The 72,089-nt window shown below is 36.2% G+C and overlaps 2 protein-coding genes across 2 annotated transcripts; one reads left to right on the forward strand and one right to left on the reverse strand.

The window, feature by feature from the left end:
• The first annotated feature begins 9,740 nt into the window (after positions 1-9,740).
• Positions 9,741-35,040, forward strand: DZIP1L (DAZ interacting zinc finger protein 1 like). Its single transcript, XM_070945758.1, has 16 exons — positions 9,741-9,794; positions 13,744-14,322; positions 17,062-17,146; positions 18,199-18,311; positions 19,875-20,036; positions 21,359-21,496; positions 22,316-22,378; positions 23,042-23,182; positions 24,293-24,323; positions 25,310-25,360; positions 25,890-26,023; positions 27,782-27,968; positions 30,115-30,337; positions 32,506-32,723; positions 33,225-33,364; positions 34,750-35,040. The coding sequence occupies exons 1-16, from the start codon at positions 9,741-9,743 to the stop codon at positions 34,924-34,926; spliced, it is 2,496 nt and encodes an 831-aa protein (XP_070801859.1). The 3' UTR covers positions 34,927-35,040.
• A 16,406-nt stretch (positions 35,041-51,446) lies between these two features.
• On the reverse strand, positions 51,447-60,902 carry CLDN18 (claudin 18). The gene is made up of 5 exons (XM_070946123.1): positions 60,683-60,902; positions 56,745-56,909; positions 54,143-54,254; positions 52,906-53,016; positions 51,447-51,573 (listed from the first exon to the last, which is right to left on the reverse strand). The coding sequence occupies exons 1-5, from the start codon at positions 60,900-60,902 to the stop codon at positions 51,447-51,449; spliced, it is 735 nt and encodes a 244-aa protein (XP_070802224.1).
• Positions 60,903-72,089: the final 11,187 nt, after the last annotated feature.

The following is a 72,089-nucleotide window of genomic DNA, read 5'->3' on the forward strand; positions in this document are numbered from 1 at the left end:
TTCATTATATTTTTTAAAAAAAATTGTTTTTTTAAAAAATACACACACACTCACACATCATGCAGAATCTTGTTTAAGTCAGAATTTCAGTTTAACATATCACATCCAAAACTTGAATCTGTAACATCTTAGGCAAGTTGAACTATATGGATATGATTTCTTCACTGCAAGTACCAGAAATATTGCTTTATTTTAGCTAGTCCTTGCTATTCCTTGCTTATGTATCGATTTTGAATTTTTTCAGGTCAATACAACAAAGGAGAAATATTGGCCCTATATTATTTCTGATGCAATCAGACTTGCAGTAGTGTGGAAATATGGTGGAATTTATATGGACACTGATGTTATTTCCATCAAACCTATCCCAGTGGCTAATTTTTTGGCAGCTCAGTCTTCCCAGTTCTCCAGCAATGGGGTCTTTGGTTTTCAACATCGTCATTGGTTCATCTGGGATTGCATGAATGATTTTGTTCATAATTACAATGGAGACATCTGGGGAAATCAGGGACCTTACTTATTTACAAGAATACTAAAGAAGCAATGCAATCTTACAAATTTTGAGAACGTGGAAGACCACGTATGCTACAACATTTCCTTTTTGCACCCCCAACGTTTCTATCCCATTCCTTATAAAACATGGGCAAAGTATTATGAAGTATGGATCACAAAGCCAGAGTTCAATCATTCCTATGCTGTGCACTTATGGAACTTCATGAACCAGAGAGAGAAAAAGAATATGACCATTGGAAGCAACACACTTGTGGAAAACCTGGTCAGAACACATTGTCCTAGTACATATAGATTCGAGCTGCACAAGACACAGTTGCCTCAAAATAAAACTAGCTAAGGTTGTAAACTTGTTGTTTTTGTGAGTACTCCCAAGAACTCCTTTCTTTTTACAGGCATGCCAGTCTCTGATGCTGGATATTTGATAGGCCAGGAAATCAAGGCCTCCAAAACCCATAATAGAATATAGTAAATTCTGGGTGGGAGGAAACAGAAGGAAGAAAAGCAAGTTAAGGCTCCCTCCCCCCGCCCCCTCGCATCCATCATGCTCCTAACACTCAGTGGGAATTTTGACCAGCCACTGGACTGCTTAAAAACATATGAAATAAGAGGGAAACTTTTCTTTCCTATACCAAATAGGAGAGCTCTAATCTTGCCTTGAGTTTTTTCTATAATTCCAGCATATCACAACTGTGATTTAAAACTCAGTAATCCTTCAAATATTAATTTAGCAATCTTCAAAGATAATATTTAACACTTTCAGAACACAGGGAATGAATGAGCAATATACTTAGAACTTCTATTTGAGCCCAGGAAATGTAAATCTTTTCGCCATTTTCATTTCACACTAGAGAACTAAAGCCTATGTGGTAGTGATGGCAGACCTCAATGTTATATGGAAAGCAGTCACAGGCAATTGCTAAGAACTCTACATGGGGCTACTCTTGAGGTGCACCCGGAGGCTCCAACTGGTCCAGAATGCAGCCGCGTGGGTGATTATGGGAGCGATATGGCGCTCACATGTAACACCTCTCCTACGCAAGCTGCACTGGCTCCCGGTGGTCTTCCGAGTGCGCTTCAAGGTGTTGGTTCTTACCTTTAAAGTGCTCCATGGCTAAGGACCTGGGTACCTATGAGATCACCTTCTGCAACCGATAACCTCCCACCAACCAGTACGCTTCCACAGAGTGGGCCTCCTCAGGGTGCTGTCAGTAAAGCAATGTCGACTGGTGGTGCCCAGGGGGAGAGCCTTCTCTGTGGGGGCACCTGCCCTTTGGAACAGGATACCCCCAGGGATACGAATGATCCCAGATCTCCGTACTTTCCGTCGTGCCCTGAAGACCTTCCTGTTTCACCAAGCCGGGCTGGCATAAATTTTCAAATTGTCTAAATTCTATGCTGAGGATCTTAACTGATGAGCCAAATTGGTTTAATTATTTTAAATTGTTTTTATTTCACATTATATGTATGTTATTCTGACTGTTCACCACCCTGAGTTCTTTGGGAGAAGGGCGGTATAAAAATCAAATAAATAAATAAATAAATAAATAAATAAATAAATAAATAAATAAATAAATAATAACTGAGGTTCATTATTTTTAAAACAAAACAAAACCAATAATTTTAATTGTATGTTATTGTTGTGTAGGAAGTTAGCACCCACCCCTTTCCTAGAAGAATGAAATATTTTAGGAAATATTAAAAAGGCAGAATATATTTCCCTGAATCAGAAATGGAGAAACATGTTTTAAAGACAAAGCAGCTCCCACCTTCCTGCCTTTCCCCCTTTTTTTCAGGCAGAAACCCAATCCTTTGTCAAAGGATCATCATCTGCAACACAATAGGATCCATCTAGCAACAGAAACTTACCACATTGCACCTGGGATGATTACATCAGCCAGCAAGGCTAGCTAAGACCCCCACCCCCTGGGAGTCTGACAACCAATCAGGATACTCTTTCTGGGCCCCAGGAAGTTCAAAGCCAGAGAAGGCATAAAACCCAGGGACTCACTGCATCTCGGCCCCTTTTCTGTTCAGGAACTCAAACCATGTGATCCTGTCCACCATTAAACCATCTTTCCAAGCAGTTTCCATGTTTCCAGTGTCTTTTTCCCCACTTGGAGCGAACCCAGAAGGATATTTCTTCTAACAATTGTTTTATTGTTAACAAATTCTTTTATGGGAACTTGTCTTTGAACAGGAAGAATAAGTTGCAAATCAGAGATAAGATGATAACTTTTTATCGTAGTTTCTAATACCTCTTTAAAACCACTCATGACTTTTAGGTAGCATTGAGGACACAATATGGGGACTCCTTAAAGACAGATTTGTGCTTGGAGCACCAACTATGAACTTATATGTAATTTATTTCTATTCCTTTTAACAGCAACCTTTCTTTTATCAATTCTCTTTGATGAAAGTTTATAAAATTATCATTACTGATAAGATTTGTATCTTCAGGAGAGATGCCCATTGTACTTTTATAAACATATTTCATAATGTACATTTACAATGTTATCTCTGGCTATGGAAAGAATAATTTCATATTTCATATTGTTTTTAGTGTAACAACCAAGAAACGTAGAAGCCAGTAACTTGTGAAAGCTTCACATCAAATGAATATATATCTAACATATGTTTAGAAAAAGACTAGGAAAGGGATATATATTAGCCAAAGTAGGTTTATTTCTTATCTGTAACCTCAATATTTTCTCTAACAGGGCAGTTAAACATTGTTGAGACATGCTCTTTCTCTTGGAACTATTCTAGTTGGCACTTAATAGTGCACTACATTCCTAATAGCAAACCTGCTGCACTAAGTCTCTCCATGAACAGGATCATACTTACTAGGAAGAATATCCCATACGATCTATTTTGCAATATTTGTTCAGCCACTTTCCAATTTCAAGTAAGACTATGCAATATACACATGTACACATGACTCTTGGAACCGAGCTTTCGGGCTTATCTAGTGGGTTTTCTCTGCTGGCTCCTCACTACTCCTTCAGATTGTTCTTGTAGCTTCTGAAATTTAAGATGTGTTTTTCATTTATAATAAATTACACTGGAAACTATTTCCAATGTTTGGCAAAATAAGCTTAAATTCTCAGGCACCATGTAATACTCTCTGTAGGGCAAAGCCAAACCCAATAATTAGCAAAACGTTCATACAACAGTCTCTTCTGATGCAGAGCTAGCAATAGAGAAAGGAAATAAGGGAGAAGGAATGGGAAAATTGTCAGCAGATATTCTCTGATTTTTTATGTCTGCTGGAAACTTTATACCCAGTCAGTATTGCAGTTGTGATAATGATCAGAAAGGTTGCTGTACAATGGGGGGGGGTTGGTCTTTAAAAAGTTGAGAATAAAACACTGGTAGTTTTGGAATGTAACATTTTGGTAGCAATATTATCTCTGTATTATCAGGACAACTGCATAAATAATGAAATGAATAGATGAACAATAAATGTAATGATAATGTGAAATGAAACTAGCTTTTTTTAAAAAAAAAAATCGTTCGCCTCAAAGATGTAACGTATTTGTGTAAAGCTGTGGTTTTATTCTTACTAACCAGGGAATATTCCCCAGTGTATTACTCCAAATAGATACATATAGAAACAATATGTGGTACCTCGGTACTCATTGTTAATTGGCTCTGGGAGGTGTGATGAGTACCAAAAACTATGAGTACCAAACAAATTTTTCCCATAAGGAATAATGTAGTGAGCTATAAGGCTGCCAACAGTGACATGTTCTTGTGTGTTGAGTACCAAACAAACAATGAGAACCAGGACAAACACTTTGGATCAAAATGCATTGAGTACCAAATTTGATGACTTTCAAAGCAATTGAGTACCAAGGTATTAATATATGTAATAATGTATGTATTAATGTATGTAAAAATGTTAGCTTTTGACATGTATTAAGATTGCTTAATGATAAAGCTAAGAAAGATCAAAACACTGCAGTGTTTCTCAACCTTGGAAACTTTGCTCTGTGTGGATTTCAACTCCAAGAATTCCCCAGCCAGCATTTCTGGAGTTGAAATCCACACACCTTAAAGTTGCCAAGACTGAGAAACACTGATCTAGTACAATTTAGTACTGCCCTCTTCTGACAGCAAGGATGAAAGTAGACTGTTACATTTCTCCTTTAGGTTTAGAAAAACAAATCACAAGTTTGTTTTAAGAGAAATCAAAGAATGAAATTCAGGGAAGAGATATATGCTAATTTATGGATCGATGTTAATTAGAATTGGTTATAATTTAATCACAGTATGTTAGCACACTTCAATAGGAAAGACTCTCAGGTTGATCTATGGGCCCTCAATAATGCACAGTGAGGAGACCGGAACTGTGCCAAGGTTTATTATGTGGTTGTGCCTGATGATGAAAAAACTTCCCACTTAACAGAAGGTTAGTCCCCACACTGTAGCAAGCTGTTTTTTACTTACTTATTTATTTATTTATTTATTTATTTATTTATTTATTTATTTATTTAATTAATTAATTAATTAATTAATTAGATTTTTATACCGCCCTTCTCCCACTGGACTCAGGGCGGTGAACAGCCAAGACTAAAAACATTGCATACAAAATTTAAATTTTTTTTTTAAAAAAGAATTAAACAAATTTTGGCCCAATAAATTTAAAACACGCCAACTAAAATCAATTAACAATTAAAAATATCTAAAGAGGGGGGTTAAACCAGCCCGGCTTGACGAAATAAAAAAGTTTTAAGGGCACGGTGAGAAGCACGGAGATCTGGGATCCTACGTATCTCCGGGGGCAGGTCGTTCCAGAGGGCCCTCCCCCTGGGGGTCGCCAGCCACATTGTCTGGCATCCTGAGGAGTCTCTCTCTGTGGGAGTGTACTGGCCGGTGGGAGGCTATTGGTGGCAGAATTTGTATTCTGTTCTTTGTGTTTGTATTTTAAGGCCTATGTGCCATAAAAGGTTCAGCATTTTTTTTTTTTGGGAACCTGACAAAAATTGCTTGTCAGGTTCCAACATCTACATCCGGATGTCTACATCCGGAAAGGGACCTTTCTCCCTTGCCTCTTTCACCACTTAGTTAAGCAAACTTTAAAAATGCAAACAGAAAGGAACTTTCCCGCTTTCTCTCATCAGTGCCTGATAATTTTGGAAGGCTTCACTTATTCTCTGAGGTTTATTAAGTGATGCCTCCTTTTGAAATGTAGAATATCTCGGCTGCTACTTCGGCTTTCCTTGGAGGCCCCAGCAGGAAATTAAAGGGTCTCTTTCTCCCATTCAGGGACATTTTGTTCGCGGCACACAGGGATACAATTGAAGCTCTCAATAGAACGCAACCCCAACCTTTGGACTTGCGTCCTCTCTGCTGGTAGTGATGAGACACCAAACCAGAAACCGAGAGGCAGCTTTGTTATTCAACAAGCGAAGCCTTAATAGACCTCTGAGGACCAATATTTTAACAGACTGTGATTGCCCGATCCTCCCTCGTTGTACATTGTGGATAGATTACAGCCGGAATGAAGCTTAAACAAGCAAGAGAAAGCAATCAGATGCCGTGTTTTCATAAATTACTACAGCAACAGCTTGGCTTGGGGGACGGTTTACCAGCTGTTTCCAGCCCTCCTGGGAGAAGCTCCGGAGGCGCAGCGAGAGCCTCGGAATTGCTTTCAGGCTTCACCTCTTGACGTTGCAAATTTCGGGCCGAGAAAGCGATTCGTTGCTGTGGGGAACCGCGCTGGGATCTTTGCCTGGATGGTGTTGAATTTCCTGGGTGGGAGGGGAGAGACGGAGGATTTCAGCGCCGAGTTTTGTCTCCAACCCCGCGCTGTTTGTATCGGGGCCTTTTTAAGCGCGAGTGCAGGCACACAATCATATACACACACATAACCAGCCTGCTTCACAAAATATGCTTCCTGCGGGCAGGTAAGGATTTGCTTTGTTGGAAATGTAGTTGCCATGCTTTAAATACCAAAGAAGCTGGAGAAGGGGAGGGAGAAGAAGAGGTGGGACTACGCCTTGTTCAAGCCAGTTCCTTCTCATTACAGATTTGCATCGCTTGCTCGGTTAACCATTGCCAGCTTGTTCTTTGCTGAACCTCTGGCACATCTGAAAAATAATATTGGCTACTGCACAGGGAACGAAATGATCTCCCTCTGCGATCTCTTTTCACCACCCCAACTTTTCTTCGAAAGCCGTTTCCTTTGCAACCGTTTCCTTAGGCCCGGAGGATGCGAGGTCCCCGGAGAATACGTGGTTTATAACCGGGGTGGGGGTGGGGGCGGGGGCGGGGGCGGGGGCTTGAAGGGAAACCGAGGCAGTGTGTCGGATACGGTTTAGTAACAAAGCGGTTTTCCGGATTCTCGAATGGCGCTTCTTACTTAGTCTGAAGCCGCGTGTGGGAGGCTGCTGGCCTCGAGAAGTTCCGTGACTTGGAAGATGCTTGGACAGGCAATCGGGCCCGTTGCTTGTCTTAAGACCTCTTTGTTGATGCTTTAGCTTTTCTGAAAGTCTCGAAAATAGGGGCTCGCGTTTCCCTTTTGGAAAGGAAAGCTGGTTCTTTTTTTATAACGATTTTTATTTTATATTGATTTATATTGATATTGTTTCCTATGACTATCATTAAGTGTTGTACCTTATGATTCTTGATGAACTATCTTTTCTTTTATGTACACTGAGAGCATATGCACCAAGACAAATTCCTTGTGTGTCCAATCACACGTGGCCAATAAAAAATTCTATTCTATTCTATTCTAAATTATCTAGTCTTAGGTTTGTGGGCAAATTGTTCAGTATTTCAGATCTATCAAGATTCAAGTAGAAATAGCGTTTTTTATTTCTTCAGTTATGTGCATAAGCAGAAGACAGAAAGCCTATGGGATGGAAAAGTATAGAGAATCTTTTTCCCAAAATGTATCTCCTAGACTCAAATCAAGGAAGTAAAGGATGTCACTCAAAGTATGGAAGTTTTCCTCACAACCCAGCCAACACACTTGGCCAATAAAAAATTCTATTCTATTCTATTATGAGGACAAGAGATTCCCGTAGAGTTGGACAGATTGTGGCCTCCATCCAGAGATGGAGATGCACAGATCCAAGGATCTTGTGGGCTAAATACTTAATCCTTGTGGGTTGTACAATAGTACAGATAGTCCTCTTATGACGACAATTGAGTGCAAAATTTCTGTTGTTAATTGAGACCTTTGTTACGTGAGTTTTGCTCCATTTTATGGTCTTTCTTGCCATGGTTGTTAAGTGAATTACTGCAGTTAATAATTTAGAAACCCGGCTGTTACGTAAATGTGGCTTCCCCATTGACTTTGCTTTTCAAAAGGTTGCAAAAAGGGATCATATGACCTTAGGACACAGCAATGGTCATAAGTAGGAACCAGTTGCCAAGCATCTGAATTTTGATCACGTGATCATGGGGATGCTACAAAGGTTGTAACACTGAAAAATGGTCATAAGTCACTTTTTTCAGTGATGATGTAAATTTGAATGGTCACTAAATGAACTGTTGTAAGTCTAGGACTATCTGTATTTTCAGATTGACATGAGTAGGTCAAAACCGTAGCTTTCATATTTCATCAGTGAACTGAGAGATCAGAGCATGTTTATTTTTTCATACCCCAAAATACCCTTTTAGTAGCACCTACCATAATGTTCCTGTCCTGTTTTCTCCCAAAAATAATGAAGCTGAGTTGGAATTGTATCATGTTTTCATTGTGCTGGAAGTGCTGTCACTTTAAACTTGAAAAATCAATTCCTTTCCAAACCAGATAGAATTGGTATAAGCCAGTCTGATCAAGAGGAGTGTTAGGATTGCAGGATTGTTTAATAAAAATGCCGGCTGAAAGCCTGGGAAAAGTGGAGCTTTCAGTAAGTTTAATTCAGAAGTGCTTCAGACCTGCAGGAGCATGGATACTTTAAAAATGGTGTTAACTTTAATGGGGAAGCCTGAATTAAGAGACGACCCTTTAATGAGTACAGGTAGTCCTCGACTTACAACAGTTCATTTAGTATCTGTCCAAAGTTACAACAGCACTGAAAAAAGTGATTTAAGACCATTTTTCACCCTTATGGCCATTGCAGCATCCCTATGGCTACATGATAAAGATTGAGATGCTTGGCAACTGACCCATATTTATGATGGTTGCAGTGTCCTGGGGTCATGTGATCAGCTTTTGCCACCTTCTGACAAGCAAAGTCAGTGGGGAATCCAGATACACTTAACAACTATGTTACTAGCTTAACAAATGCAATGATTCACCCAACTGTGGCAAGAAAAGCCATAACATGGGGCAAACTCACTGAACACGTTTCACTTAGCAACATAAATTTTGGGCTCAATTGCGGTCGTAACTCAAGGACTACCTGCAGTAGAGAGATGTCATCCTCATATGATGTCCTAAGCAACTCTGAATCATTTTCCAAGCATGCCTAGCCTTCGCATCTATATCTTATTTGTTTGTGTGAATAGTTGAGCTATGTAGGACTTTAGGTTCAATTTCCAAAGGGCAGTTTTGGAGTACACCGGAGTGAGTCTTAACGTCTGTCTACATCGTTTCAAAAGTTATGCTTTCTTTTTGCTTACACGGCCGTTGTGGAATCCTGGAAAGAGTCTGTCCTGATCTAAGGTGTTGCTACATTTCTGTCGAACCCTCCCCCCTTTTCAGTTTTGCTAGTTGAGGTGCATAGCTCTACTGAATATTCTTTTGCACCTCTGAATTGAATCGGAAAGGAATTCTTGTAAACAGCATACCACTTGATGAAAAATTTTAATTGCATATAATATGCTCTTTCTATCTGATGTATATTTAACAAAGACCAGAGATCAGAAAGCTTTGGGTTGACCAAAGGAGAGATTCCCACAACTTGGTCCAGTGTTTTTCAACCTTGGCAACTTTAAGATGTGTTCAGTTTCCTGAATTCCCCCTCCAGAATGGGGAATTCTGGGAGTTGAAGTTCACACATTTTCTCATTTTAAAGTTGCTAAGATTGAGAAACGCTGGGATAGTCCTCTTAAAATGAGAGGAGAAGTAACAGTTGTATTGGACACGTCTTATCCATCAATCAACAAATGAGGATTCAACATTATTTTAGCCCCCCGGAGTCATTTGCTACTAGATGGGCAGCAAATAAATACATAAATAAATTTGTGATGTAGATCAGTGGTGGGTTGCTCCCGGTTCGGTCCGGTTCTATAGAACCAGTAGTAACACTGGCGGGAGGCTCCGCCCACCTGCCATGACGTCATCATGGGTGATCTGCGCATGCTCCCGCTGTGAACCGGTAGTAAAGGTAAGTAGAACCCACCCCTGATGTGGATGTGTCCCATATATTGAAACCAGATTTTATAAGTTAATCATACAAAGTGGGCATGACCCAAAATGAAACTTCTTGCTTAGAATCACTATTTATAAAACATAAGTAACATGTGTAGGCTTTGTGATGGTTTTATATGGTTTTGTCAGAAATACAAATAGTTTTTTTCCAACCCCAAAAATAACTCCCCTGTCCCAAAGATGGGATTTTGGATGACGATTGGGTGATCTGAATGACATGAATTACCAGCTAATTTTTTTATATGACAATGTCTTCTGACTTAGTGCCTAAAATATAACCTCCAATAAGTGGATATAGTAAAGCACTATACCTATCACTATAAAAAGGATATGACCTATTCACTTCGGCTTGAAACAGCTCAGTTCTCATTAGTGAAGGTGTGCAAGATAGAGGAACTCAGAACATGTCATACTATCAGAAGTTCCTTCAATACATAGATGCTCAATTTACCCAACTTGTCCATCATTTTGTTTTTTTTTGTTAATATTCTGTGCTTTGGGTTATTATTTTTCTTTCAGTTAAAATTAACATCCATGCTCACATGCTCAGTTTATGAAATAATTTAATTCATAGACATCTGGCTAGGAGGAAGTAATGTACAGAAGGTTTGATTTTTAGTTGTCCAGGTTAAAGATGTGAAAATACCTTTAACATTTTCTGTTTATTTGTGCTATTTCTCCAATATTAAAGGTAATGGGGAAAAACATTTTTTCTTTATGATACATACTCAAGCCATGGTAGGCCTGACTTCTCAAATTAGCTGTCTTTTTTACCTGCAACAATAATAAGCAGATTTAACAATTCCACTTTATGCAAGGATAACAAAATTTTAGGACTTCCAGATAATGTTTTTGATTTTGATTCATGGTTCATGGTGTTGCTGTTGCGTTAAAAAATGGAATTGAACATTATAATTCACATACAATACATAATTCACATACAAACATCCTATAACTTGGATAAGTCAAGTACAAAGAAGTACTAGTGGATTCCTAACAGAAAAGGTGCTAGTTTTCAGGCCTTCTACTCAGTGATGGATTTTAAAAAATTTTACCAGTGGTTCTGTGGGTGTGGCTTGGTGGATGTGGTTTGGCTTGGTGGGCATAGCTTGGTGGGCGTCGCAGGGGAAGGATACTGTAAAATCTCCATTTCCACCCCACTCCAGGGGAAGAATACTGTAAAATCTCCATTCCCTTCCCAATCCAGGGGAAGGTTATTGCAAAATCCCCATTTCCTCCCAATCAGCTGGGACTCGGGAAGCAGAGAATAGATGGGAGAGGGGCCAGTCAGAGGTGATATTTACCGGTTCTCCGAACTACTCAAAATTTCCGCTACCAGTTTTCCAGAACTGGTCAGAACCTACTGAAACCCACCTCTGCTTCTACTGAACATTTTTCCATTGTTAAACGATTTAGTATCTTTTCCTTTGTGGTTCTATTCTTGAACAGTATTTGAATTAAATGTTTTCCCCAAAAACACTTCACAAACAGTCCTTGTTTTTCTTTTCCTTGTTTTTCATGACCTGTTTCCTTATTACCTTTTGGGAAGAGACTTTGTGGTATCTGAAGCAGAACATCCAGATTCAGTCAGGATTTTTTTCCCATATAGCATCAACCTTGTAAGCTCTCAAGCTTCCTCTTTCCGCTATGTATTCAAAATGGACAGTGATTAATATATATGTGTGTATGTATGTATGTGTGTTTGTGTATATGTATATAGCATGTGCAGTGATGGTATTCAGCTGGTTTGGACCGCTTCACCCGAACCGGTAGTGGAAATCGCGGGTGAGCCTGCCCACCTGCCCCAACTGTATGCCATCCTATTTAGGCACATTTTTTAGGCCAGGCGCATGCACGGAAGGCCAGGCACATGTATGGACACACATGCTCACATTTGCAAACCTGTAGGGAAAGTAAGTGAATACCACTCCTGATCATGTGTGTATGTGTGTTATGTATGTGTATGGCAACAGAATTTCATTTTTAATGGGTGCCAATGTGTTCACAGTAAAAATGACAATAAAAGTTATCTTACAATGTAAAGAATTGTTCTTTTACCATTGAGAGAACATTCCATTGAACCACAGTATATTTGCACTGCTATTGGCAGAATGTTGGAATCCTGTTACCATTACACAAGACACACCTGGTAACTCACTGTTGCTCAACACAACTGTCCTGTTGCAGATAAGTATCAAAGCCAAGTTGATTTGAACAGCTTTTCTGTATTGAATCATGGTATGTATATTTTTGCAAACCGTTCCTAGAGAAAGTGTTGTGAATACAGTATAGCAAAAATCATTTTTCTGTTAGCATTAGGGGAATTGTATGCTATGATTTGAGTCCTGTGTAGACTTATGTGGCCACTACTTCCATTGAATTTATGGAGGGAAATACTTTTAACTGTGATATGAAAGATAGTGTAATATTTACAAACAATTTTGCATGCACTTGTTTAAATTATTTTTAGATTTTATGGAGTGTTTTTAATAATATGCTAATAATATCTCAAACTTTACTGAATGATAACCATTATTTGAAATTATGTAGGTTTTCATAAATAGACCTCAACGCATCTAGCTGGATCCTTGGCTAAATATATACAGAAAAATATATACTGTAAACATGAAATAATTTTTGATATGGTAATATCTGTAAAATAATAAAAAGCCTCCATATTTTATTCTATGGTAAACAGAGAACTCAATATATTGCTAGGGTTAAATTATGTTTATGTTCTAACAAACTATTACTCCCACATATATTAAGGTAATATGCTGTTTGTAATGTAAACTTTTCATGTAATATTAAGTAGTACTGTTTTCCACTAAGGCAGTATCTTTGAAATATTACCTTCTAAGTCACATTCTCAGTTCTGAAGTGTTTACATGCCTATGTGGTCAATACAGCTGCTTTTTGGATATTGCTGAAATTTTCATCCTCAAGCTTATGGGTCTGCAAATACATGTCTGTACTTAGATTGATTTTTCACTATAGAGAGTTCAGTAGAGCTTTTATTTTCTATCTGTAGTCACAAGTATGTGCACTTTTGTAGCCCTTTGAATGCCTGAGAGAGCTATATATAAATTCTGAATGATATCTGTACGCCTTTCAGCATATACTGTAGATATGGTATGTTCTCAGTCTGAAATCTGAAACATTTCTATTGATAACTGATGTTAAACTTGAATGGTTAGTAAATTAATTAGAAAATGAATTACTTATATTAACTCACTTGTCTTACTTTTATATTAATTGAGTTACAGTTGACTTTTGAGTATATAAATTGTGTTATCATGTAGTTAACATACAAACGCTAATAGATTCAGTGTTTGAGTATTGGTATGGAATAAAAGTAAAAATAAGCCAATTTTGTAAAGTTCAGTTCAGTATAGACATGTCAAGTACAGGTAGTCCTTAATGGTAATCGGGATCACAATTTCCATTGCTGAGTAATGCAGTCATAAAGCTTGTCTGTGCTTCATAGCATGGCAGTTCTGGCAGTCATGTGACTGTGCCAGTGGTGAAATCTGAACCGGTTTACTATTGGTTCGCTGGCTGTGCATGTGCGCCACGCGCTGCATGCGCACTGCACACCATGCACCAAATGCTGAACAGGTTGTAAAAAAAATGCTTTTAAAAGTTTAAAACAAAGGCTTTGACAATCGCACGCCACAGCTGTGATCATTGGAGCCTTTTTTTTTACTTTTTAAAAACATTTTTACTACCGGTTCTGGAGATGGCCAGAAGTTTGAGGACCAGTCATATCAACCACTCGTTCAGCACACATTTCAAACAGTCACTGAATGAGTGGTCATTAAACAAGAACCACTTGTCTTCAAGTAAATATGTTACTGTTAACTTTCTTTCCATTCTGATCATCTGTATCTTCTTGTTTTTCCTAGCCTTTTGTATCTAATATTTATTACCCATTTCTGCTGCCTACTTCTCGACATTATTGGATAAATATGCCAGGTTCCACATTTCCTGTGAACTTCCAGCGCACCAGTGATTTTTCGGGCAACATGCTACCCAGCCCCTCCATAATTCCAGCCTTTAAATTCCAGTTGCGGAGAGAAACCATTGACTGGAGGCGATTCAGTGCCATTGATGTGGAACGCGTAGCTCGTGAGCTGGATCTTGGCACTCTTCAGGAAAATATCAATAGTATCACCTTTTGTAATCTTGATGCGGAGAAGTGCCCCTATTGTCAGCAGCCAGTAGATCCTGTTCTCCTTAAGGTTCTGAAGATGGCCCAGCTGACCATCGAATATTTGTTGCACTCTCAGGAGTACTTAAGTATGAACTTGGCACTCCAGGAGGAGCAGCACCAGGCAGCCCTTGAAGACTGCAAGCGTATCAAGTATGACCTGGATAAGCAAGCAGAAGAATTAAAGGGGGTGAAGGAAGAGAGCAGGAGACGGAAAAAAATGATTGCCACCCAACAGCTGCTCTTGCAAGCCGGGGCCAACAACTACCACAAGGTGAGGTTGAGGTATAGGAAATGCATGAGAATTTTATTCAGTCTGCATTTTAACACAAAATGTGCCTAATTTTTCAGAGATGCACTGAAATTTGGCAATTTTAAGTTCTCAGTTTTTCCGGTGGCGGGAAAAAAGCCATAGAAAAATGCATCCATCATTGAAGATGCAGTTCATTATGGTGAACCACAGAGGTTGGTTCTTTCCTCTATCCTATTTAACCTCTACATGAAACTGCTGGAAGAGATCATGTGCCAGTGTCATCAATATGTTGAAGATGCTCAGGCTTAACCAAACAAAAGAGAGTGGCTGTTCATACAAAAGCCTCTTATTTCTGGAGAAGTACCAACTTTGCTTCTGAGTGGAATAGTGCTATCCCACACAGAGCAAGGTAACAATTTAGGAATATTTATGAACTTATGGCTTCTCTGAAAGGGTGGGTACCACTAACATTATCTACAACAGGAAACACTGAAGGTCATCCATACACTTATCATCTTGTGCCCAGGTTACTTTTGTTCACTTTACATGAAATTTCTCTTGCAGGTTGCCCAGTAACTTCAACTAGTAGAAAATGCAGTGCCCATATTCTTAGGGAGAGTCCTGTTACAATTCTTGTAGGAACTCCCTTACTTAACAGTATGTTTCCAACTGAAATTGAAAAGCTTTTGTTACTTAGAAAGGCCTCTGTGTTTTGGGATTGAATATCTGTGAGATTGCCTTTCCCAGATAGATTCTGCCTGTCCAATCAAAGCCAATAGAGTATCTGCTGAAAGTCCTCACTGTTGTGCGGTTCAATCGTGTCATGAAGGAGTCATGAAGCAAACATTCTCTGTGGAATTTCCTCTTTTGGAACAACTTTGGCCTAGAAACAAGGGAATCCCCGGTTGTTCTGCCCCAGCTATGGGTCCCAAGAAGTGTAGCACACACACACAGTTCCAAAAACTCTGTTTAATACAAACAGACCCCTTTCAAAATGCAGGCTTTAACCACAAATGTCCTTATCAGCCTGCTATGAATTACAGAGATTAAATAAAGTCCAACAAGGATTGGCAATCAGCCCAGAAACCAAGTTGTAACAAAAAACTCACTCTCAAAATGCTCTGCGTAGGACCAAACCTTGTTTCCAGCAACGTTTGCTATCTGTGTGCGAACTTAAATAGGCTAAGGGAGTGGCCAAGCCCAAGCCTTACTCTCGAGGAGACCTCCTCCTGAGTAGCCACTCCTGCCTTTTGGCAGCCCTGCGTGCTTGAGCATTGAGAAGAGGCTCCTCCACTTCACTCTCTTCACTTGAAGGAGCCTCTGGAGGTTCTGAAGGCCCTGGCTGAGTCTCTGTCTCTGGCACCTCATCCTCTTCAGCCTTCTCCCTGTCCGACTCAAGCGCCAGCTACACAGGCTGCTGGCGTGACACCACACCAGCTTCCTTGTTGTCGGGATCAGCCACAATCCATGCAGGCCGCTGGCGGGCCACAACACCGGTTGCCTTTTGAATGTTACAGAACAGCTTTATGAAGTACCCAAATGTTGCAAATGTGTATACAATTTTCTTTGCATCCATAAGAAAAAGGTTTGCCATTGTCTTCTTCCCAGTTGATGCTGGAATTCCTTATCATAGTTAGTTTCCCTAATACCCACAGAGTTCTTTCTAACCTTATCCTTAGTTTTCTGCTCTCATTTCAATCTTACTTTTTAAGCATATCCCATTACATTTATTTGCACTTCCAGAAGTTCACATATGCAAATAAAGTCACATTTAGACCCATTTAGCACTCTGTTTTCACAGTAAAGATTGTGTTGAACTTCACATGTTTCTGACCATAATTATGCAGTGCTGGAAGCATGCAATCTTTGAATACATAGGACAATATTACAATTTGAGCAGTTATTGGTAAAAGAAATATATTGAAAATTCTTTTAAAAGTAATCATAACAGATAAAATTGATTAAAATCCCTAATAATAGTTTATTAGAGATTGACATCTGAAAAATAAGAACTGTCCTAAATAACAATGACATCTGAAACAAATGCAAATGCAACATTCTAAGAAATATTTTTAAAAATCTTTGTTTTTCTTCCACTTCTTCAAAGATTGGGAATATCATAAAAGGCTTCAAATTACTCTTCAAATTAATAAAAAATAACTTGGGTTAATAAACCCAAGATTTAGAACTATTTCAAGTTTACAGAAAATATGATCCTAGGTTAAGGTTGGAGTTGAACTAAAAACAGGAAGTCCTCAACCTACGACCACAATTGACACCAAAATTTATGTTGCTAAGGAAGACATTTGTTAAGTCAGTTTTGCCACATTTTACAACCTTCCTTCCTATCGTTGTTAAGTGAATGAATGCAGTTATTAAGTTAGTAACAGTTTTAAGTGAATTTTACTTCTCCATGGATTTTACTTGTCAAAAAGTCACAAAAGGCGATCATATAAATATGAACCATTTGCCAAGCATCTGAATTTTGATCATGTGACCATTAGAAGGTGGCAACAGTCATAAGGGTGAAAAATGGTCATAAATCACTTTATTCAGTGCTGTTGTAACTTTGAACGGTCACTAAATGAATGGTTCTAAGTCAAGGACTACCTGTACTCTTGTCCCACGTGTGTCTTAAAGCACTAGGAAAGGTAAATAAATGAGCAGAGAATGAGAACTACTTGGAGAAATTCTCCTACCATCGGATTACATGCTTAATCTGTCCTTAGATGACTTTTCGTCCTTCTGCTTGGTTCTTAGTGCCAGCTCTGTGACAAGACCTTCATGAATTATTCCTTTCTACAAGGACACATGGAGCGTAGGCATACTGAAGCTACTGCACATGGTAAGCACTAAGTTTGTCTGAATATTTCTCTTATGGAGGGAATTCAGTTTAGGTTTAGATGGGGAGTGGGAGAGAGGAAGTTCACTTATTAACTTATTAATTCCGGCATTCAGAAGCTTGTTTATATCCACTTTCAGAGTAAAAAGAGGAGATACATTGTGTGTGAAGCTAAATTCAGGTAGATTTTAATGTAACAAAGTATTAGCAATGAATCTGATACTGCTATAATGCCAAACCACTGTGTATCTATCTTTTACATAAAGGTAAAATGGACCTGGAGTTGGAAATATTCATAAACTTTCTGAATCACTATAGCCTTATCACAGTTTTTATTTGTAATTTAAAATCTAAATACAAATTTAGGGGTTTAAGGTTTAAACTGTTAAGTGTTTGTTGTCAAATTTTGGAGACTTACATTTAATAAATGCCATGAATATTTTTTTTTACTTTTTTTTTTATTTCAGTGGTTATAAACCTAACCTCTTTTGTCTTGAAATAGAAAATGCTAATTCATTTTTGAAAAAGTGAAAATGGTTCAAATTTAAAATTTATCTAGGTTTTCCCTGCATTTTTGAGTCTATCTATCTGTCTGTCTGTCTCTGTCTGTCTGTCTGTCTGTCTGTCTGTCTGCCTGCCTATCTATCTATCTATCTATCTATTTGTATCCTGCCTTTATTATTTTTATAAATAACTCATGGTGGCAAACATACCCAACAAACGTTTCTCCTCCTATTTACCCCACAACAGCAGTCCTGTGAGAGTCCTCTGTCAGAGGACTGAGAGAGTATGACTGCCTAAGGTCACCCAGCTGGCTTTCATGGCTAAGATGGAACTAGAATTCACGATGTCCCGTTTTCTACCCTGGTGTCCTAACCACTAACCAAACTGGCTAAAAGTTTGCAACCTTTGTTACATAATGCATCTTCATTCTTGAGAAATAATTTAGCATAAAAATCTAGTAAGAAGTTGAATTCCTATTTCAGCTTCTTTATACAGCTTCATTTTCTAGTTAAGGCCCTCACTAAAATTGCCTCTTTTTTAATCGCTTGAAGAGAATTTGAAGAAAAAACAGGTGCAGCAAATGGAAAGTGAGATCGAAGAACTGAAGGTCAAGTTGAAGGAGACCCATGTCCAGCTGGAGGCTGAGAGTCAGCAAAGGGCTCAGGTATGAATTGGTAAGAATATAAATAAAAAGGAAAGCAAAAGTCAAATGCCTTTTCTCAAGGTGAAAACTAATCATAGATAGACAAAATGGGAATAATTCATGCTCTGTCAAAAATGTCAGCAATGATACAGCAACAGGCCAATCTTCTCTGAGCCCAAGAGCTAAATAGGATGATTCTTAATTAGTATTTTAATAGATGTCCTCTGGGAATATTAGGACTGTAGATTAAATTGGTAAAATGCATCTCAGTTCTTGACTAATAATTTAGAGAAAATTCAAAAGAAATAGCAGCAAAAGGCTTCTATATTACTGGCCATCAACTACCTAGATGCATCCATGAATTTACCAGGAATTAAGCTCAGCTTGAAGGGGGTGTCCTGTCTTCTACAGTGGTGGGGCCAGTTGATTTTCACAAGTAAAACAAAATCAAATAACTCAGATAAGTTTATTCTTTCAGAATTATCATTACCAGAGTCTCTGTTTCCTCCAGTTGCTGTTTGAAAACAATGACTAAATGTGAGGCTTTTCTAGCTATAGCATCCTAGCTTTTTTATTTCAGGGATGCATGACCCTACATTATCCTTCATAATGTAGGGATGCATAACCCTACATTATCCTTCATAGCTAATACAATCAGAGGCTTATTTTCTAACCATGTAAATTCACCCATAATCTACCAGTAAGCACAGTAAATTGGATAGTACTTAAGGCAGAAATAAAGAACCTATAATGTAAAAAAGCAACCAATGAAGTAATAAAAGTAATGTTTATAAAGTAATAAAATACTGTTTTATTACTTTATTAATTGAAATTTTAGCTATTATGTCAGAGAACAACTTTGCTGGATTATCTGCTCTAGCGGGATGGCCAGAATGGTAATGGATCCTTCTCTATAGATAATACTATTATAAAATAAATTTCTTCACCTGTTGCCATACAGATGTATTTGATTACTAACCCCAGAAACCCCAGTCATTGTTAAAGGACATACTAATCCACAAGCTAAATAAGTATTACCTATCTCAAACAAGGTCAGAAAATAACTGATTGTTGAGATGTAACTGTCAGGGTCATCTGTTGGCTAAATTACATAATGATAATGCCATCAGCCTACTCTCAAATATCTACAAGTAGTCAAAATGGTAAATAGTTGTTTGTATAATAACTATTAGGGTCTGCAAGACTGAAATGAAATCCCAATAAATTTAGCAGGGCATAGATTGCACTGCAAATATTTGCTATAGTACAAACTGTCTTTGCAAGTTACTGTCATTCAGTTTATCCCTTGCTCTATCAGTGTTTCCCCAGCCATTTTAAGATGTGTGTACTTCAACTCCCAGAATTCCTCAGCCAGCTCTAAGTCATTGATGGATGCAATGCTAAACATTCATCTCAAACTAGGATCTCAAGATCTGGCCCAGAATCCTCATTCAGTTTTTCATTCAGAATATTTGTTTAGTTTGATTGCCTGCTAAAACTTCTAAAAATGTTTCAATTCCCTGAATCTAGTCTTAGCCCCATAACTACTTTATCTTCCATTTGGGGATAATTCTTTTCTTATAGGAAGCAGAGCGCCTTCGCCAAAGGGAAGATGACGAAAGGAGGAAATTTGAAAGATGGAAGGAAGAGGAGAGAGCAAAGTTTCACACAGAAATGGAAGAACTCAGGCAACTTTTCATCACGGAAATCAAGGACTTTTCCAATAAAAATTCTGTCTTGGAAGGAGTAAGGAAAAGATATGGCTTGCAATTTTCCTATTTTCTTGAATATTCAACATGTTTACCATCATTAATTCAGCATGGAAACATCTCTATTCTTGAAGTGAAGATATGTGATATATTGATAATAAGTATTACTGCCTTATTTATACATCAAAGGGATAAAATCTAATTCCTAAAAAATGTTGGAAAACAGCAGTTTACAGCATATGGTTTACTTCCAAATGCCTTAAACTAAGCTGTTGACTAGAGATGCAGGATGCTGTCCACCAATTACTAATCCCATAATTTTTTGTTTAACATAAAATGATAAGGTGCATTCTTGTCCTTTGCTGCAGATAGCAAAATGAATAAGTCCAAACATGGCTAGGATTAGGAAAACAATTGTTCTGACTGAGGGGAATTTACCCCAAATATTTGAAACCTTATGGAAAGATTACCAATATTACAAGAATAATAGGAGGCAGCTCCTTGATGTGATAAAGATGTTCTATGCCAGGGGTGTCAATCTTGATTTCATTGAGGGCCACATCAGGGTTGTGTTTGACCTCAGAGGGGCCGGGGAACATGGCGGCTGAGGTGGATGTGGTCTTCTGCCAGTGAAAATGGAGCTCGGGGGGGCCGTGCACGCCCCCAGGACCCCGTTTTTGGCCAGGACGGCCTCCCTGAGCTCTGTTTTCATTGGCAGAGGGCTGCAGGAGGCCTTCCTGGCTGAAAACGGGGCCTGGGAGGGCTGTGTGTGGCCCTCCTGAGCTCTGTTTTCAGTGACAGAGGCACTGCGGGCTGGTCCTTCAATGTGCCATGGGCCAGATCTAACCCTTGAGTTTGACATCTCTGTTCTAGGCAATAAGCATATGATATCAAAGATTGTGTTTCAGTTTCTTCCATCATTAACTGCCATTCAAGTACACGCTCTCCTCTGCTCTTCCTATCATATGTGGATGAGTTATTGATAGATCCAAGGAAGGATGAGCGGCTTTATGACCTGTGAGAAAAAGTAAAGCAACAATAAGAAGCCTTATAAACCTATTTTTCTCTATTGTTCTCCAGGGTTCTTCCTATAGCAGACAATACGTTGCCATATGAGTGATTGTGATAATATTGAGATCAGTATTTTCCCAATCAAGATAAAATCTTGATCAGAGATTTAAAGCAAGATGCAATTGGGAATTCTGACCCTCCTGACATATAGCCATGCCTCAATTAGAGTGCTGTATATAAGTATATGTGTCAAATGTAAGATGTTACATGTGACATAGAGAAATATTTTTGATTTTTCTGGCAGCTGCAGACTGGCACTTTGTCATAGATCACATATTCCTTCTGCAGAAACTTCAGGAATTACAAGTCAAGAATGCAGTAGCCTCACATCTTGGGACATTGCAAGATGATGATTCTTTTGAGAAACAACAGTGGACTAAGACTCAGAAAGAAATACAAGGGATGAAGGCAAGGATTGAACAACAGGTAGGGGAACCTAAAGGAATAATGCAGCTAGTCTATTGTCCTTCAGTCATATTGAGACAACAGCTCCAAGAGTTCTCAATCAACTTAGTCATAACTATACTGACTCATACTTCTGGAAATTATAATTTTGAACTGTTGTATAACAATAGATCCACTTACCACTTAAAACTAATATATTTTGTTTATAGTTCTTTGGATTCAATACTTTTAGCTCTATAACCATTGAAGAACATTATCAGAACCACAGTGAACAGATTGTTCTGAACTTATTTATATTGATGTTTTAAGACAATTTTTAATCAGTAAAGTTATACAAGCTGCAATTTAAACCCATACAGAGAGAGAGACATACATACATACATACATACATATATACATACATACATACATACATACATACATTCACACACACATATATATATACATATATAGTTACAAGGGAAAATGTATCTTGATGAATCCTGCAAAAAAAAATTAAACAATATGATAGGATCATCCTATGTTAGACCTTTCTCCAGATATCTTGACCATGACTTCCAGCATTCCTAACCATATCCTAAATTCCCAAATTCTGTATCTGGGAATACTCACCAGGAGAGCATCAGGTTGGGAAATACTGATATGTACTAAAATGGGTTTACAGATTCCTCAGTGAAACAAGGCATTATAGGACTGAATGCAATCTTTAGTTGGCAGTCTGAATCAGGTGCATCAGAAAATGTGAAGACTGGCATTTTTGCTAAGACTCAAATAACTTGTGTTAGATAACTGGCAAGATAACTGTCAATAAGGCTGGGTACTTTTTCCAATATTTATCAGAAAACCGAATGGCAGTGGAAACTTAGGAAACTTCAGAAGGAGAATGAGAAAGAAAAAGAAAAAGTGAGTACACTCAATATTTTTGCAGCTTTTTCTGCTAATAGAAAAATAAGGACATTGTATTCTATAATTAATGCCAGCCATGCCTATTCATTTAGGGCAGAGGGGGCAGGATTAACCTTCATGGAGTGGAAATAAAATATATTTATCATCCATTATAGACAAGGAGATTAACTGCTGATACACCCTCCACCATAGTATAAAGAGGATTCTACTAGCCAGTCTGAAGGGTCTACCTTCCTTTATCTATGTTTGATATAGTATGTGTAGATACTTTAAATATAGATGGTGCACATACGTTACATTACATTGCATGTTCATGAAGGACAGCAAAATCTACAGATATAATCCCATTCCCTCCACACTTGTATCTGAATTATACTTCAGTGCAATGCTTTATTGTTTTATGGTATGACTAAGCAATAAGATTCAGAATAATGCAGCTCACACTTGAAAACGGTTCTTATTTTTCTGTAGGTGGGTGGGTGGATCGATCGAGACTATGCCTTTATTGTTAAATCAGATTCTAGAGACATTAGACCATAGACAACTAAACCCATTTAGTTGCAGCCTACATAATTGCATTTCTAACCATTTGTCTCTATTAATGAGGTGTTTAATTAGATGGAATCATCTTTACACTCAAATGTTATTTTTCTGTTTCAGCTGAAGAATGAGAATGAAAAACTGAGGGCTTTCTTGTCTTCTGACCAATCTAAAATGACTGAATATAACAAGAAACAACTTGCCTCCCTTACCACACAACTCAGAGAGCAAGCTGGTGTCATCCAATCTCAGGAGAATACAGTAAGCTGAATACAGTTCTTCTGAGAAGTTCTTTATATTCTTCTATTTAGAGAAGAGCTTGTGTTTATTTTCAAATGAGAACGCTCCTGCATTCTGAGAATAAAACTATACTGTTAGTAGACTCCCATGAGGCAGCATTTCTGGGACTATATCACCATTTCATATTTTATATGGAAATTGCATGTCTTAATGTTCCCCTTATTCCAAACACTTAATCATCATACTTAGCCCAACTTAATCAGTTGGGCTAAGTATGATGCAAAATTAAAGGGCAAAATTTGATTTGGAAGATGTGTGGTGTTGAGATTACCTTAAATAAAATGTGTTGTCCCTGGATTATGCATTAGTTGTGGAGGTAACCATTTAAATCTTGAAAAGATATAGCCATTTTAAGGTAATACCTGCAGATGCTACCTGTATAGTACATATGCTTCAAATCACAATTTACCTTTGAATCCAATTGGTTGCACAGCCCTGTAATCCAGATAAGCTAATTGCTTTGCTGGTGAGAAACTTTCACCCTACAATATATATGGCTTACACCAAAATGTAGTTTTGCTTTACTTACTTTATACCAAGTGACTTGATACATTATAAATAAATAACCGGTTTGCACTCAGACATGTAGGCTAAAAGATGAGAATAAAAATAAATTTCTAGGCAATGGCAGAATAAAATGTTGAACTTTAAGGTGATATTAATATCCATTTGGGGTCATGTTGAGCCTCCCTTGGTTGTGCTCCTGCCTGGATAATGTTTCATGATTTTTGATCCCTGGACTGAGGGAAAGAGGCCAAAATGTGGCTTTCCTTTCATTCTTCATCAAAGTAATAACTGAGTCTTGTACCTGGGAGAGATCAGGAAAAATTCTCTTTAACTGCTCCTTTCCTGGCCAATGTAAAGTGCCAGGCAAGCACTTCCTCTTACAATGTCACTCCCTTCTGGATATAGTAGAAGAGACATTTGAAACATATGAAACACATTTTATTTTGAAATGTGAGTAGTAACTTTGTGAATTGATTTACATTATTATGTACCTGTCATATATCAGCTAAATTCTTATCAGACCTTATAAATAATAAGTGATTTATTTTACATGTTATCTTTCAGATTAAGCTTCTGACTTCCAGTAAACCCAGAGGTAATGATCAATCCCTATATTGAATAACTGTCCATAGTTACAGTAGATTTTCTTTCTCTTTTGACAAAACTATAGAATTCTTTAATAGCCATGTTTATACATCCAGAAAGAACATCTATATATTAGTAAAATTCTCCTGTTTGTAACTTTAAATTGGGTGAAATGGTGCTTCATGAGGCAATAATTTATGAATCAACATACTTGAAATATGCTAACTTAAAGAATGCATCCAAAATTTAGTCCCCATTACTCCCATGGGATTGAAATTTGTGGGTGCTACAGCACTGCAATCACATAATCATAATTTCAATGTTCCCTGTCAGCATCCCATAAGAGAAGTCAGTGGAGAAGCCAGCAGGAAGTCAGAAGTCACTCCTGCTCCTGTTGCTTTTTTGCCCACCCATAGTCATTCTGTGTCTCTGTTTAGATAAGGAAATATTTCTGAAATGACCCAATGGATTGCAGGTTGTCTAGTAAAATATAACATTCCATATGATGACAAGTGAAGGCAAGACAGAGAAACAGAAAAACAATATACAGATATTTCATTGCCACGCTTAGGTTTGCTGAACAACTTGTAATGGAATATGGTAATGTTTTTAAACCTATACAAAAACCTAAGGTTCATTTACATGTTATTATTTCTCTCTCCTCGCTCTTCACTCTATACATCCAGATGAGATATTTATCATAATATAAAGTGCTGATTCATGGGCTTTGCAGGGACTCCAAGTGATAATACTTTTCATTTGGCCCATGTTTTCCTATCAGTTTTCTTAATGGAACAGTTTCATGGTGCTATTTGGCTTCAGATTGCTTTCTCTTTCCATTTAAAAGAGCTTGGCTGGAGCCAAATTAAGTTACACTTAGTTCCCATTAAAATAATGGCTAACTCATTGTGTTAATGCCATGACAATGTCAAAGATGTGATTTTGTTTTGGAATATGAATATAGGCCTTTTTTAAAAAATTGCTTTTAATTTTCAGAAATCCAACAAGTACCCAAGACAGACAAGCTGGAAGAATCCAGCGAAGAAGGTATATTTTGTAAATTTCACCTGCCATTTTTCTTATATGCTAAATATTACTATTACTGAGAGAGAAACTGATCACTCAGAGATACTTTCTGAGATGCTGAGAAATTCTCGTAAGTCAGGAAAAAACAGTGGCTAGTCATTTACTTTAGGTTTTAGAAGAATTTCATAATTAATTCCAGAGGTTGGCAATGTACAAATTGATAGTAATGCAGTTAGAGTTCTAGCCATAGATTGTGACTATATTAAATCCTGATTAGGACTATATTAAATCAAGCACTACATGAGATCACTATATTTTAATTGGGTTGTATCTGCTGTCCTGGAATGAATGAAGGTGTTAGAACTATTTTCTTGAATTTTACACAAGCTATCTCCTTCAATAACAGATTAAATTGAAGTCAGATGAAGACGTTTGTTTGTTTGTTTGTTTTTCTGAAATAGATCCTTAAGTGGCAGTTTTGTGGTAGGGTATAAATGTTAAACATTCCAGAATTGGGATTTATAACCATCCTGCCCATTGGTTTCTGTAGAACTAGATGATACTTTGGACAGGAAGAGTAGAGTTCTGGAAACATTGCGGAAGGATCCCAATTTTTTGAAGCAATTCCGGCCAATTCTGGAAGAGACACTTGAAGATAAACTGGAGACCATGGGACTGAAACGAGTAAGTGCTGTGAGAAGAAAAAAGTAGAAAAGGAACATTTTTTCATTTTCTTATCTACTAGACTTACTTTGAATTTCAGCTGGATGCGATTTTGAGGATTGCAATATATATTAGTTTGGCAAAAAAGTGACATAAAATTATACTCATCTTTGAACACCTGTTCACACATTCACATGCTTAACAGAAAATTGAAAAGCACCCGAACATCTCACTGTTTCTCTCCTCCTCCTCCTCCTCCTCCTCCTCCTCCTCCTCCTCCTCCTCCTCCTCCTTCTCCTCTTTTGAACCTTTTTTCAGGAAAATGGTTTGCCCAGGGAACTGCTTTCTCTTTTGCCTCCAAAAATCAGGAAGTGCTAATTAAAGAACATTCTTTTAAGATTCATTCTTGACTACTTTCTCTCAGTATATTGCAACAAACCAGTAAAAGACAAGGAAATAAGAAACCATGAGATAAATATATTTGCAAGAAATGCATTCTTGTTTATGCAATGTAGCTGACGCAGGGAGTGTGGAAATACTTAGGATCAAACAGTCATATTCACAATAGACAATAACTATATCATGAACTGATTTATTATTTCTCTTTAACTGTAATATTGCAAAATTTAAAACAAACTTCTGAATTGCCTCACATTTTTATTTTTATAGCTAGATAGATTTATCAGTGACATGCATCTAAAGAAAATAATGTCTTTCGAGTCCCTCTCTTTTCCTTTGACTTAATTGCCACAGAAAAGATAGACTGCAGTAAAAACAATAAAACACTTTATGACTTTAATGGTCTGCTGTCAGTACTTAATTATTTCCCTATTGCAAAGTGATGTGTTTTTTAAAAAAAAATCAGTGGTCTTAAATTGCATAGCTATATCAAGTTCCCTTTAGAATTAATAAATGGCTTTACATTAACTTAGCTGGCATCCTCTCACAGCTAGTAAAATGATGACCTTCAGATCCTCTTCTTTCTCCAAAATTCTGTTCAGGTTAGAGTCTGATTTCTCAAAACATAATCCTTGTTAATCTTCAGTAATATTCCCTCTACCCAGGGAACTTCTTCAGTAGTCCTCAGTACATCTGGAACTGGCATATTTTTGGCAGCCAAAACTGCCTGAATCCATTGACTTGCTGGCCATCTTCTTTTTCTCCCCATGAGTTCATCCACAAGTCCTTTTCTATAACCACTTTTGTTGTTATTGTTGTTGTTAGTTGCGAAGTCGTGTCCGACCCATCATGACTCCTTGGACAATGTTCTTCCAGGCCTTCCTGTCCTCTACTATCCTCTAGAGTCCATTTAAGTTCACACCTAATGAACCACTTAGTCTATTTCAATTTTCTTCCCACTCTTCATGAGCATCCCTCTTTCTGTTTCATTCCCAGCTATTTTCTCACACTTAGTTTATCGACTCCAGGCACAGCTCATCTACCTGGGAGATCAGATGATAATTTGGATAATTGCAAATTATCCATTACAAAAGGATAATTTCCTTTTGTAATGGATTTAAGATTGGAATACTGAGTTGTACAGCAGTTTAATCGTCCTTCTTTCCATCCTTTTTAATTCAGCAGTAATTCTTCAAAGGAGTTGAACCAAGTTTTCCACCTGAATAGAGGCTCCCATTATTTACATTCAGCCTAATATGAAGAACCCCCTGTTTAATTTGAAGAGGTTGAGATGTCAGGAATTTATTTGCTGCATGAATGATGAGAGCAGGCCTCACACACATATTTATGCTGATTAGAAACATTTGTTCTGTTTTGTAGGGTACAAAAGGCATCCCAGCTCAAACCTATAAACATTTGAGAGCTTTGATAAAGAAACAGCAGCAGCAGAAAGCTAAAACATTTCCAGGTCTGCTAACCTTGAGAGATAAACTTGAAAAAGAAGTTCAGAAGAAAGCGGTTCAGAAGGATGAAGAGAATATGTCCTTGCCGTTTTCTTCAATCTTTGGTAAGATGCTCAGTTATATTATTTAGAAACGTAATATTCATTTGACTTGGTTAATATTTTATCATTTTATGTAAAAACAACAAAATATCTTAAAAGACTAACAAATTTAATGCTTAAATGATGCTGTGCTCCCTGACTCGAATGTTATATATTTGTGTTTTTACATTTTTTTCAAAATAAGATGAAATAAATCTAAAGGCTAATTTGTAAATTCGAGTTTATATATGGACCCTGCTCATAATAAAAAAAAAAAATCATGACTACTTTTACAGCAGATGGACTATATGATCCCATAGGTATTCTTTGTATAGACTTTAATTATTCAGATTATGAAAGCAGCAAAGTTTATTAGCATAGCACATACATGCTATTACATGTATATGTAGTATACATAGCACATACATGTATACTGTATCAGATATTAAAGGGTTCAGTACAATCTCCAACATAAATTCCATAGATGCATTTTATGTGATTTTCTTGACAGAAATATAGAAGTGGATTCTCATGGCCGCCTTCCATGATGTTTTTTTATTTTTGAATCTAGCTTTTAGGCTGGCCATTCCCTCAAATTCTCTTATCCAATACTAATTAACCTGACCCTGCTTAGTTTCCATAAGCCAGATGCCATATTTTGTCACTTGTTGAGATATAAAACCATAAGTATAAACCAAATAGTGTGAATAAAATTCCTAAAAGCAGAATGAGGAAGAGAAATATTCAACTTCTAACACAAGTTGTAGATTGGTGCTATGTAAGACTCCATTGCACTCTAAAAATGTTTTTTCTCCTTTTCTCCTATTATTCAGTCCTAATAATTAAGAACAAAACAAAATAAAAACTGACACACAGCAATAATTGAAAGATATATAAAAGAACATTTATAATCTTGCGATATCCTAAATTTTAAGCATATTCAGTATTTTCTGTACTAAAGGTTACTTGTATCAATAAAAGTAATTGATAAGAAATTACCTTTCTTTATTTTATTAAATTTGTTTGCCACCTGTCTTACCACAGGATAAGTCTGGGCAGCTTGAATGTTAAAAATAATAAAACTATCATGTTTCCCCAAAAATAAGACCCCGTCTAATATTTTTTGAACCTTGAATTAAGTGTTTGGCCTTATTTTCAGGGAGATCTTATTATTTTGGGGTACGTGGAGGAAGACGGAGCTCCTCTTCTTGTCTTACCTGATTTCCAGCTCTGTCTATCTAACCCCCTAACCAGAGGAAATGGCGGGGACCGGCTGCACATGCACTTAAATATTTTCGGAGAGGGCTTATTTGGGGGGGCTCATTTTTGGGGAGGGCTTATTTTAGTGCATGCACTCAAAAGCCCGATTGGGCTTATTATCTGGGTGGTCTTATTTTCGGGGAAACAGGGTATACAGACTTTGTAATATTAATAATCCAGGAAAAAGCATGCTTATGGTAGTGAGTGCAATTTTTTTTACTAGAGTAAATATTCTTCTGTCTGTTATAAAAACCATGCTTAAAAGATGGGTTGCAGTCTTTCATGAAGTTTGGGAGATAAGCATTTAAATTCAGTTAATCCAGGACACTTTTCTACAATAGGAGTGATCCATATGAAGTCACAAAAGGTTTGCATATATGTACTGTACATGTGTCTGCAATTGCAGAACCTGAGATTCTGGCTTTAGTATTAAATCTGTGGATCAAGTGTATGAAAAGGCCAGAATAGATCATTTATTTTTACTAGTTGGGAGATACTTATTGTGAGATTACTTGCTGTATTCGGGATCCATCAGTGACTCAGGTATGAATATGTAAGAGGCAAATGGATCAAAACAATTTCTGTGTAATGTTTGAGTCAGCTGGATAATTGAAGCCAAGTCACTAAGAGGATTTTTACTTAGGCTTCTTGCTTCATTTGGTTTCTGGGGCAAACATAAAACTTTTGTCATGTTAGAACTGCAAATCCTGCTTTTCTACTTGCATTAATGCTATTAGAGGTGATTCACAAAGCAAAGGAGATATAAACCTTGCATTTTAAAAAATGCTGTGACATGCTTCAGACGTGGTTCAGTTGTAATTGTTTTGATGTCGAACTCTTTTAACAGTGAATCTTTGAGACTAAATATCAGGGGGGGGGGTTATTAAACTTTTTCAATCTTTTCCTTCAGAAAAAAACCAAAGAGACCAGCATTCTCCACTCCAGGTTACACCTTTGAAGATTGGATCACACCCAGTGGAAGTACCATATTATGCCCTGGAGACACCCAAGCCAGCTCCTCGGAGCAAAGTTAGTTCCATGACTAGTTCAGTAGAGATTCCAAAGGTACCATCACCAAATCTTATTAGAAGCAGTTCACCTTCTCTTCAACAATCTGCTGTACACTTCCCCAGGTAAGTTCTGGATTATAATTGTATTTCTCTGAGTTGATGTTTTAACCTGTGCTCCATCTTATTATAATTAAAGTGAATTATTTATTTATTGAATTTATATAATCACCCATTCATTTGCATGAGACTTAGGAAGCTTACCTACTGTAGTAATTGTGAATGTGCAAAATAGTCAATGAAAAAGCTGATAAAAACTTTGATAATCACAGACTCAGCTCATTTGACAGACAAAAGCAGACATAAATTCCACATTCAGGAATGCAGTATGACTCTTGGTTGTGTAGAGATTGAGAATGCTGCATTTCTCTTCTTTGCTAGGAATAACAAAAGTTTAAAATTTCTTTTTATAAATGAAGTAAGTTTCTAGATGGAGGCTAGAAAAGAGAATAATTTAACATACCGTATTTTTCGGAGTATAAGACGCACCTTTTTCCCCTAAAAGAGGCTGAAAATCTGGGTGCGTCTTGTACTCCGAATGTAGCTTTTTCGAAGCTTTTTCAGCCCTAACGAGGCACTAGTGACTGATCTTCCCAGCTTTGTCTGCTCCCTTAACTCTTCACTGTGCTTTAACAAGGCGCTAGCGAGTGAAGCAATCTCCATGCTTTGCTCCGACTCTCAGCTTCTTTAGAAGCTTTTTTTCAGCCCTAACTAGGCACTAGCTGAGTGAAGCAATCTTCCCCCTCCCCTGCTTTGCCTGCTTTCTCATTGCTGCTTCCTCTCAGCTTTGCCTTAGAAGCTGTTTTTTTATCCCCAAGCAGGGGATAAAAAAACCTGCAAACTAATGTGCTGAAGCTGACCAGACTAAGGACACTAGCCAGATGAATACCTGATAGATTTTTTTTCCCCTATTTTCCTCCCCAAAAACTAAGCTGCGTCTTATACTCCGGTGCATCTTATACTCCGAAAAATACGGTAGCTCTTTAACAGCCTCTAGTTAAAATAGAGGCTGGAGAAAGCTCTATAGAGCCCTGGAGAAAGTCTCACTAAACAAAGCAGAGGAATTTTTGCTATGAAAAATTAGTAGTTTGGAAAAAATATAAATTTGCTTTAACTTTTTTCCTTTTTTCTGTGTGTTACCTAATCAAGTTGAAACACTGTATTTCTCTGTGCAAGTTAGGGAATTCTGGGTAATTCCAATCTTTAGCCCTTCTTCATGTAGAGCATCACAGTATTAGTTGTTTTTGATCTGTAAGAGAAAAAACTCCTGCAGCATCTCTCCAAATGGTCTTATTTTTCTTCTGTGTTGTAGCCTTCTTGTGGTCTGCCAGAAGCCCTGTGCTTCTCTTTTCAGTATAGCTTTTGTAATTTATCCTTTTTCATCAACTATTTTGCGTTTAAATATTTAAAAATTCAGTAATTATATCTCTACATATCTCTTTTCTTTTAAAATAGACCAATCCAGCCATGGATAACAAAAACTATCTACTAAGAAAGGAGGGTAAATTATCTAATCAAATGCCTCGATGCTAAGTAACCACATAGTTGCATTTTTGGCATGTAATTGCCAGAAACTGCACAGATTGTAATGGCCTTTTCTTTCACACACTTATGAGAAAGATGCCAGACATGGCATTCCTTGGCAGATAAATGTTTTAGCAAGAAATACCAAGCCACCTCTTCCTAGGAGGATTGAGACCACCTGCAAGCTCAATCAGTCTGCTACACTGATTTTTTGTGAGGTTTTTTGGTGTTCATTTGTAAACTGTTTGAGTTTACCTTTGAAAAAAAGGTGGGACATATTTTTACAAATAGGTCATTGATATGCCTGACTAGGTGGCTCAGTGGCTAAAACACTGAGCTTGTCGATCAGAAAGGTTGGCAGTTCGGTGGTACTAATCCCAGGTCTCCTGCGTCAGCAGGGGGTTGGACTAGATGACCTCCAAGGTCCCTTCCAACTCTGTTACTGTTACATATGTATTCCCTAGCTTGGCTACTCTGAAAGTACTTCAGATTTTATTAGAAAAGTTGTAAACTTTCTTAAAATCTCATGAAGCAAGGCCTCTATAATAATTGTTTATTGGTTTTATTCAGTTTGGACACTTCCTGACTCTGGACTGATTCTGGGCAGCTCACAACATAATTAAAAAAAAATACAATAAGATACAATATAAAATAGTTCATAATATTTATTCTTTTCCCATTTTTCCTTCTATTGTGTTTCTCTCCTTTAGTACTTCACCTTTCAGCTCTGAGACTGAAGAGTCAGAGGAAGAAACAAACATGAGCTCTCCAAAACACACATTCCTCAAGACGGAACCAAAGCAGAGCAAACCTGTCCCCAGAGCAGCACAGGTGGAAGAGAGTGAGTGGGATTCATCTGACACAGACTTTTCTAAAGAGAAACTTGGTACAGGAAAGAGTTTTCCAGTTGCACCAGGAACTCATTCAGGTGACTATCATTTAATTGGGTTTATTACTGTCATAAAGTATACAAATGTTAGTGTCAAAAAAGTAAAAAAATAGCACATCCAAATACTAAGATATGTATCAACTACTTCAGTAATCAAATGAACTGGGACAACAGTTATCTTGTTATACATTTTTATGGGCTTAAATGACAGACAACTGAATTTTGGTAGTTGCTATTTTAATACCAATGTTTAGTAAATGAATACTAAGTGAATTAATACCAATGTTTAGTAAATGAATACTAAATGAATTAAATATTACTATGGGGATTTGCCAGGGTGTGTGGCTATACTACAAGCTGTAAAACATACATGGCTATTTTTATAAAATTCAGTAAGAAGACACGAATTAATAGTTGTTTAGGCTAAATAACTATTCTAATAAAGTAACCGTCTCCTGTGAGGCCTAGCAATATGCTGAAAGGCTAGTACGATCATGTCACCACTAATTCTGAGCCTAACTGATTCCTTGCTTCACTTAGAAACACTAGTGCAGTCAATGGCTAAAAATCTGGAGAAGAAACTGAACATACCTGGAAAGAAGCCTCCAGGTGGCGTGAAGCTCTTTGCCATCCAAAGCAAAGAAGATGCTAAAACTAATCATCCCACAAAAAAGCTTCAGGTATTGGTGTTATTTCAAGAAGGTATTAGGTGGTAGTCTTTTAATTTTGCTTCCTAACAGTACAATCTTGTTCATAACTGATTCACTAGTAACATGATCTGCACATTTCTAAGAAAGTTGCATTGTATTCTGTAGGCCATAGTAGTAAATGGGTTTAAGGTTATTTACAAAAAGTAAAAAGATCAAGATAGTGAATACTTCAAAAGTATCAATATGTTGTCAATGATAGGATTGTTAATTGGGTTAATCCATAGTTGTAGTTAAGTTGCCTAAAGATTATAAGATCTACCACATCTCAGCAACAAAAAATCAGATGGCCAACACAGGGCAGGAAAGAAATACAGAAGATATTTGGATACCATGTAGTAATTGTCTAGACTTCTGTAGCCTGGATCTGGTAGCCCTACTTTATAAACTCTCAGGTATTAAAGCTTTGAGTATAATATTGAGCTTAAGTTCGGTATACCTGAACTTAATATGTTTCTAGAATCCATATTTGTTTTCTGTGACATTATTATTTATAAACATACGTAGACTAAATAGCAAACATCTAGTGCCCTCCATAACACTGGAAATACAACTTATGGATTTCTAGGACCTAAGACTCCTCAGATTGCCAGCATAGATAGAGAGCATCAGAAAGAGAAGGACTGCTGCAAATAATTTACAAATATGCAAACCAAAGTAGACATGGAGAAGATTTATCCATGTGGTTGTTAAAAGTTAGCAATGATTTATTGGCATGTAATCAATTAATCAAAAGTAGATACTTTTAATAGCTAGAGACAACAGTTAATGCTAGGGCCACAGCAGCCATTAAAGTTGATCAGTAGTTTTTATACAGAGACTGGGGAAGGACTTGGTTTTTTATATTGTGTTAGGCCTGTAGGCTTACAATGCAGTTCCATTTATTTCCCATCTCAACATCATGGGAAGCTTGGTAAATTCTGAACTGCTTCAAGTGGCTACAAGAAAGGGACTTGGAGCTAAAAGTTGTCCACCCCTGTATGAAAGCCTGTCTAAATTGGTGAATGTTGTATGAATTTATTAATAGGTCATTCTTATTTAGACATTCATGTGCAAGGTCTAACAGCATAAAAAATCCTTGGAAATAGTATTTAGAAATAAATATTAAAATATATATTTAACAAGTTTTTACTTGTTAAAATATCACCCTCATCTTAGTGAAAATGTTCTGTTTAATGCATGTTTCTAAATCTATGTTTTATAAAAAATTCAGTGAAACATAAAATCTGAAGGGTAATTGCAAATCAAATATTTTTATTCACAAGTATCAAATCATTCATGCATTTCTTGGTGCATTCAATCTTCGCAAGTTTTCATCACTTGTTCTCTCTTTGTCTTCTCTTTTCTTCCTGATGTAGTTTTCCTATGAGGAGGACAGTGATTTGGAGATTTCTTCCTTGGAGGAAATCAGCCAGCACCTGGAACCTGAAACTAAGATAAAAAAGCCACAAGGGGCAAAAGTTAGTGGGAGCTCCACTGGATTGCGGGGCACCAGTATCTGGACTTCCAGCAGCACAAAGGCTGGGGCCTGGTGATTCCCATGATGAGTACAGAACCCAGTTGAGATAGAAGAACATTCCATGACAGAGAAATCAGATTAAATTTGATAATCACAAAGTACAAAGACACCAAATACAGAAAGTATCACATTCAAGGTTTTAGGTTCTGTTCATAGTTTCAAAGCAAACATTTAATTGACATGAGTTCTTTTAGTGCTACTAGACTGATTTGTTCTTCTGTTGAAAGTCAATCTTGACATGACATTATGAATTAAATTTTGTCCAGAAGACACAAGCCTGATTTTTATATCATGCACAGCTATAATGTTGTGCACTTGGGTCTGACTTAGTATAGTATGTGAACCCAGTCTTCATGTACCATGGGATATGACTTAGCATTATATTATTAAAACAAAACATATCTTAGCACAGTATATAAATACAGCAATAGATGTAAGGCTGAATCAAAAGGCAGCCATGGCATCGTAGCCTCATTTGTGGGCTGTAATGAAGTTTACAGTACACCTTTCACTGATGCTCTAAGTGAATTTAAGTGACTACAAAAGGGAAAGAGGTATAATTCTTGTGGTCTACTTAATGGGGAAAAAAGGCTTTTGCTACATTGTGCTGTGATATGTAATCTACTTGGAAAAAAATGTTTCTGAAAAAATTCTGAATTGTTTATGCAATTAGACAATTTTTCCTTTCTAATACTGTGATGGGTGCAACTTTCTTCTATTTTTGATACGTCTGTGAATAGCCATAAAAGTAAATCAGATGGAAAGGCTTCAAACATTTTTTTATCCCATCAACCTTCTGTTCCATTCTTACCTTGATTGCACTTCAATGTACAGTAATTCTGAAGTGCAGACTATTTGAACAGAACAGAATAACGGAGTTGGAAGGGACCTTGGAGGTCTTCTAGTCCAACCTCCTGCCTAGGCAGGAAACCCTACACCACTTCCGACAAATGGTTATCTAATCTCTTCTTTAAAATTTCCAATGTTGAAACATTCACAACTTCTACAGGCAAGTTGTTCCACTGATTCATTGTTCTAACTGTCAGGAAATTTCTCCTTAATTCTAAGTTGCTTCTCTCCTTGATTAGTTTCCACCCATTGCTTCTTGTCCTGCCTTCAGGTGCTTTGGAGAATAGCTTGACACTCTCTTCTTTGTGGCAGCCCCTGTGATATTGGAACACTGCTATCATGTCACCCATGGTCCTTCTCTTCATTAAACTAGACATACCCAGTTCCTGCAACCCTTCTTCATATGTTTTAGCCTCCAGTCCCCTAAGCATCTTTTTTGCTCTTCTCTGCACTCTTTCTAGAGTCTCAACATCTTTTTTACATCATGGCGACCAAAACTGAATGCAGTACTCCAAGTGTGGCCTTACCAAGGCCTTATAAAGTGGTATTAACATTTCACACGATCTTGATTCTATCCCTCTGTTTATGCAGCTAGAACTGTGTTGATTTTTTTGGGCAGCTGCTGCACACTGCTGGCTCATATTTAAATGGTTGTCCACTAGGACTCCAAGATCCCTCTCACAATTACTACTACTGAGTGAGGTACCACATATACTGTACCTGTGCATTTTGTTTTTCTTGTCTAAATGTAGAACCTTGCTTTCTTCACCATTGAATTTCATTTTGTTATATAGTACCCAGTGTTCAAGTCTGTCAAGATCCTTCTGTATCTTAAGCCTATCTTCCGGAGTGTTAGCTATTCCTGCTAGCTTGATGTCATCTGCAAATTTGAGTTCCCCATCTATCCCCTCATCCAAATCATTGATGAAGATGTTGAAGGGTACTGGGCCTAAAACAGAACCTTGGGATACCTCACTGCATACTTCCCTTCATGTAGATGCAGTTCCACTGAGGACTACACGTTGTGTGTGGTTGGTCAGCCAGTTACGAATCCATCTGGTGGTGATGCTGTCCCACATTTTTCTATTTTATCTAGTAATAGATTATGGTCAGGCGTGGGTTCTACTTACCTTTATTACCGGTTTGCATCATGCCCGTGTGCGCTGTTCTGCATATGCTCAGATCACGTATGATGACGTCCAGGTCAGTGGGCAGAACCTCCCGCCAGTTTTACTACCAGTTCTTGCGAACCGGTCCGAACCGGGAGCAACCCACCACTGGTTATGGTCTACTTTATCAAATGCCTTACTGAAGTCCAAGTAAATTATATCAATAGCATTTCTCTGGTCCACTAATTTTGTCACGTTGTCAAAGAATGCAATAAGATTAGTCTGGCATGATCTGTTTTTGACAAACCCATGTTGGCTTTTGGTTATTACTTTGTTTGCTTCTAGGTGTTTGCTGATTCATTGCTTGATTATCTTTTCCAGAATCTTCCCTGGTATTGAGGTCAGGCTGATAGGTCTGTAGTTTCCTGGATCTATTTTTTTTCCTTTTTTGAAGATGGGAACTACATCAGCTCTATTTAATCCTGAAATACTCAAAGTATTTTTTTCTATTATATGTAGGTAGAATCACATTGAAAATGCTAAAAATATTTCAGCATTAAATAAGTATATCTGTGAAATAATATAGATCTGACCCTGGGATGGGGGTGGTGGTGAAAGAGTACAATAAATCATTAAAGGAAAAGAAAAAAGTTTTCAGAAAATAAAAACTCAAAATATGCCTCCCCCCTCAATTTTGTTTGAAGCAAGGTGCGACACAGAGAAAAAATCTGAGTGGCTTTCAAGATTCTCTTATTCTACCCTACAACAATATTGAGCATTCTTGGAATCCATATTGCTCTTGTTTCATAACTTTCCTATCATGAAGGGTTGACATTATCATGAACCATGATGAATGAACTACAACTTAAAATGTTGAAACTTAATGATAACCACCTAAGAATAATAGTTAAGCAGTTAGAGAAGGACTGGAGGGATTCTGATTCAGGGTCCATCCTCAGTCATGAGAGCTCACAGTGACTTCAGGCCACCCCTGGCACTTAAGTCCAATCTAACACACAAGATGGTTGTTGTGGAGATAAATAAAGATGGGAATGTTGTGATTGCTATCTTCAGCATTAGGAGGAAGAGTGGGATATGATATATTCATCCCATAGTCATTTCCCAGTTGGATTAATGCCATGCACTCCACATAGGGCTGCCTTTAAAACACTTGAGCTTTAATATGCCCAGAATACAGCAGTGCATACTATTTTGGGTGTACCAAGGTTTGCTCAAATTCCATTATTGTTGCCCAAATTTCATTGCCTGGCCATATTTTTTCAGATTTTTTCATCTTTAAAGTCTTGGATTGTACAGGGAAAGGTTATTTCTAGGATCACAATTTTCCAGGGATTGCCCATCTCACCAGATCTGACAAGGTGAGCACAATCCAGATCACCCTGGAAGGCCCTAGAAGATGTGCCTTCTCTGTTCTAGAATCTTCCATTGGAACAACTACTCCCTGATTCAGAAAGCCCCAACCTTCTTAGCCTTCCACCAGAAACTGGCTGAGATGTTTGTTGCACCCAATATACTGTATGTGCAGTTCTTTTGATACATTGATTGATGTGTTATGGTTGTTTATAGATTTTTTTAAAAAAAATATTTTCTGGGATTTGTTGTGAGGTATACAGGATTATCCATTTAAGATGAACAGCCTTATACATCTTGAAAATTAAATTTTATATATGTTTTATAAACATACAGAAATGCAGTATGCTTTTTCAAGCAAAAGAAGGATGAACCATCTTTCTTAGTATTGTTCTCCTAAACCACTATTAATAGGAATTGACTTACAGTTACATTGGTTTCCAATGATGCATAAGTCCTCCATGATGTGAAATGAATGAGGATGAGAGGTGGAATATCTATAGAAGCCTCTTATTATCCCAGGGAAGACACTGGGAGATTTATGTCATCTTGTCTCATGATAATCATTCGTGGGCAATTGTTGCAATGTAATTGGTTCTCCCTCATCCCAAAAAGATGCTAATCTCACTATTCAACAAGCAAATAAATGATCCTCTACTGACTTTTTGCTATCCTGACAAATCTCCATTCATGGAAAGTTATGGAATGAGATATCCTCTGGCTTGAATAAGTCAGGCTGATCTGAACATTACATTTTTCAGGGGTCCCCACTTGTGCAGATATTTTTCTGGATCTTAATCTTCTTAAAATGTGGACCTTCCATGTGGTCAGGCTTGTCCATAAATTACAACTTAATTTGAGGAGCTCTAGAAAAGATATTTGAAACTGAAAAGTTGCTGGCAATTGCCACTTGATGGCACCATGTCTGAAGAAACATGCAATGTTTTTCTTGAGACTTTGCAAATGATATTTGCAATAAGAAAAGGGTTTCTTTCCCTAAAGCAAAGCATATAGAACTCCCAAAGGAGTAATAGTGAATGAGCCATCCTATACATGTGTCTAAGTTGAAGGTCAGAGAAATAAAACTTTTGCTTGATTCTATTTCTCCGAACTTAATATGCATTTTCCTTACTGAGATCAATATTACAAAATTTACTCAAAACAATATTTCCCAAGAATACCTGAGGACTTACACATTTTAAGCATAACTAGATTTCTCAAAATTGTTGAACTGAAAAAAATGGGGGGGGGATCAAATTGCACCTAGAAATGTTTGGAAAATGTTCAGTGGCTATATTTGAAGTAGTAAATGAGTGTAAAATATTGGTTGGTTTAAATACTGTAGTGTAAATCAAAGATTCTCATGGTATGACATGAAATAATGAATGTCTTATGCATATGACAATTTATTTTTGGGAGGGGCAGGAGAGAGAGAATGAGATCATGACTGTACCCTAAAGAGATTCTAATATTTTTTATTCACAGAGCTGTATAAACTGTTCTAACTTATCTTTGTATATCCATGCAACTGCAGAGACATTATATTTATATGAAAGATTAAAGCTATATTTGTATCATCAGAAGTTTCGTATGCATATTTGTTATGCCACAAGTAAAATGAGAGTGTGGAATACAAAGTAAAATGGCTCCTAGTCCTGTAAAATATCTGGAGATATTTTGGGAGGCAGCAGTTTTTGTTTGTTTTTTGTCTCTCGTTTGTTTGTCTAAGTAAGATCATGTGCCCTGCTGATTTTTATTTTTCTCATATCTATGATTGGAAATCATAAAAGTTACACAACTAGTAACTATTGTAACCTCCTAAAAGGCAGGAAGTTGAGAAAAGCTGGAATAGACAATTCCAGCATGACTTTTCTTTGTATCACTATTAACCTCTGCTGGGATGAGAACCCAGAAACTTGCAACAAGTGGTCTCAACTAACTCTTTAAAATTTTAATCCTTTGCTGCAAAGAAACAGTGTGGGAATCCTAAGCTTTACAACAGTACTATGAATGGAGAAATTGGATAAAAAATAATTTTACAATCCTGACCAACTGTAGACATTGGAATATTATTCCATTTTCAATTTTTTTTAAAAAAAATACTGAAGATAATGGCATTTTTAATTGTAGAGAAGAAACATAACTTCTGAAAAACAAGTCTACAACCTTCTGTTTAATGGCAGTTCTACATATATAATCACATTATATGACGAAATGTAAAAAATTATTCTTTTAAAAGGAGGGCTAAGATTTTATACAATATATTTTGAAATAGCTTTATGATTCTAGCAAATACCAAGTAGAATTTATTTTCAAACAGTTCCTCAAACTAGCAAAATACAAAACAAACATCTACCTGGAAACAAAACTAAATAGGAAATGACTACAAAAAGAATAAAGTATAGTATGAACCAATTTTAAATAAAGTATCATTAAATAGCATTTTATACATATGAAAAGCAAAAGAAGATTTTGAGCTTGCCACAAGGTGGTGCTTTTTAGCCACTGAGGGATGCAGTGAAAAAAATAACAGGCAACCTGTATGGCTTGGGAGTTCTATGCATGAGAAAACATCACAGCAAGTATTTGACCATTTCCAATCTATTTTTATAAAATGTTTCTTATTTAGGATGTCTATGTTAGCCTGTATCTTTCCATAACTTGTTCCTGTAATCTCAAGAATTCCAGCCAAAAGGGATATTGCCAGTTAAGAAGTTGGGATCTGTGACACCAGTACTCAATCCAGCCAGTTTGGTTCAGGCATCAGACTAGAAATTGGGAAACCACAAATTCTAGTTCCAGTTTAGGAACGAAGCCAGCTGGTTGACCCTGGATTAGTCATTCTCAATCTAGGAAGGAGCCAGTAGCAAACCACTTCTGAAAAATCTTGCCACCAAATTTCAGGAACTTGTTAAGGTATCATATAAGGTAAAAATCTAGCTCCAAAATAAACACACGCAAATATATAGGAAAGTTTATATGCACGCACACATGCATTCACACACATATCAATTCTCCTATCTGTCCTCTGGCTAGTCCAAACATGCATTATACCACAACAGATTTTTAATCAAGATACTTCACATCCCATTATTACTGTGGAATTGAAATTTCCAGAATGTGCATAGCACTTTTATTCCTGTAATTGAATACTGTTGCTGTATATCTGCAGTCACGTGATCATGATTTCCAATGCCAGCTTCCCACAAACAAAAAATATAGCAAAGTCAATTGGGAAGCCAGCAGGAAATCAAAAGTCACTCCCAATCCCAGTGCATTATATTACAACAATTTTTAATCAAGATACCTCAATCCTCCTACTTGAAGAATGCATAAAAAAAAAAAAACAGAACCCATTACTCCTGTTATTCTGGTCATGTCAGACTGCACTACTTTTCTCTCAAAGGATTATCCAACAGGATTTGATGTGTGTGTGTGTGTGTGTGTGTGTGTGTGTGTGTGTGTGTGTATTATAGATAGATACATATATTTGATGACTCTTGATTACAGCTACCTATTTCCACCAGGCAGGCAAGAGAGGTCCTGCCTCCAAAGGAGCTCCATCTGGTTAAACCCGAGCAGGGTATATTTTCTATTGTAACTATCATTCTTCACCCCCCCCTCCCCAAGGTGAGAATTGTCTCACCTATTAATCTTGCAGAAGACCCTTAAAACATGGGTTTCTTAGCAGCCTTAGGGATACCTAAACATGGGGCTCTACATGGGGCTCCCCTTGAGGAGCATCTGGAGGCTCCAGCTGGTCCAGAATTCAGCTGCACGGGTGGTTATGGGAGCGACGGGCGCTCCCATGTGACCCCTCCTCCTGCGCAAGCTGCGCTGGCTCCCGGTGGTCTTCCGGGTGCACTTCAAGGTTTTGGTTACCACCTTTAGAGCGCTCCATGGCTTAGGACCGGGGTATCTACAAGACCACCTTCTGCCACCAGTAGCCTTTCACCGACCAGTACGCTCCCATAGAGAGGGGCTCCTCAGGATGCCGTCAGCCAAACAATGTCAACTGGCGGCCCCCAGGGGGAGAGCCTTCTCTGTGGGGGCACCCGCCATCTGGAACGAACTCCCCCTGGAGATATGGAGGATTCCGGACCTGCGTGCTTTCCGCCATGCAATCAAAACATTTCTTTTCCAGCAGGCGGCCTGGCCTAACCTCTCTTTTAAACTTTTTAAAAAAATTTAAAATTTTAAAATTTTAAATTTGTCTTATGAATTTGGGGTGTTTTAAATGTCGTTTTCCGGGCCAATTATTTAATTGTATTTTAATGGTTTTTTAACATTTGTATTATATGTATTTTATTTGGCTGTTCACTGCCCTGAGTCCTTCGGGAGTAGGGAGGTATACAAATTCAATTAATAATAATAATAATAATAATAATAATAATAATAATAATAATAATAATAATAATAATAATACCAAAATTATTACCAATAATAATACCCTGCCAGCTGTATGAGATTGTGATGTTTTTTGTTTATCTATTTACTTTTTATGTCTATTTTACATATTTTTCATTGATTTTAGATTGCTTTGGAGTTTTTAACTGTTTGTATACACACACAAAACTCACATTTTTGTGAGATGGATGACAATGTGCTATGAATAATGAATAATATATACATTACATATTCAGATATGTATATATATACTTAGGGTTACACATGCAAAGATACATACACATACACAGATACATTTGTCAAATTTTAGCCCATTTTCGGTGTTTGTATCTATTGAAGAGTTGGCCTAGACCAGGCATACTTGTTTAAAGCATCTTGAGGGCCTCAGATTGGAAAAACTGGTATACTGTATATTTAAAAAGAGAATAAAAATTTGTGTGGTAGTGAAAAGAAAATAGGCTTCCAAAAATATGTTTCCTATGTTAAATTATGTTAAGAATGTGCCCTGTAGAATTGCTTGCACCTTGCAACTCCAGCTTCCTCTAGTGAGATGGAAAGCCTGCATAAGAAGGCCTGCATAACGAGATGATGAGAAGAAATGAGATCTGAACAAATCCCTCATTGGAATCAAATCTTCAAATCAGATTTCTGGGCAATTCAGGGGGTTGAATTAAGTGCTTGATCTAAAAAGAAAAGTTTGAAGTCCTTAATGAGAAGTTAAAATGTATCTAGATATTAAGCATTTCTTGGAAAAAGGAAAATAACAAAATAACAAAGGAAGGCAAAAAATCGTACACATGGAATAAAATAAATCCAGTCAGCCTAATTAAGCTAGCTAACATATAATCCCCTTGAATAAAAACTTGAATTTAGCCCATGTTCAAAGTCCATTGAAAAGTAGATGTTTAGAAACAGATAGTCTCTTGCTCCTTGTCTCCCTTTTCCTGATTCTGAGTCCTGAACTCATTTTTATAGAATATAGAGTTAAGTGAAATTGAGCTTCTTTGGAGAGAGAAATGCTTTGCTTAATCAAGGAAAATGTTCCATTTATATCATCTTGGGTATAGCAAGCAAATTTGAAAAAATGAGTGGTTAAATCCACCTTCTTATGATTCTTGATGGAATGATAAAGACATTCAATTGCTTTCACTAATTGTGTCAAAGCATTCATGGATTTATACAGGAAAAAAAATTGGGAGAACAAAAACCAAATTCCCATTTCTTTGAACTCTCATCAGGTGCTCAACTTACTAAAAGCCTTTGTGGGCACCAGTGAACAATATCCATACACTTTAACACCTTGGTTCCCACAAGTTTGTTGCAAGCAAGCAAAACTTTCTTTTGCAACAGGAATAGAATTATGGGTCAGAATGAAGGTTAAGGAAGAGCATGAATGTGTTTTATCCAACACTGTTCATCTTTTTGGTTGGCAGATACAACTGGATTTCACAAATCCTATGTCCTGTCAAAATACAGCTAACATCTATTCTTATATTTGTTGCTTAGTTAATATTCTAGAATCAATTATTAAAGCTGGAAAAGTTATACTCCATTTTTATTACAAGATACAGGATTATATCCACGTTTCATGGTACAATAACAAAGCCACTGTTTTCTACAAATCTATGCAACCTATATTTTTGTTTGATAAATCACTCATATGGCATGAAATTCCTGAATGGCTTACATGTTGCTACAATTTAACAATTACTATTAAATTGTATTTCAAGATTTGACATAAGGGTGAAATTACAAGTGTATTAATTATAAGAACTGTGTATGTAATTCAAGGTAACTGTAATTATTTAAATTTATTTTTTTGTTTCAGCCTTGCTTGTTTTTTGCATGCCATTAAAGGACAAGCATACCTTTTTTTTGAAACTATTACAAAAAGCTTTATGAGTTTATAAGGTTATTCCACACTAGCTTTATTAAGTTCACAAACAGATGAACAATTGTTATTGATGATGAGTAATGTTCCCACTTTGGAAGCATGAAGGAGGCTGTGATTCAAGAATTATGAATATCTCAAATTCAAATTGGCTACATTAAATTTAAATAATAACAATACAATAATAATAATGCAAACACTCTTTCATATACAGATTTCCCAGGGAATGAGGCACTACATTAATTAAATGCCACTAAGGGTTGCAATATTCATTCCTTCAGATCAAAACAAATAAGTATGACACCTCTGAACACTAATTTCCAAACCAGAAAACAATACATAACAGATGTTAAAGAGATTGTGCTACACTACAGTTGATTAGAGCAAAAAGCAAGATATTATCACTGGCTATCTCTCCTGCAACTGATAAACAAGATATGTTTTGACTAAGAAGGAACTCAATATGCGTCAATTGTTCTGAGTTTCATAGTTGGATGCAACATAATGATGAATGCATAGAAATAATGCAGATACATTCATTGCTACTTAACAAGGATAATCCAGAACACTGAATCATCATTATCACATCTGATTTGGCTTGTTTCAACTCTCAATTTCTTCCTAATATGAAATTTTAAGGATTAATTTTAAGAATTTGAACCTCAGATTCTGTAGTTTAAGACCCTCCAGAGTGTGCTGCCAATATTTGGTGATAAATTACTATTGGTTAGCAATTTTAATAGGTTTTAGATGGAGGAGATAAAGGAATTACCAGCCATTATTAAAATGGGATTTTAAAAATGCAGATTTTCTATCTTGATATCATTGTGTGACTGGCCATGCCTTATGTGTCCCTTGAAGACTGAAAAAAAAATAATAAAAGTGCCATCTTTGAGGAGAAAATATTGGAGGTTATTTATCCCCATGCATATAAGCTTTCATCTAGCCATTCATTCAATTAAACTGTATGTTGATCGAGATCCATATAGAAATACTTTCTAACTCAGGCTTTAAGTGTGTAATGACAATTCTGGCAACTCAAAGATTTTTCACACATTTGTACGGCCTTCCTTTTCAAATGAAGAAGCAACAAGCTAGTTTGGGACTTTCAGTCTGTCAGATTGCATATACAATTTGCACAGAAGCAAGTAAAGTTCAAAAGTCAGGATGAAATGACCGAGCCTCTTGTCCTTGTGCAGTTCTGCAAATAGACCTTCCAGACTATATAGTTCCTGACATCACCTTTCACCCTTGTCAGTAACCTTCCCTCCTGATTTTCCTTTGAATGATTAGAAAAGGGACACAAAGAGGAAGCATGTACTCAGCTTGCTTTTCAACTTGTGATGTGCTGACTTGATTCTTCATTCACCTCATCAATACTGAACAGCACTAAGGCCGGTAATGCCATGTGAAATCTCTTCAACTGTGTGCTTGTCCGCAACATGAGAGCCCACTCAAACCTTCTCCACTGGTAGTAACTTCCAGGTACAACAACTGTTTATTCGTGGGAAGAGAGGCTCGAAGCTGGAAGGAGTAGCCTTTTTATTTGAAGATACACATGTAAAACTGAGCATGATTAATTGCATGCCCTTGTAACTCCCTAAGTCTTTCCAAACTCAATTCTGTATCTTGTCTGCGGGTTTTTCATTATGGGTATTTGAGTCATTCCCACCTTTATCTAGGTCTAATGTGTGGATGGATACTTTGAAAGATAACACTTACTTTACCAGAGACAAATCATATTGAAATGTATAGTTTGGTCAAAAATCACATTTAATCATTAATATCAATTGTGAAATGATGCACATCTCAGTATTTGTTATGTTAAAAATATTTAAAAGAATATGTTAATGGGACAATATAACAGAAGTGAAAGTATATGAAAGTAATACCTTACATTAAAAAAGTCCAGTTAAACATTCTGATCTTCTTTGCCTACCAATAGCAGAGTGTACCTTTTATAGTATACTTGGCAACTTGGTATTATCTGCACTATATCATCAATAGATCTCCTTAAGCATTTTTGCTTTTGTTATGGATGCAACCTCTCTCTGTTGGCCTTTAAACTCACAAAAAGGGACAGGATCAGGAGGAAGCCTAAATTTGGTTGTGTTTGATTTAACCTAAAGGCAACTATTAGGATTTTTAAAATGTATTTAATATTTTCATCATCCTATTTTTGTTGCCTTATGAACTGAACTGAGAACTGTTTATGTTTGAAAACTCAATACTGCAGCTTTTTAAAAATATATTAAAATTATTTCATGTTCTTCGTATATTGCTTACTCATAATACATCTGAGAAAAGGAAGAAGGTAAAGAGATTACAGACTTAGAGAGCACAATAAATGTGTAAATCCATTGCAGACTATGTTTTTTTAAAGTTCACATTAAAGGGGGGGGAACTTATTTTTTTAATCAAGTTGAATTGAGAAACAGGTACCCTGATAATTCTTTGGCACAAAGATTTCTTTGTAATGACATGAGACAACAAATTCCCTTCCCACAAGGGAAATAGAATCTTAATCCAAAATGATTTTTTTTTCTTTTTGCAAAGATGAGACTTGAAAACAACCCAAGACAATGAAATCCTATTACCAGCATATACCACTGGGATTAGGGTAGGTCTGTGCCCAATGTGAAGATGCATTTTATGCAAATAGGGATGTTAATATATAATATGACTTGTAAACATCCTTTATTCAATAATGTTCAGAAAATGGTTGTCTGGAATCTTCAGATTTGATTTTTGTATGGTGTAAATTGGCAGACTTCCCCTATCTATGAATGTGGTAAGTCAAAAGAACACCAGCACAGACACACTAATTCTCTTTCTGAACAGAACAGAGAGAAAGTGGATGCTAAAAGTATGGAATCATTCAAAACTCCAAGCAAATCAGGAAACTGTATTCCCACAGTATTGCAGAAAAAAGCAGAGCAATTTTACATGTCTACCACTGGTTCAAACAGTGTTCTCTAAATCTGGGGAAAGGAAGCAAGTTATATTTGCAAAATATAAGAAAGCAAAATAGGGCTTTGTATGGTTTAAGGGATTCTATGTTTTGAGATGCTTATTTTTTCACTTCAGGATTTTGCAGTATCTTTGAATTATCATTTTCTTACTTTAAGAATAATTAAACTAAAATGGCTGAGTGTGATATATGCCCCAAGTCTCTGTTTCTGAACATGATCTGTATAGGTCTATATACAATTCTTCCAGTTATTCAGTTGTAAAAAATATCATTCATCTGTTGTACCTTTAAAAAACTAAAAAAAAAATCTACTTACCAATCCTTATATAACAGGTACAAGAGGTGAATCAGTCTGTCTAATGGTTAAGACACCAGACTAGAAATTGGGAGACTATGAGTTGTAGCTCTGTTTTAGACACAAAGCTAGTTGGGTGACTTTGGGCTAATCACTTCCAGCCAAGAAAAAAGGCAAGGGCAAAAAAATTCTAAAAATCTTGCCAAGAAAACTACAGAAACTAGTCAGGCAATTGACATGGATTGAAAGCAGAAAAGGAAAAAGGGAAAGGAGAGGAGGGGAGAGGAGAGGAGAGGAGAGGAGAGGAGAGGAGAGGAGAGGAGAGGAAAGGAAAGGAAAGGAAAGGAAAGGAAAGGAAAGGAAAGGAAAGGAAAGGAAAGGAAAGGAAAGAAGGAAAGGAAAGGAAAGGAAAGGAAAAAGACTAGACAAGCTGGAGGTTCCACTTAATTGTTGGAAAGTGCTTCAGTAACCTTAAAAAGGGCCAATTGACAGACTTTTCAAAATTGAGATTATTACTGGCACCTAGCAAGTGTGTCTGAGATTATCTTATGGTGCCATGGTAATTCTATAATGCTGTAGACAAAAATGTAAGCATGTTATCTCTTTTGTAACATCCTAGTGACAGTGGGAGCACCGTGCATGGTGTAACTGGCTGAGTGCTGAGATTCTCAGTAGGCTACTATTTAGAGCTCCCTAAATGGGGAACAAAACAGTGAAGTATGAGTACAATATTTTAAAAGGTTATTATTACTGTATGTCAAGATGCAGCAGAAACGTTCCTATTGTTCAACTTGAAATTGTTTCAGTCGCTTCAGATAAAGTCTAGGAAAACGTAAGCTTGGGAAACTACATTTCTACTGTTATCGACATATTTGTTTTCTTATGGGATCAAGAATCTTCATATTTTTTTATTGATACTACCAAATGCACTCAGATAAACAATGAATGCCAATACTTGGAATCCCATTATTTGCATTGTATAGAGAACTTTATAGTAATTTCAATAGAAGACACAAAGAACTATAACAACAGTCACATTCACACAGACACACAAAAAAGTGCTGGTTGTAACCCAGAAAGAAGGAACACTAATATAAACTCTTAAAGTAATTTAATAAGCAAACATTCAATATTTTGAACATACAAAGTGACCTATATAATCAATTTTTGTGGAAATATGTCAATATGAAATGTATTCATAAAATAATAACAGATCCTGTCAGTGTAGGTCACTTGATTAAATGACTACCAGCATAGATTCACAACAAATTATACAATGCTAAACCATTACATGAGGCTAAATGCATGCGTTGGAATGAGGGTGACCATACTTTGGACTTCCTAGATGGTGACAGAATAGACTAGCAAAGTGGACTTATTTTTCCTATTCCTATTTCTTATTCTTTTATAAAGATCAGATATCATGGTTTAAAACAGAATAATCTAATTAACTCAATTTTATAACTGATGAAGTTGGATTGCTTTGAAATTAATTGGATAATTTGGAACAAACCATGATTTCTGCTTTATCTAATGCAGTAAGTTAAGAGTAATAGAAAGTGAAACTAAAATAGCAGTTACACTAACTATACAAGATGCAGGAATTAATTAATAGATACAAAAAGAGTAGTTCAAAAAGTATGCCTATATTTTTCTACTATAATATATGTGTTGGATAGTTCATGGGTTATGGAAAATGTTTTATTCTTTCAGTCCAAAGTTTCAACAGAGAAGTTAACAGTACTGTTCTTTCTTCCTGCAGCTTTTGTGGCCATAAAGCATTAATTTCCCTTGTTCTCCTTTGACAAGCTTGAATATAATGTAATGTAACTTCTATGGAATCACATACTGTAGACCTCTCTCACATCATTCCTTCAAAAATCAGTGCAATGGAATAGATGTTGGAACTCAGATTTCTAATTTCTTGTGGAAAATACTGTAAAATTTGCTTTGTTTTATGAAAATAATACCATAGAACTGCACAATTTTCAGACAAAGTATTAATTTTAAAGACAACAGGTGGTAGTCAATATTTTTGGAATAATGGCAATAATGAAGTTTTGATTAAAAGGATTTGGAAAGCAAAACAGTAACATTAACATTTGTCAAATTAATAACTATTAAGATAATATCTACCAAAAGAATTTTAACTAGGTTACAATTCTATGCGAATTAAACAACTAACTGAACTCAAAAGATTTATTTTAATTCTTTTACTTTTATATTTGACCTGCATTTTTATTCTATGTTATATTAGAAACTACTAGCTTTGGAAGAAAGTTAATAATCATTAGGAATGAGTGAAAAATATGGCCCATCAGAATATCTGAATGATTATACATATCTTGAATCCTCAGAAAGAAAGAAAAACACATGAATATTTAATCCAGTTTTAAAATTAAGTAATATAAAACAATATTTAAAAGTGTATATTAGGAAAAAAACAAACTCACAAAATATATTCTATTAAAAATGCCTCCAAAATTGTGTAGAAAAGGAAAACTGCACTGGAAAATATAAGCATGAATACAAGTCTCTAGGTTTTTTTGAAGTTTGCAATTTAATTCAAAAGAGAAATTTAGCAAAAACATAAACCACACATATCCAAAATGATACAACTCTAGCAGGGGATTAAAAAATGAACTAATTTCTGAGTTTGCTGTTCTCCATCTCTAGCATCCTAAACAAGAAAATAAGATGGTGCAGACCAATGTTACCTTACTAATGCACTCCCAAGACAATATGTGATACTAATGTTGCACATTTATTTTGTCAGTAGAGTATTCAAGCCTGAACTGTAAGAATTACAAGATAGTTGCATCACACAACATGTGCCATGGCTGAAAGTGTATTCAAAAATAAAGGAAACATTTGCTATAAGCAAGCTACAATAATTGACGTATTTTTATTATATCAGTGTTTTTTTAAAGAGTGAATGAAATAAGAAAAAAAACACACTAGGACATAATGTCTGCTGAAATAGAGCAAGGGTATTTGTTTTAGGAATCAATCCTACTTCATATTCATCCTAATTAATTCTAATGTTACATATTATTTTTAAAAATTAAAATAAATAATTTTCTTAACTTGGATTGAATTTTGAATGATTTAGGGAAATGTCCAAGTAGATTATCAAGATATGTCCAAAACTGTAAAGTGTTTTTCAAACTTGGGAACTTTAAAATATGTGGACTTCAACATCTAGAATTCCTTAGCCAGCATGGGAATTCTCTGTGTTGGTCCTTACATCTTAAAGTTCCCAAAACTTTAAAAACCACTGCTGTAAAGTCTCAAAGCATGTACCTGAAATGGATTCACTATTGTACACTGCAATGATGTTCTGTTTTTTTACTATATAGTTACACCTATTTAAAATATAGTAAATGGGCAATGGAGTGTTTTCAACTCTCTTTGAATTATTTGCGGGGGGGGAATAATCAGTTCATTTCAAGCTTACCACGATATTTACAATCATAAAGCAAACATTAATAAACAACTGGAGAAGATATTTCCAGCATCATAAGGACAAACCTAAGAATAATTCAAAGAAAGATGAGACATGCCATTAACACTTCACCTAGTTTGGACTAAAGCTAAAGTTTTAACAAGTAGAGTGTGGAACCATATAATAACAGGGCAATTTCTATACATAGTCATATTTTGAACGTCTTCCTTCATCACTTTTGACCGTATTATTATCCATTACTGGAGTCTTCTTGGTTTCATAAGCAGATTTATACCCAGCAGACTTGTAGGAGACTGCCTTGTAACTGAAAGAGAAGTAAATCAAGGTGTCATTTAGTGGAAATGGGAGGTAACAGTTTATCCTGGAGTTATCTGCACTGTTATTTTCAATATAGTTCTCTACACTTTATAAATATCCAGTGTCTATACAATGAACATAACATAAATTGCTCTCTGTCGGCCTCCCAGGGTAACTATATAGGAATCACAACCAGATGATCTAATTCTATTTTATTGCAAACCACCTTGACAGAATCTTGCAAATCTGAAAGTACATTTCTCTCTGCCCATCTCTTTTACAGCAAGGAAACTAGGTGAGGTCTCTTAGGAGTGTCTTGCTCCACTCACTTTCCAGTTATAGCTAAGCTGTCTCTTATCTGCCCATTCCTTGGCAGCATTTCTTTGCCCAGTCTCCCAAGGTCTTTCTTACTTACCATTATACTCTCTCAAGCACAATGAATTAAAACTATGTCAGTATTGTGCATCTATTTAGAACTAGTCCAACAATCATCTCCAGCCAACTGAGAGACTCTACACTAAGTCACAATTGTCCCATCCTTATTCACAGGCTTGGGCAACAACACCATTGCGAAGTAGCTACTCACTACTTTAATTTTATCACATTGACACAACATAACAGTGTCCAAGCATTAGAAAGAAATGAAAAAAGTAAATGAAAATAACAACATGTTCCACAGACCAAAATGATAGATAATCAACTGGAAAATGAGGGGAGAAAGTCTCTTTGGAGCTTTGTAGACTTTACAGGGAATAGGTGGTTTAGCCACATAAAAATCAGGCTTCATCACTAAAGAACTGGTCTTATTGTAATATTATTGTGGGAGAAATTTGCATCCTAAAACTTCATTTCTATAAGCAAATTCATAATTCAGCAAAATAGTGGGTTATTTGCCTGAATTACATTTGAAAACATTTTAATAATCTATTCTTTTTCCCTCATTAAATGTGACTTTCTAGGAGTTTGAATTACAAGTATTTCTATTAGCACTTCACACTAGTACTAATAACTACTACAATGCTACATAAAGGTATACTTCTTAATATAAAAATTAGCCTTTACTGGATATACTAAAGAAGTCAACTAGAAGAGAAAAGGTAATATACAAATAGCTAATACTGAAACAAATTTATATGCTGTATTTTTTCCTGAACTGTCTTGATTATCTCCTGCTTCTGATTTTAAATGTTGTTTGTTGATTGTTATTGCTGACAACTACTTTTTCTCATCTTTCTGCAGAAGTGGCTCATAATTTTTTTAAAAAGGTAGAATAACTGAAAAGAATCTTCCATAGTTCTTCATCATACAACATTGTTCACGTATAAGAATAGGCACTCACTGGGTCTCTTCGGGTACCAGTCCTCGGCAAGCAACACACATCATAATGCCTCCCACAAAGGCCAGGCCTCCAGCAACCCATCCCACAAAGAGAGCAGCACCGAATGTGTATCTGCAAAAGGAAGAGAAAAGGCAGGACTTAATTTTCTGAATAAACATGGCCAGACTAAATTAGTTCTGGATTAATTCCGCTGAAATCAGATGGGCTGAAATGTGGGATGTCCAATTTGCCTCACTAGCCGCAATATGACTAAAGCAGTCTTCCTTGCCCATTTCATGGTATGCAACTCTTGATTAACTTGGGTGTGATTCCCAGAAATTCTTCCCAAATGCTACCAAATTATAATTTCTAACATAAGAGGATAGAAAATAATATTACATATATTAATCATGTTAATAGGATATAAATAATGTATGTATGTATGTATGTACGTACGTACGTACGTACGTACGTATGTATGTATGTATGTATGTATGTATGTATGTATGTATTTAGACTGTGGTACTCCTTAACAAAATATCCATCACATTGTATCCAAATCAGTAGTGGGTTCCACTTGCCTTCGCTACCGGTTCAGAACTGTGAGCGCACACGGCACTTCTGCGCAGGTGCAGAGCATCCATGATGATGTCCGGGTGAGTGGGTGGACAGAGCCTCCCACTGCCGCCACTACAGGTTCGCCCAAATCAGGGTAAACCGGTAGAAACCCACCACTGACCCGAATGCCCAACAAGAGCTTATATCGGCCCAATGTCTGATTTTTTTCAAATAAGTCCATGTATTTGCCATATGCTAAATAAATAAATAAATAATATTTTTATATTTATTTATATTTATATTTATTTGATATATAGGGCTTTCGAACTCAAGCACTGACTCTGGGCAACATATAAGAGAAACAAAGAAAATGCAGGAAAAAAAGTAACTATGGAATGTTAATAAAACCTCAATATATGAAATACAAAATGATGATCAAAAAGCACTGCCTTGGCAAGTCAGAATCCAAATGCCTGGGGAAAAAGCCAGGATTTAGTAGATGAATTATAATTTTGCTTTGGAAATTTCATTTCTCTGATTGTAGTCCTGATTGCAGCTCTTCCCCCTGTTCCTCAAGGTTATTCTCATAGCCCATTACAAGAAGAGCGAAAAGATTATTAAAATGAGCTTACTATTTCACTGCTGATATTAGGAAAAGAGCCGCAACATTCTCCTTCTAAGCACTGTGGGCTGAAATTACCTTACTTGAAGTGACTGCATCATTCCTGGCTGGTACATATTAGCAGTTGACATCCAATAGTCTGTGACAAGCATGTTGGCGAAAACAGATACTCCACAGATAGCACAGATACCTATCAAAAACAGAGATTCTTAGTATCAGACCCAATGAGCCTAGAGTTTATCAAAACTTTAAAAAATGTTTTTTATTTACTATGTAATTACAAACAGGGCAATATTATGATCATGCAACTGGTTGTTTTTTTTAACCTCCACTTACTTTACCAGATTTAAGCTCTATTTCTCAGGAAATATGATAACACAGTTTATTTTTGGTAGGTTTACTTCACTGTAATGTTCATGACGTTTAAGAATATCATTGCTATGAGTCCTACAGTATAGTCTATCCTCAAACCATGATCATCTATTGCTAGGAAGAAACAGTGATCAATTATCTTCATGCTCTGTTTATGGGAGTCCCAGGAGCTTTTACTTATCCATTGCTGAATTAGGTACTTATATATAGACAAACTGTAGATCCAATCCAGCAAAAAACACCTTGTTTCAGTTTACAACACAAGTGAATGAAAAGGTGCCCAGTTCACTAGATTCCTAATTATACACTATACATTGAAGTATTAATAATAATAATAATAATAATAATAATAATAATAATAATAATAATAATAATAATAATAATAATTTTATTTCTATACCGCCCTTCTCCCGAAGGACTCAGGGCGGTGTACAGCCTATTTAAAAACACAGACAAAACAATGATATAAAATTTAAAATAATTAAATAAATGGCTCAAATTTAAAACCCCAATAAATTTAAATACCCCAATTTAAAACTATTGTATTGATAGTCCGGCCTGGCGGAACAACAGGGTCTTCAATGCGCAGCGAAACACCCGGAGGTCAGATATCTTACGAATTTCCGGGGGCAGTTCATTCCACAGGGCTGGGGCTCCCACAGAGAAGGCCCTCCCCCTGGGCATCGCCAGCCGACATAACTTGGCTGATGGCACCCTGAGGAGACCCTCTCTGTGGGAACGAACTGGTCGGTGGGAGGCTATTGGTGGCAGAAGACGGTCTCGGAGGTACCCGGGTCCTATGCCATGGAGCGCTTTAAAGGTGGTAACCAACACCTTGAATCGCACCCGGAAGACCACCGGGAGCCAGTGCAGCTCGCGCAGGAGGGGTGTCACATGGGCATAACGGGTTGCGCCCATAACCACCCGCGCGGCCGCATTCTGGACCAGTTGGAGCCTCTGAGTGCTCTTCAAGGGGAGCCCCATGTAGAGAGCATTACAATAGTCCAACCGGGAAGTAACAAGGGCATGAGTGACCGTGCGCAGGGCGTCCCAATCCAGAAAGGGCTTCAACTGGCGAATCAGGCGAACCTGATAAAAGGCCCCCCTGGCCACGGCCGTCATATGCTCTTCTAAAGACAGCCGCGCGTCCAGTATTACATAGGAGCAAATGCAGGTGTCCTTGAATCATATCAGTACCATTATCCTGAGTTTTGCTAGAAACCAAACATTAAATTATTGTTCCCCTCTGATCTGTGTTGGTCAAACTGGACCTAAAATATATCATCCAGTACTGGGCACCACATTTTAGGAAGGATGTTGACAACTGGAGTGTGTTCAGAGGTTATCAACTAAGAAGAATTCAAAAATACATTCAGTCTTCAAGTACTGAAGGGCTATCATGCACAAGATGGACAAAATTGTATAGAGTTGTTTTTTTTCCAAAAGGAAAAAAAAAATGAAACAATGGACTTTCATTTAAAAGATTGTAAATTTGGGCTGGACATCTTATTTCATGAGTTGCTGTTCAATAGTGAACAAAGAGTTATTGAAGTAGAGTCTGAATCGTCTACTTCTCATTATGCTATTTGGCATGCATAATATTGGATTCCTGTACTCAATAGGGGATTGAACTAGACAGTTTTCAAAATCCCTTCCAACCATTACATCCTCTGATATTGTCCTGCACTTAGAACATCCAGTGGAGTTCTGTTTCATGACAACATGGATGTCCTGCAGAAATAATTGGTTAGTTCTATCTCAATAAATAATTTTAAACAGCATGCAGATTGTGAAATCGATTGAAATAATTATAAATATGATAAGCAACAATATATGAAATAGCAGGCAACAATCATCTCCACCCGCCTGCCCTGAAATCTGCATATGACAAATGGGCTAGGAGTGAATGGAGTGTGAGAGAGATGGTGGTGACTTGGTCAGTGTTTGTAGGTGAATGGGGATGACAGTACATGTGATGACCTTTTCACACAAAATCCCTTTCGTTGCAATTCTCTTCAGCCTCAAATATGAGAATGTGTCTCAGATGTGATCTTCTGATACTGGCTCTTATAAAACCCATCAGAGATTCATTACTAAAGCTGTAAAAGTCTGTTTGAACTGGATATGAGAAAGGTAACCTGCTAAGGTAAGTTTATCAGAACCTTATGCAATTTTTAGTGATTGGAAAGTGGTGGGAATGTGGTCAACTAATAGTTCTTGACAGTTGCAACTTTTAAAAATGTTTTCCACCTCTTAATTTCAAACATCTCTTTAAAAATAGATGGCATCTATATAAATTCTAACTCACCAGCTACAATGCACATGACTCCCGCTGCCAAAGTCATGCTTGCCTTTGCAGAGTCTTCCATGTTGCCCATCCGTAAACATTTCAGAGAAAAAGTAGCCACCAGGAGACCAAAAGCACCCAGCACAATGCCCACGATCATCAGTGCTCTTACAGCTTGCAGCATCGCTGTCAAAAAGAAGAAAAAAATAGAGGAAAACATGGGAAAAAATGTCTCAAGTGAATGAACACATAAAAACATTGTTCAATTAACTCTGTATATAACCATGAAATAATCTGGGTCTCAGCCACAGTTCTTTCACCATAGACTCAGGACTGGTAGGAAATACTGGAGAGAAAGCTGAATGATCAGTTTGCTAAATGGACATTAATAATGAGGGGTTTCAAGAAAAAAAAGAGTAGATAAATTCAGGAAAACTATTTGCTATTATAATCTTCAGGGGCCTTTTTTCAATAAATGCCAGCTGCTGGTAGGCTGACAATTAGAATTGAACTATCTGGCAAAGGGTTTGTTTATTTAATTATCAAATTTATATGGCTCCTCATCTCACAAAAAGTAACTGCGGATGGTGTACAGCAAAAAAGATACAAAAAGAATAAACATGTCAAAAGTCATATTTTTTTTTAATTAAAAAAAGCACACACAAGAGACTTGTGTATCCAGAAGTATCTGAATGTTGATTTCCTGGAAGTATCTGCCATAGCCATAATAGTCAGCAGCTAGATGTTGATCCAGGTTTAAATTTAGGCAAAGCTAGTGTAAAATATCCATAGAAAAGAAGGAAACAGCTCAACCTCTGAATGCCAAGTCTCTTTCAAAAAAGTTCACATTCATAGCCTCTTTTCATGTGTATCCATTTTTCCTGGTAGAACAACAGTTCAACTGTAAGCCTGTACGTGTGTCTCTTATCAGTTCTATGTTTGCATGTAGCACCTGGACCCTGAAACGTGCCTTGGTTTTTGTTATTGTTCTTTTCCAACTTGTAGAAACTTGGCGTAACCATATTTGGAATCTTATATCCATACCTTACAATCCTTTTCTCCTCCAAAAAACAAATTATTTGGTGATTGAATGATCATTTATATAATGTTATATTTGTCTTAATATTTCAGTTGTCCAGGGCTGGAACCTCAAATGCTGTAAAGGCAACAACCAACCCCTTGAATTCTACTGAAACCGGTTAGTAACAAGTACAGATTTCAAAGTGGTGGCTCAGTGGCTAAGATGCTGAGCTTGTCAATCGAAAGGTTGGCAGTTCAGCGGTTCAAATTCCTAGTGCCATGTAACGGGGTGAGGTCCCGTTACTTGTCCCAGCTTCTGCCAACCTAGCAGTTTGAAAGCACGTAAAAAATGCAAGTAGAAAAATAGGGACCACCTTTGGTGGGAAGGTAACAGAGTTCCGTGTGCCTTTGGCATTTAGTCATTCCGGCCACATGACCACGGAGATGGCTTCGGATAGTGCTGGCTCTTTGGCTTTGAAACAGAGATGAGCACCCCCTAGAGTTGGGAACGACTAGCACATATGTGTGAGGGGAACCTTTACCTTTACCTTTACAGTTCTCAAATGAAAATGTTCTGCATCTAGCAGCACATAGGAAATCTGTGCAGGTATAAATCCAGTACATCTTCCTTCCACATTTACAATTTAACAGGTATTGAGCTGTTCTTTCCCTGACCTTGGAAATCTTGCCATTAGTCTCTAATTTGTAAAAGCCCTGTCTCTTTCCGGCATAAAAATAAGGGGTACATACCTCACAAGTTTCAGCTTTTGTACCTTTACTACTAATATGAAAACTGGAAATATATCTGCCAGGTAAAAAGCATGTTCTGGACTATTGCTTCATACACTGGAAAAAAAGCAAAAAAATCTACTTTTTTGCTCCTCTTCTAACCCAATTTTGGACTGTTCTGCCATACTATAGTCCTGCACATACTTAATTGAGGGGGAAATCTCATTACAAGCATTAGATCGTACTTCTGTAAAGACATGTACTGTAAATTCAGAAATAAAATATATCCAAACAAGAATTAAAAAAACAGAAGTTTGCTGGCGTACTTTGTTAATCACTAAATGAGTTGCATGTTTATGTGCTATTTTTTCAAAATTATATTGTGTAAATTGTTCGTTACGGATAAAATTTAGTTCAGTTTGGGTTGACTTCCTGTCTTCTTTCCTATTGCTTCAGCAACGATTCAATGTTTAAAATTAATAAAAAGCTAGAGTTAGATTTCCATAGGTTGGGAATGTTGAAATGATGACTCTAAGTAAATCTGGAAGGCTTATTTATCAAAAACTCATCCTGCTTTTCCGGTTATAAAAGATCTTCGCTATTGATTTATTTGTCCTTTCTCCCAAGACACAAAGAAAAAATATATCACTCATTTGGTACAGGTAACTTCTAATTTCTCAATGCCTATGGTAATACAATAGTTTATTTTCCTTTTAATAATTATTGTAATAAGTATTGCAAAATTATTGTAAACAACTGAGTAAAGTTGTTAATTTTTATATGGAATTACATAAGATACAAATCATATTTTATACAGTTTATGTAGTTATTTAATAATTATAATTCAGAAGTATACTTGGAACCAAAATGATGTAGAACTTCATTCCTGCATATATTGATATTCTCTCTCTGCCACTTCTAAACTCATTTTGTGATACCAAAATGTAATCTTTTGTGTGGGGTTTGCAACCTTTTCAATAAATAGGGCTGTGATGAATTTCAGAATTATTGTTTATAGAAATGTTTACTCCAAAATAACCTTTTAAATCTCAAAAATTATTTGAAAAAAGGAATGTATACATTTCTTAGTAAATTAAATCGCTAAAACTGATTAATAGCATCTCACTTTAGTTCAGAACTACTTTATTCATCATACTCCTGTCCAACGATTCCAAGTATACAATATCTTTCTGATGATGAAACAAACACATCCAGCAAAATAGATAATAAATAAATAAATAAATAAATAAATAAATAAATAAATAAATAAATAAATAAATAAAAGCTCTTAGAAATATGAAATAGTTAATACTAAACTAAAACCAGATCATGGTTTTACCAATTATGTTAGCACTTAAATAAGACCATTAGAAGATTTTCTGTAAATTAGATTTGTAATTTAAATCTCATGTTCAAATTCCTAACATGATATATATAAATACATACATTCAGAATGAGTACCATCCACTGAGGGTACTTTGTACTATAAAAATCTAGAACAATAAAAAAGAACAAAGTTATGCCACCATAGGAAGAAAAAAACATGCCAGACAAAACAAAAAATTTAACATACTAGTGGATGTGTTTCACTGAGCTTTTTCTAAAAATTTATCAATCTCAGAGTTGTTTTATAATGTGCAAGTTATTTGTACAACTCAAATGTTGGATCAAGTTCTTTTTTTTCATGACTGCTGTGTGTATATCTAACTTCCGTCAAGTACTCCTCATGAGTTAGGCACAACATTAATACCATGAAAAATTCTGATAAAAATTTAGAAGTTTTAAATATTTAAAATGACATTGTTTTATTCTCTAATATTTTAAGGCCAGCAATCTACTTTTCAGAGTGGAAAATATCAGACTGTCCTGGGGGAAAAAAAGTTGATGCCTTTTACTCAGATAAGTAGATAATGAATAAGTATATATTAAATTAGTCTTAACATAACAAATAAAAAACAGGCTCAGAAAGAAAGCTAAGAATTTTAAACCAATTTTGATATTTTTTCTTTGTAATAGTAACAAGGTTTAAACATTAGTATTTTCTTCGTGCTACTTTTGTAATGACAACAATATCCTTAAAAGTACATATAACTACTTACTGTAATCAACATTATCCCCATTTAAATAGGCAAGCTATTTAAAATATTGTATTTGCCAGATTACAAAAAGCATTTGCTTTTATTTTATGTCTTTGGTAGCTTTGGCCATACCTGGAAGCCCAAGAATTGTATAATAAGGCCGACACTCAGTAAGACCCGAACTCTGACTCACACAAGTCCTCCAAAGGCCTTGATATAGGAATAACGATGTCACTGGGTTATTGTATAAATCCTGGGTGCTCCATGGATCCATCGCTGTGGCCACAATACAGCCCGCAAACCCAAGGGCTGCGACACAAAAGCCCATCACTTGGCAAATTGTGGTAGACATATTTCCTTCTGCTAAGCTTAAGGTAATGCCAAAGTCCTGTTCACTGCACTAGCAAATTGTGGTTGTGGCAGCCCTTATCAAATGGTTTCCATTAATAAGTTTTGTTTGCTCAACCTGTTTTTACAAGATAAAGCAGTTTCACTCCTGATGAATGTGTTAAGTATCTCAGGCTGGTGGCATTAGACTAGAAACCAGAACTTTTCTTCCTCGTTCACCCAATAGTCCATCTAGATCAACTGATAGGCAACTTTCTCTGATAAAGTGTTTTGTAGACTCATCATACATACACATACTGAATTGTTTTGTTTAGCTTTGCATACATATGAGTCTGACGCATCATGAATTAGACTGTTATGAAAAAAAGAGATAAGAACAATATATTTATGCTAATTTTCATCATAATGATCTTTCTCAATAATGTTATTAAAACCTAGTTTTGTTTTGCCATATTTTACTTTTATAAAGTGCTGTAATTTAACATTATTTCCATGTTATTAATTGAGCAAAGTGTAATGCTTCATTTAAAAATATTTTTGATGTTCTAAATGGAGAGCACTTTCTGTTAAATACTGTGCATTTTGATATTTGGGAAGACTTGTTTGGGTGAAATAGTCTCTAATCCACATTTAAAAAATTGAGTGATCTAGGGTCTTGAGAATTATCTTAAATCAGAGTAGCATAACATACATTGACATAACCTTGAACAATGAAAAAAAGAATTTTAATTTTATTAATGAATTGATAATAATGATATACTGTAGCTGTTTATATTATGAACCACACACAGTTCACAAAATGATAAAAACACAATTTCAATAAAAATAATTGCAACGAGATGGAGATACTGTATGTAGGGTAACTTGGTATGCTGGAGTTTACAATTTATCTCAAATGAGGAAAGTCATCTGTATAAAAAAACCTAATTGTACAGTTTAAGAGTTCCCTTGAGCTTATTCACAAATTTCCCAGACCCATACGGCACCACCATGCTTTAATTCTTCTCACTGGCATCACATCTGCAACATTTGATATGCACATTCTGAAATTAAACTTGAATGTGTGAATAGTTGCTCTTGTGTAGGTGTGCTGAACAATTAGGAACATTTGACTATGAGAGTATTCCAACCAGGGCTGATATTTCTATTAGGCACAATAGGCACAGTATCTAGGACCCAGGAAAATGCTTTAATTTGCTGAAATCAGAAAGAATGAAAATTAAGTAGCTATTTGAGCTATTTAATTTCATGCCTTGCCTTTCAGCCTTGAAAATATATACACAAATAGAATACAGATACACAAAATACTAATAAATATACATTAATTCCAAGTAAGTTATATTTAACCATCATCAAGATAATATTGGAAATCATATGAAGGATAATTTTAATACTATTATTTTTATGGAGGATGCTGCCCATGAAAAGAAAAGTGCCTACAGTCCACAAAAATCGCAATGCATTCCCAATCCCATAATTCCTTCAACTGATCTCATTCAGTAAGATCATGTTGCATACAGTAAGTGTCTAGAAGGCATCTTAAATCATTATAAAACTGTCTCCGATCTTCACCTTGAAAAATAGTGAAAAGTACTTTCTATCAGTTATGACTGGTTCTTTAACTGTAGTCCTGTCTGTACAGAGTTTGCCTTATCTCCGTATCAGTACATTCATGACATTCAGACTGAGCCATGATTTAGTCACTTCGGAAACTGTAACTCAATGCAAAATGCAGATATTAATGAGCTCTCAATAATAGACTCATGTGATTAGCCTTCCTTGTATTAGTTGCATGATTCATTAAAATGATGGGACTAACTTTAAATAAATTACTTTAAAAACAATTTTCTCCATACTGGTTTACTCACATTTTGAAACCAGCTTTCAAAACCTTACGAACATTCCCTCCCCATGAAAGAAACGTGGCTGGTCAGCCTGATAGAAAGAGCAATTTTAGGGGAACCCTCATTAATTAATTGCTTTTTTAAAGTTCCAAGTTATTTATTTTCCAAGGCATTCACTTTTCCACTGAATTTACAAAATAATTTGCAATTAGATGCCAGACATTAGCACTTTTACCAAACTCAATACATTTTTAATGTTCCCTGCTGCTTTTATTCATTTATGTTCTTAATATTGTGTGCATGGTTAGAATTGCTTTGAAAGAGTTTTCATTCTTTGTGAAGTGTAACCTTGTAACTATTCAAAATTAAATTAAATTATCACGTACTTAAATATTAATAATAAAAACAAAGGGAGAGAGGTGACTTTGAGTCAGCATTGATTTCTGGCAACTGCCTAGATAAGTTCCTGCACTTTTCTTGACAAGACTTTTTGGAATTGGTTTGCTGTTGCCTTCTTCCTAGAGGTGAGCAATAATAACTATCTGAAGATCACTCAGCTGGTTTTGTAACTTTCAGCCTTGGCACCTTAACCGCTATACTAAACTGGCTCTTCAGAAACAATTGTACCTGTTGATTACTTGATTGATTCAAATGAGACAATACTGTATCTTACCCCAAGGTTACCTTGGGGTAAGATACAGTAGATCTTCTAGATCTACTAGATGTCTTCTAGACATATTTGGTTGCATACTAAGAATACTCTCTTCCAATTCTTGCCCACAATGCCCTCTAAATAACTTAGGCTGACAAACAGTGACTGGTTCAGTCACCCAAGGAGTCTACATGGGAGAGAGTTGACTTGAAATGGTCTTTATGATCCAGACTAAAGAAATTTAATGTATAAAATCAACAGAGAATTATCATAGTAACTCAACCATATTATGATAGAAATAATGTGAATGTATTATGATTCTATTCAGACTACATGTTTATAAACCATAGTTTATAGAGCACTGGGAAATGATTTTAATCAGGTACTCCTTTTTTTTATTTTTGTGTGATTTTTCAAGAAAGATCTTAGAATTCCTTTTCTGTTCAGCAGAGGAATTCTCACATGGATTTCAATGCCAAAGCCATATAACTGCAGCATAACAGATATGCATAACTGTGGCATTTGTCCACAGTTCCATAAATATAGGTTTACGAAACCATAGATGAATTACCAACACATCATATGATATTGGTTTGAATGAGAAATTATCTCACTTGTATTGAGGCAGAAAAACTTTATATAATCGCTTCGAATCACTTCACAAAGTGAATCACTTCACAAAGAAACAGAAAGACTATGGGAATTAGGACATGAATTCTATTTTTTTCTCCTTAACAATAGCTTTTGAAGGTGATATGAAATTGCCAAATTGCTTTGAAGTGAGGTAAAGACCTACACTACCATCACCCCTTGGATTTCAGCTCATCAGTTCTCTAGTGCTTCAACTCTGACCTAGAAACAATTCCAGCTTTTATCCAAATACAATACCTTTATTTACAGCAGACACAATCAACACATTTTTGTTGTGAACTGAATGAAAGCTATAATTAGGTTTTACAGGGAAATTATTATGTATAGACCATTGCATAAACATGTTGTGTGAAAAATAGTCCAAAAGGCCAGGGTAATCCAATGATGTATGAAACCAGAGATTGAGTGTTCATAATTGTGATACATAAATACATAACTTGTTTTATTTGGCTGTTGTTTTTAACTGTTGTGAGTCAATCAGAATTATTTAGGTGAGATGGGCAGTCACTGAATAAATGTATGAATCTTGTAAAATAGCACTGGATCTTTTTATCGTTTCTAAATAAACTATTGTCAGGTCTTAAGCTTTTTTTTTTTGGCATATATCTTAGATTAAATGGTTATCTAGCCACATGTAAGAGGAATGATGGAGGAGCCATGCCACCATATGGTTCTTAATCTTGTCTTTCACTAGATCTAGTTAAATTGTTAAAGCATGTGAGAATCAATCAATCTTAGTAAAAAAAGTTACACTAAATTCTAGGAGGAGAACCCAATACAGATGTCTGTCTGTCTGCCTGCCTGCCTGCCTGCCTGCCTGCCTGCCTGCCTGCCTGTCTGTCTGTCTGTCTATCTATCTATCTATCTATCTATCTATCTATCTATCTATCTATCTATCTGTCTATCTGTCTATCTATCTATCTATCTATCTAATGTACATGTATAGCTACTGTATTTTTTAAGGTGGGAAGTTTGAGAGCTATTTGGAATTTTGAGAATATGTGCTGAATATAACCAAAAAATGGTGACCATCCAGCTTAGTCAATCAAAACTTGCATTCATCAGAAGGCAATTTTAGTCTCTATGAATGCTTTCTGTGAATTGCTGTTTGTTACAAAATAGCATAAATTATATGAAAGGCAGTCCAAAAGCTTATGTAAAACGTAATTATGATGGTGCTGATGAATAACCCCATATGAAAACTAATCAATGTGGAATTTAGTTATGGGTAAGCACATATGTCTAAAATAATAGAATACATTGTGCTAACACCCTAACACTAACACTAACCCAGCAAAGGTAGATGGGTGACTAGCACTATCATCCCAAGGGGATATAATCAAAACCTCTTTGTGTAAACTAAAAATATTTTTCAGTGGACAATCCTGCTGTTCAAATGTCTTTTGCCAAACATTAGACTCTCTTTCTCTGTGCTTTACTGGAAGGAAGCAGGCACAGAAACAAATTGTTCTTTCAATTTTGAAGGTGGAAAGGATTCATCTTAACTTTTAATGTTTACAATCTGTTATTGAAATTTGGTGAAAAACTGTAAATAGTATTACATGCAGTTCAGACTCGGTTTGGAAAGAGGCTGTGGAAGAGTTGCAGGAGGCCCATGCAAGGCTTCACCCTTACACTGTAACGGGATCACAGGAGGAAAATGTTCAGTAAGTGGAAGCTCATTTGATATTATTATCCTTCTGCTGAGACAATTGTATTTCATGGTCTCTGTGATCAAATTTAACATGAAGTCGTTTCCTATGTTAAATAGGCATTGTGTAGCATTCAATCATATTACCTGTAAAAACTCTTATTAGAAGACAGTGACAATTGTAACAAGCTACTCTTTATCCTGAGTTCCAATTAACAAATTATAGGAAGAGTGATGGTGGATGTGTCCCATTATAAAGTTACCCTTACAAATAGGAATTGTTCTGGATCCTGCGACAGTTATTGTGCTGTACATTCAAATTCATATAGCGTGTTCTTTGTCAGAAAACCACACCCTAATCCCAGTTTCAGCAACCCACACCTTTTTTATCAGCCCATTCGTCAGACAAACATGTCTTTGATAGTAATCACTGCACCCACTGGAACATTTCAATGTTATCATGGCTGCTTCTAGAAAATTACCTGTTAACTCATGTTGACTTTGTTTCTAGCAAATACAGAATACTCCCACAGGGTGACATCCAGTCAGTTCAAACCTGGGGGGAAAAATTTTCTCCACCCTTCTGAAGAGTGAAATGTGAATAATTATATCCCCTGAGATAATCTGGTTTTTAAAAAGAAAAGTGTGAAATAATCATTTAAATATGAAAACCATTTAGTTTAGGTCTTTAGAGCTAAATTGCCAGGTCCACTTAAAAGTTAATTCTGAGAGCAGATGTTATTATCACATTCCACATGTATAAAAATATTATTTTGCATTTGGTCCCCCACATCCACATTGGTCATTGTATGTTCCATAAAAATGCAGCCAAAAAAAAACAGTGTATGGATGGGACCAGTAATACTGAAGGGCAGCCAAATCTGGAATGATTTGTTATATTTATAGAAAGACCAGTTTTTATTCTGTTATCAAACTTCATCAATGATGGACATTGTGTGGTCCTGAAAATATTCTTGGTTTCCAACTTTCTCTGTTCCTAGCAAGTAGAGCTAGTGGTGAATGATGATAAAAGCTGAAGTTCAGTAATGTCTGAAAATCCACATATTGAATGTTTCTGATATACATATAGTAAAAGCAGCAGGAATTATGTCTAATTTGAAGTTCCATTATGTTTCAAATGAGTGGCAAACACAGCAATTATAATTTTAGTATAAAATTATAATTTTATACTTATAATTTTAAATAAGCATATTTTAGTATTTTAATTCTAGTAATAGTATTTTCTTCCTTAATTGCACTAGACCATAACTATGTATTGCTATTGGGAGTCTAATTCTTTAACTTAGTGATCACCATTGTGTCCATTCTCACCATGTATCCCACCATAATACCATGCCAATGTTTATAAGAACCTAACTGTATGGAAGAATATTGGGGAAGGAGGCCTGTGAGGATCAATAGTGGTTTTTAGAAAGTACTGTACATGGAGCATCATGAAAGATAAGGAAATAAACCTGGACATGATTTTGTGGCATCTATAATCTGGAATGAAAAATGATTTTCCTGAAGTATCTGTAAATATAATATTTGAGCCATAAAAATGGTTGATGAAGAATCCACAGTATGTTGTAAAGTGGGCAGGTAGGTCCATAAGGGAAGAATAGGTGTATTAAATATATAAATTTTTATATGATTGGTAACTTATTAATGCCAGCTTTATTGATAGATTGCTTATTCTTTTGTTGTTTACGCTGCTTTTTGTTTAGAAAACATTATGTCAGATAATAGGTCTTTGATATCAGCCATACTTTAGGCTTCATTTGTGAAGGATATACAATACTTCATGTGTGAAGTACAAATTCTCAGTGGTCTCCCAGTGGTCTTCCGGGTGCGATTCAAGGTGCTGGTTACCACCTTTAAAGCGCTCCATGGCATAGGACCTGGGTACCTTCGAGACCGACTTCTGCCACCAATAGCCTCCCACCGGCCAGTTCACTCCCACAGACAGGGTCTCCTCAGGGTGCCATCGGCCAAGTTATGTCAGCTGGCGACACCCAGGGGAGGGCCTTCTCTGTGGGAGCCCCAGCCCTGTGGAATGAACTGCCCCCGGAAATGCATAAGATCTCCGACTCCAGGTATTTCGCTGTGCACTGAAGACCCTGTTGTTCCGCCAGGCCGGGCTATCGACATGATAAATTTAAATTGGGGTATTTTAAATTTCTGGGGTTTTAAATGGAGCCAAATTTATTTAATAATTTTAAATTTTAAATTGATGTTTGTCTTGTGTTTTTAAATAGGCTGTACACCGCCCTGAGTCCTTCGGGAGAAGGGCGGTATAGAAATAAAATTATTATTATTATTATTATTATTATTATTATTATTATTATTATTATTATTATTAATAATAATAATAATAATAATAATAATAATAATAATAATAATAATAATACTGAAAGACAAATGAAATCATTTTTGATAGTGGTGGTTCAGTCATTCTTGAACTTCATGGAAGAACTCTTGGAAACATCCAACATGAAGTAAATGTTATAATTAGTGCCATTTAAATAATTACCTTAACAAAATGCCTTTAATGTAACAAATTGCGATTGAATTTAATGTATGTTGGAAATGATCAATATTAAGAAATAGGTTGGGAAACACCCTGGAAGAGTACATTTGGAAATAATTAAATAATAGATAAATATACTGAAAAGAAAACACTCAAAACAAGATATGCTGAGTATCAGGCAAACCAGAGGTGGAGTTGTGGAGGAGAATATGCTGGAAATCAGCCAAACAATAGTTGAAGGTAGGGAGGAAAATATGCTGAAAATCAGCCAAAAAAAATGCTGGAAACCAGCCAAACAACAGTTGGAGTTATGGAGGAGAATATGCTGAAATTCAGCTAAAATAAAGTTTGCTGGAAATCAGCTAAACAATCAGGATGCCCTTGCCATGGTCACTCATGCCCTTGTTATGTCTCGGTTGGACTACTGTAACACCCTCTACATGGGGCTGTCCTTGGGATGCACCCGAAGGCTACAGTTAGTCCAGAATGCCGCCGTGCGGGTTGTTACGGAGGCTTCTCGGTACTCCTGTATGACACCTCTCCTGCGCGAACTGCACTGGCTACCGGTGGTTCTTCGGGTTCGTTTCAAGGTGCTGATGCTCACCTATAAAGCCCTACATGGCTTAGGACTGGGGTACCTGCAGGATCATCTCCTGCCATCCTCCCATCGTCTGGTGCGCTCACACAGAGAGGGCCTCCTCAGGGTGCCGTCAGACAGACAATGTCGGCTGGCGGCCCCCAGAGGGAGAGCGTTCTCTGTGGGAGCACCGACCCTCTGGAATGGGCTTCCCACTGGCCTCAGGACAGCCCCTGATCTCCTCTCCTTCCGCCGCGAATTGAAGACATGGCTTTTTCACCAAATGGGCTGAATCCGTAGGGGTGATTTTTAATAATTTTAATTAAATTTTTAATTAATTTTAATTAATTTTAAATTGACTTTTATGTTTCTGTAATTTTTTGTCTCCTTTCTTGTAAGCTGCCCTGAGTCCTTTGGGAGAAGGGCGGCATATAAATTACATACATACATACATACATACATACATACATAAATAAATAAATAAATAGTTGGAGATATAGAGGAGAATATACTGGAAAATAGTCAAATTAATACGGGATGAAAAAGAATATGTTGGAAGACAATTAAAATGAAGCGAAACGATTTTGAGATTATTCTGTGTAAAATGAAATGTGTAATGATGAGAAGCTCAAGAAAATTAAGTGTAAATTGACGAAGTCTAAGATCTAAAGATTGGATGTAATGGCTCCAGACATTAAGAAATACAGATAGAATTTTGATTCATAAATTGAAATAAAAATAGAGTTGTATATATTGTAAATGTTATTTATTTATTTATTTATTTATTTATTTATTTATTTATTTATTTTATAAAATAAATAAATAAATAAATAAATTGGAAATTAAGAGTTGTGGTGATAAAATAGTAAGGTAAATACTTAGATCAAGAGGTTATAATATTTCTTAAATTTGTGTTTTGATATTGATCAAAAGAAGTAATGGAGAAAATTTAGGAAAGAGTTAGAATGAATTTTGATTTATAATTGGATATAAAAATGAGTGGAGTTTATTTGGGAATTAAGATTTGTGGTGATATAATAGTATGGCCTAAATTAAGATGTTAGAATTTATGTTAAAATTTTTTGTTTTGATTTGTAATTTTAAAAGATGCAATGAAGAAATTTTGAATGGAGTTTGTTAAAAAATGTAAGAGATTGTACCAATTTATGACCGGATCAAGATTTCGTTCTTAAAAGATATATTTTATGTCTATGTTTGGAAAAAAAATAAAAAAATATTTTTTTAAAAAAATACCTTTAATGTAGAAGCAAAATCCTCAATGAGGAAGTTTAGAAAGTTTGTGAACATCTGTCACAATTCATTTATGGCATTTTCCATTATCCATAGATTTTACACAAGTGTGCTGCTCTCTTTAAATCCATTGGTATTTGTATACAGTATTGTATTTGTCTTCTTACCATTCTATAGCATTTTTCAATTAGGTGCCTCCAATATTAACACACAACACAACACAAAAAAGAATAAGAAATAGAAGTAAAATAAATTAAAGGCAAGAGATAAGAGAAAAGGAATATTAATCCAACCTTAAGTTTACAGCAATACTATTTATTATAACTCTCCATGCCTTTCTATCCTTGCAAACTATCTTTACTTCCACTACATCTCTATACTGCTTCAAATATTGCTTCTTGTTCTTTAAACTTCTCTCTTCTTTTGAGAGTCTGATCAGCTCCATCCAACCATGAATTTCTCAGTCTTCCTTTCAAGTGACAGACCACTTGCAAGTATGTCCTAGTTGGTGGGATGCAAGGTAGACTCCAGATTACATATTCTAGTTTGCATAGATATTATGAAAATCTGTAGAGTAAAACTGGGTTTGACTGCACTCACATAAATTGGGCAAATTGTGTCAAACCTGATTCGTATTTCACCTTTACCATGAGCTGGGAGTGTTGCATAAGGTAGGATCCAGCTAAGGCTAATATCATTTTTCTTTATGTGATGAAAAAAAATTAATTGCCAAGATGCAGCAGATTCCACATTAGGAATCATTAGGAATGAGACTAAAAACAAAACAGCTAAAAATCTATAAAGTAATCATATCTGGAATAGGGTATATAGTTGGAGTCCCCACATTAAAGATGATATAAATCACCTGGAAAGAAATTCAGCAACCAAAATAAATGGGAGATCACCTATTATAAGAAGCTAGAGTATTTGGGATTCTTTAGTTTGTAAAAAAAATTAAAAGACAATGGAGGGACTAGGACTAAAGTCGTTTGATAAAGCTGCCTGAAAGAAGATTAAGAAAAGGAAGCACAGCCCATTATTAACCTGTGGTACTGATTACCATAAAATTAGGTCATAGCACTAATTTGGATGGCTTTGAACTCATGGAGTTTTACCAAGTGCTATTTTCAAGATTCAATATTATCTTCAGACTTGAGGTAGCATATCAAGGGATAATATGTCAGGGTTGCAAACAATATTGCATTTGTTTCCATTGGTAGTCAATATGAATGCAAACATCCCGCCCTCCCCCCCAGAAAACAAGGTTCCCTAGTGAAATTTTACCTTCATGCAGGTAAATACAAGTAGGACTCTGCTGCTCAGCATAGTAAGGTGGAAAACACCAACAATAGGAGCAACAATGTCCTAGAACCTAGTTCTTTGATTTGAAATATCCTACTGAAAACCCTGTAGATTCCAATACATACCATATTTATTAAGGTCTAAGACATAATGTGAAATTTACTTTAAAGTAGATAGATTCTTAATATCTAGTTAATGGCACAGAGAACATGCTAAGCATGTATTATTTTGGGGTATAATTCTCAAGATTGAGATGTGACTATTGAATATTCTACAGCAGTATAAATGGTTTGAGGATTGTGACACCAAAACGTATAGTACATTTTTCCTTTTTAAATATATTCTTCACTAGCGTATCTTTTTTCTTTGTTAACCACTAATAATTTAGAAAATGCGGTCTTTCCAAAAAAAAAATCAAAGATGTTTTTGTTTGAAAATAGGAATGGATGGGGGGATTGTATAGGAAGATAATACAGAAAGCAAATGCATTTAGGTTGCCTGGCTACTCTACTACAGCATTACTGTTTTTATTCACTATGACACTATTGTTCATAATATAAATTGCCATTGTCAGAATAATAAATAGGGCTTCATAATAGAAATACTGGCAGACCCATTAACTATGTCCAAGCAAGTGAAGTAGCTCTAATACAGAAATGGGTGGGACTCAGTTAAGGCAAGCTTATTTCTCTGAATTGTGGATTTTATACCGCTATAGCAATAACCATTGTTA

This window comes from Pituophis catenifer, unplaced genomic scaffold (genome assembly GCF_029215685.1).
Source record: "Pituophis catenifer annectens isolate HBS135680 unplaced genomic scaffold, rPitCat1.0.hap2 SCAF_6, whole genome shotgun sequence".
In the NCBI taxonomy this organism is placed as follows: Eukaryota; Metazoa; Chordata; class Lepidosauria; order Squamata; family Colubridae; genus Pituophis; species Pituophis catenifer.

Excerpts from the sequence above, each read along its gene's own strand:
- DZIP1L (XM_070945758.1), top strand. The coding sequence starts at position 9,741 with ATGACGTCATCATGGGTGATCTGCGCATGCTCCCGCTGTGAACCGGTA. Across the intron at positions 27,969-30,114 it reads GCCGTTTTCTTCAATCTTTG|AAAAAAACCAAAGAGACCAG; the intron begins GTAAGATGCTCA and ends CTTTTCCTTCAG. Across the intron at positions 33,365-34,749 it reads ATCCCACAAAAAAGCTTCAG|TTTTCCTATGAGGAGGACAG; the intron begins GTATTGGTGTTA and ends TTCCTGATGTAG.
- CLDN18 (XM_070946123.1), bottom strand. The coding sequence starts at position 60,902 with ATGTCTACCACAATTTGCCAAGTGATGGGCTTTTGTGTCGCAGCCCTT. Across the intron at positions 56,910-60,682 it reads TACAATTCTTGGGCTTCCAG|CGATGCTGCAAGCTGTAAGA; the intron begins GTATGGCCAAAG and ends TCTTTTTGACAG. Across the intron at positions 54,255-56,744 it reads AGTCATGTGCATTGTAGCTG|GTATCTGTGCTATCTGTGGA; the intron begins GTGAGTTAGAAT and ends TGTTTTTGATAG.